The 72,089-nt window shown below is 41.6% G+C and overlaps 3 protein-coding genes across 5 annotated transcripts; 2 read left to right on the plus strand and 1 right to left on the minus strand.

Annotated features, from left to right (window-relative positions):
* Positions 1–1,207: 1,207 nt before the first annotated feature.
* LOC311063031 (kelch domain-containing protein 3-like) lies at positions 1,208–2,287 on the plus strand (the record flags this gene model as incomplete). Its single annotated transcript, XM_084082247.1, has 1 exon — positions 1,208–2,287. One exon carries the CDS (start codon positions 1,208–1,210, stop codon positions 2,285–2,287), a length of 1,080 nt encoding a protein of 359 aa, XP_083938373.1.
* A 1,301-nt stretch (positions 2,288–3,588) lies between these two features.
* On the plus strand, positions 3,589–34,182 carry cep43 (centrosomal protein 43). 3 transcript variants are annotated; one of them, XM_084083225.1, is made up of 21 exons: positions 3,589–3,799; positions 3,835–3,934; positions 6,659–6,712; positions 7,752–7,806; positions 8,734–8,822; positions 10,247–10,369; positions 10,879–10,905; positions 12,177–12,233; positions 13,618–13,688; positions 13,834–13,895; positions 14,220–14,281; positions 15,358–15,423; positions 16,766–16,819; positions 18,472–18,695; positions 24,108–24,170; positions 26,025–26,081; positions 28,295–28,395; positions 29,444–29,518; positions 31,535–31,568; positions 32,291–32,378; positions 33,105–34,182. In XM_084083225.1, exons 2-21 carry the CDS (start codon positions 3,851–3,853, stop codon positions 33,183–33,185), a joined length of 1,527 nt encoding a protein of 508 aa, XP_083939351.1. In that variant the 5' UTR covers positions 3,589–3,799; positions 3,835–3,850; the 3' UTR covers positions 33,186–34,182. The 3 variants fall into 3 exon arrangements, with proteins under 3 accessions (XP_083939351.1, XP_083939352.1, XP_083939353.1); XM_084083226.1 differs by lacking the exon at positions 16,766–16,819 and having other exon boundaries at positions 3,589–3,934; XM_084083227.1 differs by lacking the exons at positions 24,108–24,170; positions 26,025–26,081 and having other exon boundaries at positions 3,589–3,934.
* Positions 34,183–37,665: 3,483 nt separating this feature from the next.
* Positions 37,666–49,013, minus strand: LOC311063698 (C-C chemokine receptor type 6-like). Its single transcript, XM_084083243.1, has 7 exons — positions 48,969–49,013; positions 43,512–43,555; positions 42,857–43,050; positions 42,478–42,627; positions 41,011–41,307; positions 40,626–40,926; positions 37,666–39,547 (listed from the first exon to the last, which is right to left on the minus strand). The coding sequence occupies exons 2-7, from the start codon at positions 43,548–43,550 to the stop codon at positions 39,302–39,304; spliced, it is 1,227 nt and encodes a 408-aa protein (XP_083939369.1). The 5' UTR covers positions 43,551–43,555; positions 48,969–49,013; the 3' UTR covers positions 37,666–39,301.
* Between the last annotated feature and the right edge of the window lie 23,076 nt (positions 49,014–72,089).

The following is a 72,089-nucleotide window of genomic DNA, read 5'->3' on the forward strand; positions in this document are numbered from 1 at the left end:
GAATAATGTGGAACCTTTGGTTTCAATCATGTTGTTACCTTGTACAACCACCAGAGGGTAGTGTTTACAGTTTACAGTTTATAGTTTACAGTTTAGGCATTTAGCAGACGATCTTAATCCAGAGCGATTTACAGTAAGCAAGGACACAAGATAATACATCATATTACATAAAATGCATAGAAATAGTCATCTAATAATAAAGTAATACTTAAGTAAACCAATATTCTAATAATAACTAATACATACGTAAACCAAGAACATATCGGCCTACCTTGAAACTATACACACAATAGGATGTCAGGTCAACACTGACCTGGCATCTGTCTACATAACATGATATCTAAATTACATTTTAGCCTTTGCATAATCCTGCAAGGTCGTCAAGGCTAATGCAGCGTTGGGCTACTTTTAGAATATAGTATGTGTGTTAATTGTGTTCAGCTATATCAGTTTGTGTTTTAAGAGTTGTGTTGTTCTCATTAACCTTTGACCTTCATATTTGTAGTTAATTGTGTACTATAGCAATGATGAGTACCACATTATAGAGCTTTAAAAAAACGAATTGTCAAATCATTTAAGAAAGAGGCAAACATTTTGAAAATAGCGCATAACGCCAGGCAACGCAAAGCGTTGTGAGCTTGTAGATCGGCTATCTTCACAATATCTGTGGAGCCGAGTCAAATTAATGTAATGCCTCAACTCCTACAATTCCAAGTGCTTGTCCGAGTGGGGGGTCCCCAGTTCAAATATTATTATTTTGGGTTGTTCCCAGTTCACATAATGATTTTTTTTTCTGGTCCCCAGTTAAAATACGATTATTTTGGGGGGTCCCCAGTTCAAATACGATTATTTTGGGTGGTTCACAGTTCAAATATGATTATTTTTGGGGGTCCCCAGTTCAAATACGATTATTTTGGGGGGTCCCCAGTTCAAATACAATTATTTTTGGGGTCCCCACTTCAAATACAAATACAAATACAATTTTTTGGGGGGGGCGGGGGGGGGGTCGTGGCCTGAAAAGGTTGAGAACCACTGGATTAGGGCATCGGCTTCCCTAATTGGCTAGCCCTTTGGCAGCCAATAAGCGTCGCGTGACATTCATGCCACGCGTTCCAATATAAGCGATATAGCACGCACCATGGCACTTCAATTCCTTTCAACAGAAGTGGACATGATGATTTGATCCGAGGTGCTCCTTGTGTACAGAATGTTGTGCTGGACGGTACATCTGAACGGAGGGCCGGAGAAGGACTGCGATCACGCTGCTGTAGCAGTGGGTCACAAGGTGTACTCCTTTGGAAACTACGACGGGGAGCCCTACATGGCGGTCCACGTCTTCAACACAATGTCTCTGCGCTGGATGAAGTTGTGTCCGGTGATAACTGGACGAGGAGGAGAACGTCGTCCCATCGAGGTTCCCTCGAGGCGCGAGAGCCACACGGCTGTGCTGATAGAAAACGTCATCTACATCTGGGGCGGACACGATTACGACGCGGGGGAGTACTGCAAAACGCTTTACGCGTTTGACGTCGACGCCCATGGATGGTTCAAGCCTGAGGTTTCCGGGAGCGTTCCAGAGGCGAGGGCCGGCCACTCGGCCTGTGTCTTGGGGAAGGTCATGTATGTCTTTGGGGGATACATTGACGAGAAGAACGGATGCTCTAATGGCGTCTACAGGTTGGACACCGCCGCGATGGTCTGGGCTTCAATTAAGATCGCCGGGCGCGCTCCGCCGCCGCCTGCTTCACAATGTCACTCTGCCACCGTCATCGGGGCGAAGATGTTTGTATTCGGGGGCCAGGGGGACCGCGATGAGGACCACTACGACAACGTGAGGGTTTTTGACACGGAGACCGACTGCTGGCTGAGCACGCCTTCTGCACAGCTTCGTCCAGAAAGACGCGCCTGCCATTCGGCCTTCGCTTACAATGGAGAGCTGTTCATAATCGGCGGAGACAACTTGAAGCGGACATTCAACGATCTGTGGAAATTTGTTCCGGAGACCTTCTCCTGGAAGGCAGTGGAGCCCAAGGGAAGCGTCCCATGTTTATTGGAGACTGGTCTATGCTGTTGCATGGTGGGAGATCGCGTCGTGCTCTTTGGAGGATACAGAACCATTCGGCCGGAGGTTGAAGACCTTGAACATGATGACACAGAGATGTCCGTCTTAGACCTGAGTCCTAGTCTGAAGACACTATGCAAGCTGACAGTTATTCAGTGCGAGATGGAGCAGTCTGGACTCCCTCGCGACCTCAGGTGGGAACTGGGGGCCATGATGACTACATAAATACAACACGTGTATCCGATGGAACAGAAGAAAGGCACAGACGAGGAGCTTGCCGCCCTTAAAAAAAGACCCTTTGAGCAGGAATGCTGCCTGCTTCCATGCCAAAACAGTTATGGAAGAGGACTTTTGTTTATAACGGAGAACTGGGATTGGGAGAAGAAGAACATGCCTGCAAAGGTGGAGACCTTTGTGTTTTTTTTTTATTCAGTCATATTTCTATTTCTGCTCCTTTTCCCCTCTACACCAAATGTCTTTGCCGAAAATAGCTGATGTCCAAGCTCACAATGTGTTGCGACGTGTTGTCCAAACTGGCTATAGTCTTCATGACAGTAATGTAGGCTCTCTCTCTCTCTCCAAACTGTCTCCTAGTCGCCCAAACGGTGAGACCTGGAACATCTCAGATCCAGTGACGGCTCCAGGGGGGGCCGTCACCCTGGTCCCCCTCCCCACAAACCACATTTTTATGAAAAATGATGACATGAATAAATAAAATAAAATATGTGAAAGACAATTGACTGACTTATATGTAAAGTGTGGGAGTCTCTGCATCTCTCAGGCTCTTTAATAAACAGAAAATACATTTTTACATTTTCAAAAACACAGATACTGTATACCAGCTCACAGCGTGTTGCGATGTGATGCGTTGTGTGCTTGTAGATCGGCCATTGTCAAATAGCCAATGCATATAGGGTTAAAGTGGTTTGATGCTATATTAACACATTTTGCTGGGGAACCCCACCAAGGACCCCTTGTGAACCAAGGGGTCCTACATAGCTCCTGCATGTAGTTTGTGTCATTCACTTATATTCTATTACGTAATCTCACTCTGCCACCACTGTGTATGAAACTTTGTCTTCAACATGACTAGTGTGAAGAGATACAATAGTAACACAACTCACTTGTGTTACTATTGTATCTCTTCATTCTCTGCATTAGCACTCTTCACACTAGTCATTATTTTTTACTTTAGCCCACTGGTTCTCAACGTTAAAAAAAAGAAAGAAAAAATAACACTGAGAATCTTATATTGTTTTGGGCTCCCAAAGATAAAATATGGTTTCATGTATTATCATTCTTCTTAATTTTCTTTATTATTATTATTATTATTACTATCATCATCATCATCATCATCATCATCACCAAGAAGTGTCATCGATTATTATTTTTAGGCATTATTTGGCTAATCTATGAATCCAGAAAGAAACACTCCGGCTCAGTAGGTGGCGGTAACCACAAAAAAAAACTCAATGACAAAAGTGAAGAAAAAACAGCTCCCTTCCGGGTGTGTGACGTGTGTTTGTTGTGGTTGTGTCAATGGTTGTCTAGGTAGCATCACAACCACAACAAAGCCTTATTTTTTAACCACATTACTTTAGTATTAGTGGGTGAAGCTATTATCCATGCAGCCTGGTGGGCGTCACAGTCAACACAGAGAGGAGCAGACACTTAGAAAGGACACAAACTGTTCTATACGTTTAATTTGACACAGTACAGCTAGCGTTAGCATCATTAGCATAGCGTTAGCATCATTAGCATTAGCGTCATTCGCATAGCATTAGCATCATGTCAGCTACAGAGGACGACACAGAACTGAGGGACCTGCTGATCCACAACCTGGAAAACAACGGCATCCTCAACAAACTCAAGGTAACATGTTAGTATTTATTTATTTATTTATTTATTGAAACACTCCCACTAGTATAGCCTGCTAGCCTAGCCTAATGGCCCAGTGGTTCTCAAACTTTTTCATGTCAAGGACCCCCAAATTGACACTTATTAGCCCACGGACCCCCATTTGAAAAGATATGCCAGGGACCCCCCTTAAGAGAAGATTTTTTACAGCTCTAGCAGTGATTCTCAACCATTTTAATTTCAAGGACCCCCAGTTTGACATGCATTAGGGCTACAGACCCCCATTTAATGTAATTTCTATCACTTGGACCGCAATCTATATTGTAAAAGCTATGTCGATTTAACTCAGAGAGTGTACAAATGTAACCAAGGGTCCATTTGGTTACATTTGTACACTCTCAGAGTTAAAGACCCATAATGGTCCATTTGGTTCCATTTGTACACTCTCAGAGTTAAAGACCCTAGGGTCCATTTGGTTCCATTTGTACACTCTCTGAGTTACAGACCCATAAGGGTCCATTTGGTTCCATTTGTGCACTCAGAGTTACAGACCCATAAGGGTCCATTTGGTTCCATTTGTACGCTCAGAGTTACAGACCCATAAGGGTCCATTTGGTTCCATTTGTACACTCAGAGTTACAGACCCATAAGGGTCCATTTGGTTCCATTTGTACACTCTCAGAGTTACAGACCCATAAGGGTCCATTTGGTTCCATTTGTACACCATAGGGTCCATTTGGTTCCATTTGTACACTCACAGAGTTATAATAATATAATAATAATGTTTATTGTCCCCAAGGGGAAAATTGTCTTCACAAGGCTAAGGTCTGTTCACAACAAAACAACATAACAACATGACAACAGAAACAACATATCACAAGACAAAGACATGAGGACCCCACTGTACACAGAAAACCCTCCTATGGACGGGGCAGTTGGTTTAGTTGGTTTAGTTACAGACCCATAAGGGTCCATTTAATTCTTTCCTACAGCCGGTTCATCTACATAAACGTTCAGATCTTAAATACTAGAAAATGTGCTCCTCGCAGCACAGGTCTCCGCCAGTACTGTTCCTGATTAATCCTGTCTTAAGTGTTACTTGATTAATCCTGTCTTAAGTGTTACTCCGCCATTTCTCAGCCATTTCGTGATTATTCCTGTCTTACTTCACTTTGAAAGAGACCAAAGATATGCCAGGGACCCCCCATAAAAGAAGATTTTTACGGCTCTAGCAGTGATTCTCAAACATTTTAATTGCAAGGACCCCCAGTTTAATGGCATTTCTATCTCTGGGACCCCAATTTATATTGTAAAATCAATGTTAATTTAACTCTGAGAGTGTACAAATGGAACCAAATGGACCGGGTCCATTTGGTTCCATTTGTACACTCTCAGAGTTACAGACCCAGAGTTACATTTGTACACTCTCAGAGTTACAGCCCCATAAGGGTCAATTTGGTTCCTAACTATCCCTTATTTAGCTGGGGACCCCCTGGAACTCCCTCAAGGACCCCTGGGGGTCCCCGGACCACACTTTGAGAACCAATGGTGTACTGCACTCTGATACATTAGAACTCTAGGATTTAAAAAGGTTTTAGGTTATTGAACAATACGGAAGATACGGGTACACTACTTAGACCCGACCGCTTCAACTCACATCGATGGCCGTGGGGTCAATACTTTATATTTGAAATGTGAACGTTTATGTAGATCCGGGGTCTTCAACAGGGGCTCCGGGACCCCTAGGGGGTCCTCAGAGTTACTACAGGGGGTCCGCCAAATCTTTGTGTGATATGATTTTTTTTTTACCGTAACCACTTGAACCCTAGCATCCCTTTTCTGAGGAGAACTTTAGCCAAAAATAGCAGATCTACAAGCTCACAACGCCTCACGCTGCGAGGCGTTGTGAGCTTGTAGATTGGCTATTTTTTGGCAAAGAGGTATAGGTGTAGAGGGGAAAAAAGAGCAGTCCAAGTAAACAAAAAAAGTTTAATCTGAAACATAATTTTATACAATTTAGAGGGGGTCCCTGCTTCATCTCTCTCTCAGCTAGGGGGTCCCTGGCCTGAAAACGTTGAAGACCCCTGATGAACGGGTTGTAAATGAGAAAGTGTCGACCCCAGGAACAAGTTGCGCCATGACGCTTGTGAGTCGTGACAGACGAGACGAGCGTCATGTGAACCATGGCTACCTTTAGTCCTGCAAGTGGTTTTCAAACTCTCCCATTCAGTGGTGGAAAAAGTACTATATTGTTTTACTTAAGTAAAAGTATCAACACTGAAATGTAGAAACACTCTGTTGCAAGTTAAAGTACGGAATTCAAAATTTACTTGAGTAAAAGTACCAAAGTATTTGTATCAAAATATACTTAAAGTTAAACTACTCACTATGTAGAATGTCCCATTTCACAAGTTTTCAAATGTTAAAAATGCATACAAATCTTTTGAAAATAGCAGATCTACAAGCTCACAATGCGTTGCATGAAGAGCTTGTAGATCGGCTATTTTCAAATGGCCGAAATGTATATAGGGCTGAAGTGGTTGATGTATGTTTTGTGATAATAATCAAAATCTTCAAAGTGACCAGTGGCAGTAACTAAAGTTTTCAAATAATCGTAGTGGAGTAAAAGTATATTTGCCTCTGAGATGTAGTGGAGTAAAAGTGTGTGTGTGTGTGTGTGTGTGTGTGTGTGTGTGTGATGAAATGTAATGGTAAAGTGACTATGTTTCCATCTTGCAGGCAGAGATGCGTGCTGCAGTGTTTCTGGCCATGGAGGAGCAAGATAAGCTGGAGGTAATGGTCCATGTTCTGCTGATCTTATCTATGTGTTAACTATTTAAATACGTTATTATACTATTAACCACATGAACCCCTCCCTATACACGAATCCACGGAGCGCTGCCCTGCGCGCAGCCATTGCTGCGGTGTCAACGATGCACGGACGCGACACCGCAGCAATGGCTGCCTACAGGCAGCTACAGGCAGCGTGTCTGTGGATTCGTCTATAGAGCACCGAAGTCTGCGAGGGCACTGCCCCCCCCCTGGGTCATGGATTATTCTTGGGGGTCCCCAGCTAAAGTAGTTAATGTAGCGTCACAATCATTTTAACCACTTTAACTATTATTTTATACTTTAGCTATTCAAAAATAGCAGATATACATGCTCATAGCGCTGCACCACGCTATGAGCTTGTAGATCTGCTATTTTTGAAAAATCTTGAAAATGTGTGCAAATATTTGAATATCTATTTTCCAAAGGGAACATTTTTTACTCAAGTTTTTCCTCCTGGGGGTCCCTGGAACAATATTTTTTAGTTGAGCGTCCGCGGCCAAATTCATATCATTTTGGGGGTCCGTGACATGAAAAAGTTTGAGAACCACTGCTTTACAGACACTGTGCCGCCCGAGCGCCCTTTAGAGCAGCTATTTTTGGCGAAGTGATTTGGTGTAGAGGGAATAACAGAGTGGGCCTAGTATAGATCCATGGGGGACCCCAGTCAGGAAAGTACAGTATATCGTCACTGTCTGGAACGTTTGTTGTTCCAATAGATTCAATTAAGTTCTTTTCTAATGTGCAAGCTCACAAAACGCCACCAAGTGACGCGTTGTCAGCTTGTAGATCGGCTATTTTGACTAATTCTCTGCGACACTTTTGCACGAAGAAGTAGGGCATTCATTTGCAAAAACGACTAAGTTGAACTAAGTTGGAGATGCAAGGTTTCTGCCCTACAGCACTGGTACAGGGTCTAAGTGGTTATAAGTGTTCACTGTAACTATTTATTTACTTCACCATTAACTAACTAGCTGCTGTTTGTCTTTTGTCCCCGAACCAGAACAAAACACCGCTTGTCAACGAAAACCTGAAGAAATGCCTCAATACCAAAGATGGTAAGTTTTGCTCTCTGGGGAATGCTAATTGACAAAATTCCCTAAAACATTGGTTCCCAAAGTGGGGTCTGGGAACTCCCAGGGGTCCTTGAGGCGGTTCCAGGGGGTCCCCAGCAAAATCTGTGTTAATACAGCATCACAATCATTTTAACCACTATCCATTTATACGTTGGCTATATATATTTCTTTGCAGATATACAAGCTCACAGCGCATCACTTATTGCCGTGCTGTGAGCGTGTACATCTGCTTTTTTTTTAAATGTTCAAGTGTTTGAAAAATGTTGAATAATTTAGTAATAATGTCCTGCTCCCCATTGATTAACCCGTGCATATTGATCTGGCTAGAGCAGCTTTTATTTTTTATTTTTTTTATAATTTTTATCCCACGATTTTGTAACCCACATTTTTTCACCCAGTGCCAATTGCCTATGTAATCCTGGGCACTACCTACCCTCTGCCAGCCTAGGGAGAGCCCAAGCTGAAGCTCATGCCTCCTTCAATGCATGAGGAGCAAGCAGGCCGCTTCTTATCACCCGACAGGGGGGAGTTTCCCTGGTTGGACATAGCGCGTGGAAGGAACACGTTATTCCAACCAGTTCCCTTCTCCTCCATCAGGCGCCCCGGCTGACCAGGGGGAGGCAGTATAGTGACCAGGATTACTACATGTTTTTGTGAGGGTATTAACTACCCTAGGAGACACGGGGAGAACATGCAAACTCCACACAGAGTAGGCCCTTTCGCCAACCCCACCTAGGGTATGGGCGCCGATGACATGGAGGAGAGAACACGCCCCCAGCGCCCACAGCGTCCCTGGCGGGAATCGAACCCAGGACCTTCTAGCTGTGAGGCGACAGCGCTACCGACTGCGCCACCGTGCCCCCGAGAGCAGCTTTTAATTATACATTTAATTTGTCTTTTTCCCTGCAGGTCGTGTGGTAGCCAGTCTGGTGATAGACTTTCTCCAGGTGTTCAACTTGGACTTCACCCTCGCTGTGTTCCAACCAGAGATCAACTCTGTGAGTATGAACCCAAGCCCAGGGATTCCTCCACTATTTACTATTTCTTACCATTTAGCCATTTTCGGCGTTTCCAGCAAGTCAGCGATCTGGTGACGAAATTGCACGAGAAACTGTCCTGAAGTGTAGCTTCGGCCGTGTTATTAATCAAATGATTATGACTAGAAGTAACTAATGGATATTGAGAGGAATGTGTCCGCTTCCTCAAGCTACAACACATGCGCGCGCACACACACACACACACACACACACACACACACACACACACACACACACACACACACACACACACACACACACACACACACACACACACACACACACACACACACACGCACACTCACACACAGTACCTTCCTTCAGTAAAAACAACCACTAGATGAGCGTATCACTATACTGTGACGGTTTTAACAATTGTGAAACCCAGGGTTCCCACGGTCATGAAATTCCTGGAAATATTTTGAAATTAGAAAAACTGTTTTCCAGGCCCTGGAAAAGGTTTGGAATTAAATCAAATGTTTTGGAAAATGTTCAAAACTGTTAGTTTTCAGGATTCAAATTCTAAAATGGCAAAAGTAGCAGATCTACAAGCTCGAAACGCGTCGCTTCGCGATGAGAGGGTTCTCCCCGACAGCAACAAAATACATTGTTTTTTGTCAAACATTACGTGAAAGACAGGTAAAATGTAGTAACATGCAGTGCTACTTGATATGTTGTTAGCTTGTAGATCTGTTCTTTTTGTCACGTGACACCTTCGCTCGAGTCCATCTTGGGCGATTGATGGCACACTGGTTTAAGAGTCTCATTATTGCACTGTATGATTTCTATAGTCCTGGAAATGGGGTTAAAATACTTTGGAAAAGTTATGGAAAAGTTTTGAAAATTCATTGTGCGTCAGCAGCAAAGTGAGGTGGATAATTTACTGTGTTGTCCGTCCGCACTATGCCAGTGGTTTTCAAACTTGTGCAATGTCACTTGATTTCTAAGAACCCCCATAACTCTGAGAGTGTAACAAATGGAACCAAATGGACCCATTTGTTACACTCTCAGAGTTACAGACCTGTAAGGGTCCATTTGGAAGTCCCTCAACACCGAGGGTCCCTGAACCCCGAATCCAGAGCTACTTAGAAGTGCAAGAAGAACTGAATAAGCATACGTTACTAAGCATGTAGGGTGGCAACTATCAATTGTATTCTTGGCCATTATGTTGATTAATCAAATAATTGAGAAGCACGTTTTAATTTTGTGAATATCATAAACAAGTCAATAAACCGCTTAAAGTGTTATTTTATACTTAAAAGATTTATGCAGGTGAATGGAAACGATTATGCAAAAATAATTGAGATTATCTCAAGTAATTGCGATCAGGTGGACATTATTTTATTATTATTAATGTTTAATTATGATTAATGTTTTCCCTATAGATGAATGGACTGGACAGCCGCACACAGGTGTGTTGTGAGCTGGGCATGTCGGAGACGGACGTGAACAGGAACTCTCCTCTGCTGCTGGAACTGACCAAGTCTTCAAGACACACGCACAGTGAGGTACACTACAACTCCCACAATCCACCTGGACTGTTCTGTATCACTTTCACTTCAATGGTCATTAAAGCGGCACTATGTAACTTTTTTCAAATTCATAAAATTTAATTTTCTCCAATCTGTGTCGTAGAGTATGTTAAAGCAGCACTATTTAGTTTGGGGTATTTAGACACAAATAACATGGCAGCCAACATCACACACGCACGCACGCACGCACGCACGCACGCACGCACGCACGCACGCACGCACGCACGCACGCACGCACGCACGCACGCACGCACGCACGCACGCACGCACACACACACACACACACACACACACACACACACACACACACACACACACACACACACACACACACACACACACACACACACACACACACACACACACACCACCTTTAAAGTTCCATTTCTCTAACTATACGTGCTGCTGCTCTGAGGTCAGATTGTGTAAACTAAAATGCATGTGTGTCCTCTCTCATGTACCCCGTCCTGCTGCTCTGTTACCAGGGAGACAAAGCTACAAACATTCCAAAGGTAATTATCTAATTATAATGTGTGTGTATGTGTCACGATTTTCCACAAAAATAGCAGATCTGCAAGCTCTACAAAAAAATATTTGTTTTTTTTAAATCTTGAACATTTGTGCAAATCTTTGAATAGAACATTTTTAACTCAAATCAGGTCAGTGGAACAAAATATTTTTATAATACAATTGTTGGGGTCCTTGACATGAAAACGTTAGTGAACCACTGATATAGCAACGTACGTTTTTCAGAAAACTGGTTCATGTTGAAGAATATTTTCAAACATTTTCTAAAATAGTGGAAATAGCCCATCTACCAGCTCAAAACACGTCTCATTGTGACGCGCTCACAATGCGTCGCATTGTGAGCTTGTAGATCTGCTATTTTCCAATGGCCGAAGTATAGGGCTCATGTGGTTAGCCTGTTTTGTAATAATGATCAAAATCTACAAATGAACAACTAGTAACTAAAGTTTTCATAAAATATTGTACTTTCGTAAAAGTACAATATTGTCCTCTGAGATGTACTGGAGTAGAAGTAAAAGTATTGCAAATTGTAAACACTGAAGAAAGTAAAAATACCTAAATTGTACTTAAGCACAGTACTTGAGTACATGTACTTAGTTACTTTACAAGTAAAATGTGGTGATGGTGACATCACTCCTGTAACGGTAGGTTAGTGGAACACACACAGCTTCCTGTTGTTCAGAGTCTCACCAGCTTTGACAAAACAAGCCTGTCCTATTTTCTGTGTGATGACTTGTGTACACACATACATCACACGGTCGCTTACATCACACGGTCGATCCATGGGGGAGTGATATTTGAATTAGGGCACAGATTCTTAATGTTTCCAGGACCCAAAATAATCTATTCAATATTTGAACTGGGACCCCCCCCCCCCCCCCAACCCATGCTGACAAGTACTTGGAATTGTAGGAGTTGAGGCATTACATTTAGTTTGTGAAAATAGCTCATGGAAATTTCTTTGGAACTTTTTTTATAGTACAGTTTGTTGATTACTGTTGACGCAGTAATGGTCTAATTTTTTAATTACATTCTTTATTAAAAAGGTCTTAAAAGTCATTCAATCCCAACTTTGCATAATTATCAATATCATTTCATTATTAGCATAACCAATAATATAGTTATTATTACTACTGCATGTCCTTAAATCTGTTTTATAAGCTACCATGATGATGATGATAATAGTTATTATTATTATTATTATTATTATGTACATTGGACAGATACAAATGTCTCCCTCTTGTTCTCCAATTAGGAACTGTCCCCAAAGCAAATAGCAGACGCCAGGAAGAAGTTTGACTTTTATGACAAGGTGACACACACACACACACACACACACACACACACACACACACACACACACACACACACACACACACACACACACACACACAGTTTAACAATGTATTTATGTCCACACACAGGGAAAGCATACAGGGACACAAATGTTTTAGGTGCAGTAGAGGTTACATTCACAAACTCATGGATATAACACGCATGTCACTCAGCACTCCATGGGCACACGTAGCGGCGGCGCTGCCATACATGGCAGCAGAGACGGCACAATACTTGTGCCAGGCTTTCTGCCTCGTCTTTGGGCATTCATCCCAAGTTGTCGAAACCCTCCAACAACAAGTCCGTGGGTAATTACATTACATTACATTACAGTCATTTAGCAGACGCTTTTATCCAAAGCGACTTACAATAAGTCAACATAGGTAGGGAACAAAACTACTAATCACCAGAAGTCTTAAGTGCATTTTCTGCAAAAACAAGCAACCAAGAGTATACCTAGCGCTAAGGTAAAAGTGCAATATATCAGCTACCTATTTCCTTAAACAGATGAGACAAAATAGCTAAATCAAATGAGCTGGAGCTAACTCAAATAATTGTAACGACTAAACAAGATCCAATAAAACAATGCAACAATAAAACAAGCGTTCGTACAACTAGTTAACAACAAGTAGGCAAGGTGAAGAGTAAGGGTAGTATTTCCTGAAGAGGTGGGTTTTCAGCCTGCGCCGAAAGATGGGCAGTGACTCTGCTGTCCTGACATCAGTGACTCTGCTGTCCTGACATCAGTGGGAAGTTCATTCCACCACTGTGGGGCCAGAACAGAAAAAAGTTGTGACCGTTTGGATCGCCCAGAAGGACCCTTGAGTGACGAGGCAATCAGTCGCCCCGAGGTGGCAGGCCGAAGTGGTCGGGCAGGGGTGTAGGCATCAACCATAGCCCGGAGGTAAGAAGGAGCTGTTCCTTTCACTGCCCTATAGGCTAGCACCAGGGTTTTAAACTGGATGCGAGCCGCTAGGGGGAGCCAGTGTAGAGAACGGAGAAGGATAGTTGTGTGGGAGAACTTGGGGCGATTGAACACCAGACGAGCCACCAGATCTATGTCCTAGGCTGGATCACCAGAGGAAACAAAGTTCTTAGTCTTGCACTGCTGCTTGGTGTTAAAGCTCTCTGTAGATTCTACCGGTGAGTAGTGTCTTCTTGTATGTAAGCTACATAGTCCACAGAAGTTGCAAGTGCATCCACTGCACCGACTACATTGACGATGGTAGTTACAACGGGGCAGTTTAACGTCATGCTCAGGACACACACACACACACACACACACACACACACACACACACACACACACACACACACACACACACACACAGTGCTCAGTGGGTTACTGTGTTGTGTTGCAGGACAGGAGTGGAGGCGTGCTGAGAGAAGACGTCAGATGTGTCTTCAGTGATCTCTTCCCTCATTTTAATAAGTACGTTCATACATACAGTAATACAATATGGATGAAAGTTCATCTTCTCAGGCCCGTGCTACACATATATGGACATTTTCCTAAACGTGTGTGTGTGTGTGTGTGTGTGTGTGTGTGTGTGTGTGTGTGTGTGTCGTAATAACAGGAACATGTTGGAGAGTTTCATCAGTGATGAACTAAAGACCACAGACAAAGCCTCACGGAAGAGTAAATCTCATCATTATTATTATTATGTTGATTATCATAACGTTGCTTGCTGTCAGGCAGAAACCCTGTAACCATATTTTAACTTGTACCCAACACTGCTTTCTTTATTTTCTTCGGAAATGAATGCTTTACATGTTCTTACTACAGTGTCAAACAAAAGTAGCAAACATCTATAAGGTCATAATGTGTCGTGTTGTGACACGTTTTGAGCTTATAGAGCTGCTATTTTTTATAATAACTACATTGGATCCATTGGAACACAGGCTCTTTTTTACATTTCCTGAAGAGTAACCAGACACGATGTGTGCTTTGTGTTTGATACAGAGACAGACTTCCAGGAGTTCTTGGGCTTGTACAAGCGGCTGTTCGCTCAGTGTCGCACTGTGGTAAGAATCCTTACTTTAACTTTATATATATGTGTGTGTGTGTGTGTGTGTGTGTGTGTGTATATTGTGTACTGTTTTCCGTACTAGGCCCACTGCCTTGCCGGAAATAGCCGATCAACAAGCTCACAATGCATTGGAACACAACACGTGGTTAGCTTGTGGATATGTCATTTTCACCACATGTTCACCTATTATGACATGGCCAGCCTGTGGTCTTTAGGGTCCATGTGCTGATGCCAAGTCGTCGTCGAGGCATCGGTGGTAGCCAGACATTCACAGGGTCTGAAAACCCCATTCAGCATTTTTAGTCTGACTTCAGAGACAGAGAGAGAGAGAGAGAGTCAGAGAGAGAATACAAAAACTAAGCAAACAATAGTTTTTGAAGGAGGTCAGAAAGGTAGCTGGGAGCCGTGTCATCAGCGCCCATACCCTAGGTGGGGTTGGCGAAAGGGCCTACTCTGTGTGGAGTTTGCATGTTCTCCCCGTGTCTCTCAGGGTAATTGATACCCTCACAAAAACATTTAGTAATCCTGGTCACTAAACTGATGGAGGGGAAGGGAACTGGTTGGAATAACGTGTTCCTTCCACGCGCTACGTCCAACCAGGGAAACTCCCCCCTGTCAGGTGACAAGATGGTCAGTTTGCTCTCATGCATTGAAGGAGGCATGAGCTCGGCCCTGGCCTCCCTAGGCTGGTGAGGGGAGTGTAGTGCCAAGGATCACTTAGAAAATTGGCACCGGGTGAAAAATAAGGGTTACAAAATCGTGGGATAAAAAAAAAAAAAAAAAAAAGGTAGCGGGGAGCCTGGTTGTTGAGGGCCTCGTAGGTGGTGATCAGACCGTGACCACATGCACCCTTGTGGAACACATGAACGTTGAAAGGAATGTATGTAGCACAACATGGATTGTGTCATAATTGTGATTTAAGGATATTTTTGTCACTAAAACCAATGAATAATCATGATAAGAATATAAGATCAATATTGATCAGAATAATCGTGCTAATTATTTTGGCTGAAGAGGACAGTCACTGTGTGAAGGGGTGTCGTTTTAACACTATTCTGTGTCATTATGAAGGTTATGGGTGACGTCTGCGAGGTGAGCCGTCCATCCAACAGGTTTGAGGAGAAGATGACCAGTAAGGTGCGTTTGTCCTTTCACCAATACCACATATCCAAAGATAGTGTGATTACTTCCACGACCGTACTAAAGGGCAACCTCTCTGTTTTCTCTCAATCTCTGCCATGTCGCACACATGCGACAAATGAATGTAAACAAGACCAGTAATACCGTGAGCCGTGTGTCACACCAAAAGTGGTGTCCCATTGAATACGTTAGAATGATTACGCAATCACCACAGACCGTAACGCATCAGTCACCGATTTTCGTGTAACACCTGGACCGTGCATGCATAATATTTTCTGTTAATGGGGCTGAACAATATAGGCAATAATGTTTCTACCAAATATCTCTTAATGCTATTGTGGGGGATGACTCTTGTGAGATTTGTCATTAATGATCACCATCAGATAATACATTAGCCTTGGATCAAGACGTGACATTTGTTTTTATCATTTGTGTATGTTTGTCAGTCTTAGATACCATCCCCAAATATCCACTGGTATTACATGTTTAATATCTGTACTTCTTCTTACATGTATAAAGTGTAACATACAATATATAAAATCTAAAGTGCTTACCCTAAAGCCACCGATGTTACCTGACCTGGTCCTTTGTTGTGTAGTATTCCGTAGTGTTCAATAAAGAGGTGTTATATCCCAGTGGTTCTCAGCCTTTTCAGGCCGTGACACCCCCCCAAAGTAATCATATTTGAACTGGGGACCCCCATTTTGTTTGACTCGGTTCCACGGATAAATATTGTGAAAATAGCAGATCTACAAGTTCACAATGCCTCGCGTTGCGATGCGTTGTGAGCTCTGTTGTGGTCCCGACCCACAGGTTGAGAACCACTGCTATATCCCATCTGTGCTGAAGATTCCCTGTATTCCTCGATGAGTGTAGTGGCGCTGTTGCAATGACATGCCAGCACAGACGGGATGTCGGAAAGTATTAAATAAAACCTGTCAGTCTTGGTCCAAGGCTAACCCATTAAGACCTGGAACTGTGTCATTTTTAGATTTGAGCTAAAAAGCCTTATTTTACACTTTGGGCTATTCAAAAAATCGTGAAAATGTGTGCAAATCTTTGAATATATATATTTTTAAAGCGAACCATTTTTAACTCAAATCTTTGCTTCAGGGGGTCCCTGGAACAAAAGATTTTGATGGGGGTCCGCGGCCAAATACATATAATTTTGGGGGTCCTTGACATAAAAAAAAGTTTGAGCACCACTGATATAGAAACATACGTTTTTCAGAATACTGTTGAGATTTAGGAGACATGTAGAATCGGCTTCAGGTCTCAATGGGTTATAAAATCTGTCAGTCTTGGTCCAAGGCTAATAGAACATGTGTGTGATGTGTAGATTCCCAGGTTTAGAAGTCCACAACAGAGAGTACAGGAGCAGTGTTCTGCTGAGGTAAAAAAAAACAACAACCACCTTGCAGTAGGGAAGTCACTGAAACCAGTGTTTTCTCTGTGTTTCTGCAGCAGCCATGTTGAATAGCACCGCTTACAGTGCAGGGATTCCGTCTTTGGGGGGGGGGGGGTTTAGAAGTTGGACAACAGTGCTGCTGAATAAACCCGGAGGAAACACTGGACGCACGTCAACAATCAACCAATATTCACTCACACTGATACACACCATTTGGCATCCCTTAACTCTCTCAGTGAAAAATATGTTCATACTGTGCCAGCAATTTACTTTATTTTTTTTAAGTAAAAAAAAAAAGTGCTTAGGAAGCAAGATACAGCCTTTTTCAATTATAAGTTAAACAAGGAGTGGATGGAGCTGAAAATCTTCAGATAATGATATCTTGGGTTCTGAACATTTAAAGACATATTTTTTAAACTCTGGATTTTTCGTTCTGGCACTGAGGGCATTCAGAAAAAACTCGGGACATCTCGTTGTGTGGCACTGAGAGAGTTAAGGGCCTTTCACACCAAGCACGATAACTATAACGATAACTTTTCTGTTTTATGTAAAAACCACTCTCAACTCAAGTGTACTGCAGACTCTCACAATTATTGTTATAGTTATAATTATCGTGTTTGGCGTGAATGGCCAAATTCACTCCAAACCTCTGAGTTTAGTTGATTTAGGTAAGCCAAGTGGACTGCATTTTAACCAATCCATTCACTTGACTGTATAACGATGGCACACAGTAAAATTTAACCATTTGTGTTTCTGAGTGTACAAAGAACCAAAGGGATCCACTTGCTTACATTCGTACACACCCAGAGTTGAAAGAACACTCTGGTTTCTTTACAGTAAATGCTGTGTCATCATGCCATGGTTGAACTGCTATGCTGTTAGCTACAGTAGCTAGCTCTCACAGACATGCTAACAACACAATCACGCTGTTCCCTTACCTGCTCCAAACCACCTCATGCATCTCTACCTGATTTGCATGTTTGTTTGTTTTTACTAACAACTCCATTAATGTTGCTAGAATAATGTGCAGTGCTCTGAGAGAGACAGTAGCAATGTAGACTTATCCCTGGGTTTTTGACTGGGTTGTACTGGTCACTGTACAAACCAGTGCTGATGGACTGGTTTGGTGCTGCTCCTCTCTGCTTTGAGTTCTGTTGATCAATGAAAATCCAGTCAGATCTTCTCTTCTCAATCTCCACTGGTACTCCACTGGTACTATCAATGAAGGTAGAAAAAGCCCCCCCCCAAAAAAAAAAATATATATACAGCGGTGGAAAATGTACTAACTAAGTACATTTACTTAAGTACAATTTTGAGGCATTTGTACTTTACTTGAGTATTTCCAATTTCCAATACTTTTACTTCTACTTCACTACATCTCAGAGGCAAATATTGTACTTTCACTCCACTAGAATTATTTGAAAACTTTAGTTACTTTGCAGATTTTGATTATTGTCACAAAACATACAAAGTAAAACAATTGTTTTACTTTTTCCACCACTGTCCACTGGTACTATCAATAAAGGTAGAAAAAGACCCCAAAAAAAAAATATATATATAAAAAAAAAAAAAAAGATCTTCTCCTGTCCCCTCCTCAGTCAAGTGTTTCTTAATCTTAATCTTTTTTTTTTTTACAGGGAGTGGAGCTGGCCCGCGGCGACCCCATCGTGACCTCCGGGGGGCCCGGGGTCAAAGGTGACGTGGGCCCAGGCTCCGGCAGGCCCGGCGACGCGTCCAGAGACGGCCACAGTTCCTCCTCCGTCCTGCGGAGGGCGCTAGACCTGGACGTGGAGGAAGACGGCGACGAGGGAGACTCCTTCTTTGACGACCCTCTCCCCAAACCACAGAAGACCTACGGCTGGTGAGAGAGACATTATGGCCGATCTACAAGCTCGCAACACTCTACGACAGGGGTCTTCAAACAGGGGGTCCGGGACCCCTAGGGGGTCCTCAGAGCTACTATAGGGGGTCCGCCATATCTTTGTGTGATAGGAGTTAGTTGTTTTACATTAACCACTTGAACCCTAGAATTCCTTTTCTGAGGGGAACATTAGCCGAAAATAGCAGATCTACAAGCTCACAACGCCTCGTGCTGCGAGGCGTTGAGAGCTTGTAGATCGGCTATTTTTGACAAAGAGGCTATAGGTGTAGAGGGGAAAAAATAGCAGACTTAAGTAAAAAAAAAACTTTAATCTGAAACACAATTTTATACAATATAGAGTAGGAGGTCCCTGCTCCATCTCTCTCTCAGCTTAGGGGGTCCTTGGCCTGAAAACGTTGAAGACCCCTGCTCTACGAGCTCATCGTGTCACAACTTGTGAGCTTGTAGATCTGTGTTTATTCTCAATGTTCAACTCCAGAATAGAGAAGCCCTCTACACAGTCAAATCCTTAGTTAATTTAACTCTTTGACTGCCAGAAATAAAGCAAAGTTTTCCACACCACTGCCAGCGATTTTCGAGTGTGTTCACTGACCTTTGAAAAATCCTAGAATATTCATCTCCAGTATGATCGATCCCCCGATCGCTTTAAAAGGCGTATCCGAGTCTCGTAGAATCGGGGGGGAGGGGGGCTGGGGGGGTGAGCCCGCCGTGAGCATCCGTTCCATAGTTGTGGCCAGTTGAATCTAGGCTGTTTTTGCCAAAAAGCTACAGAAACAGTGGAAAAGCCATTCTTCCAGATCGAATTACAAGGGAGAGAAGAGGCTGTTTGTATTGCGATCACGTGACCCGCTGCTCCTCTCCTTCTCTGGGAGCCATACGGTGACCGATAGGCGAACGAATAGAGCCATCTACTGGAAAACCACTGAAAACACAAAATCTCGTCATTCTCGTTGTGTGTGGGCCATGGCAAAATATGTCGAGAAATCTCGTCGTTGGCAGCCACAGGGTTAATTTTTGTAACTCAAAAGTGTAGGTCCATTTGGTTACACTTGTATCTGGGATGTTCACGCACAACCATCTCATATTGTATATCTGCTATTTTCATCAAGTACTATTTGCCCCAGAACGGTGTTCATGAGATTAAATAAGGTTGTCTGTTAGTTAGGGAATTTTAGCAATATGTGTGGACCATCTGTGAAAAAATGTACTACCAATAGCTTTCTTCACAAATGTGTTCTTATAGGTGTCTAGAATCACCTCTCAATTAATGCAAACCCAAATCCTCGTGGAAAATCCTGGAGAGCCAATCAAAGTTAAGGAGCCCAGAGGGCTTTGGTGAAAAATATTTAAAAAAATAAAAGTCTAAAATGAACTTGTGAGGTGTCTAACTAGGGGTTTTCAGGGGTGCTGAATCCATTCCAACCATTATTTTTGAGTAAAAATGTCTCCCTGGCCATCTAATATTGGTATATTGGTTATTGTTAGTGTATAATCAGTGTATAATCAATGTAAGGGATTGGGGTGTTGTTGAATTGATTCTATTCTGAAAAATAAAATAAGAAAATATTGCTAAACACTTGATAAGAGTGTACACCTACTGTGCACATGCTCAGTGGGATACACTGTCTGCATGTGGGGAAGGAGCAGGAGTGTTGCATCCTGGCAAATATGTCTGGACGATTTTAAGGTACGGTAGATTATCTACTTTTTGGCATTTATTTTCCTCTGCTGGCAAAACATTTGATTACTGTGAATTTAGATGTCAATTTTCTCTAGCCTATTGCTTACAACCATTAGTTAAACAATCATGACACTTGTCTTTTAGTAGACAACATGGAAGAGGATTCTGTAGCTTGTCTTAAGGTGCTTCATCTGTGGTGGTCCTGAGACTGAGATTCAAAAGTCACCCAAAAAGGCTATGCACATTTTTTGTCTTATTCTGAGAGTGTGGATGATGCAGCATTAATCATGAGGACTGGAACAACTGAGATGACCCCAAACTAAGATACCACTTGGAATGCAAAACCGATCTATACAGTCGTGCAAGAAGTACAGTATATCCACTGGATATCGTAAGTTTTTTTTCATTGTGATGAAAGTTGCCACTTGCAGATTTCAATCCTATTCTATGTTGTGAGTGACATCATAATTTAATAAAAACTTAAAACATAATCTATTCTTTAGAGCAAGAGGAGCAAGTCCAACGGCCAGACAGGAAGAAAAGACGCAGGGCATTGTCTGGGTCAAGTAGTTCAAGTGCTAGCTGGCACACTTGATCTACCATAATACTTGCATCCTTTGCAATGAAGGTATCAATGCTGGCACATTGAAAAGAAACCCTGGTAAGTCTTTTGTATGTAAGATTCAAATGAATTTTGATAATTGTTTTTCTTGCTCCTCATATAGGCTTCCACTCAAAGTCAAATAATTTAATCATGCACATACTGTATGTGGCTACCTTTTATCCAGACAGAGCTTGGCAGTTGTATCGTGCACCTGATAATGTCTACCAGGACCGACTGAAAAGGAGTTTGATGCAGAGAGCAAAGCGACGAGGTGATGACTGGGGACTTGAAGTCGCTGGTCGCCTGGTGGCAGAAGAGGCAGTATATCATATTCGATGCAGAAGAGACTTTGAGAACCCTGTTACAAAGTCTGAGGTAACATTATATGGATACACAATACAGCTGTACAATACAACTCACATTTCTTATCCTTTATTAGTCCTCCTCATTCCTGGACCCATATCAATCTTGCAGAATAAATTATTTTGAAGTCAAAAGTTTCACTATTAAAAATTATATTTCTTCCCTCAGGATAAGAAATGTGAGTTGTATTGTACAGCTGTATTGTGTATCCATATAATGTTACCTCAGACTTTGTAACAGGGTTCTCAAAGTCTCTTCTGCATCGAATATGATATACTGCCTCTTCTGCCACCAGGCGACCAGCGACTTCAAGTCCCCAGTCATCACCTCGTCGCTTTGCTCTCTGCATCAAACTCCTTTTCAATCGGCCCTGGTAGACATTATCAGGTGCACGATACAACTGCCAAGCTCTGTCTGGATAAAAGGTAGCCACATACAGTATGTGCATGATTAAATTATTTGACTTTGAGTGGAAGCCTACAGTGAGGAGCAAGAAAAACAGTTATCAAAATTCATTTGAATCTTACATACAAAAGACTTACCAGGGTTTCTTTTCAATGTGCCAACATTGATACCTTCATTGCAAAGGATGCAAGTATTATGGTAGATCAAGTGTGCCAGCTAGCACTTGAACTACTTGACCCAGACAATGCCCTGCGTCTTTTCTTCCTGTCTGGCCGTTGGACTTGCTCATCTTGCTCTAAAGAATAGATTATGTTTAAAGTTTTTATTAAATTATGATGTCACTCACAACATAGAATAGGATTGAAATCTGCAAGTGGCAACTTTCATCACAATGAAAAAAAACTTACGATATCCAGTGGATATACTGTACTTCTTGAACGACTGTATAGCTCGGTTTTGCATTCCAAATGGTATCTTAGTTTGGGGTCATCTCAGTTTTTCTAGTCCCATGAAGTCTTCTGATTAATGCTGCATCATCCACACTCTCAGAATAAGACAAAAAATGTGCATAGCCTTTTTGGGTGACTTTTGAATCTCAGTCTCAGGACCACCACAGATGAAGCACCTTAAGCCACAAGCTACAGAATCCTCTTCCATGTTGTCTACTAAAAGACAAGTGTCATGATTGTTTAACTAATGGTTGTTCAATGTAAGCAATAGGCTAGAGAAAATTGACATCTAAATTCACAGTAATCAAAAGTTTTGCCAGCAGAGGAAAATGAATGCCAAAAAGTAGACAAACTACCGTACCTTAAAATCGTCCTGACATATTTGCCAGGATGCAACACTCCCGCTCCTTCCCCACATGCAGACAGTGTATCCCACTGAGCATGTGCACAGTAGGTGTACACTCTTATCAAGTGTTTAGCAATATTTTCTTATTATATTTTTCAGAATAGAATCAATTCAACAACACCCCAATCCCCTACGATTGATTATACACTGATTATACACTAACAATAACCAATATACCAATATTAGATGGCCAGGGAGACATTTTTACTCAAAAATAATGGTTGGAATGGATTCAGCACCCCTGAAAACCCCTAGTTAGACACCTCACAAGTTCATATTAGACTTTTATTTTTTTTAATATCTTTCACCCAAGCCCTCTGGGCTCCTTAACTTTGATTGGCTCTCCAGGATTTTCCACGAGGATTTGGGTTTGCATTAATTGAGAGGTGATTCTAGACACTTATAAGAATACATTGGTGAAGAAAGCTATTGGTAGTAAATTTTTTCACAGATGGTCCACACATATTGCTAAAATTCCCTAACTATGTGTGTGTGTGTGTGCGCGTGCGTGCGTGTTTTCATGCAGCAGTTCTCCTCTGGGTCAGACAGAGTGAGTATCGCTATCATTAACACAACACACAATGCTCACAGTAACACCAGTCACACAACAAACGGTATCACCAGCCGGAAAAGCAGTGAAAAGGTCTTTTTTCATCAATCCATTCGATTAGCAGAAGTTTTGGTTTGATTTCTGCGTGATTTTTTCCTTTCCTTGTCTCCTTACCTTACGTATCTATCCCGTCTCCTGTGACTATATCCTGTTTCCTGTAGTCTCGCGTAGCCACGACCAGCGTTCTACCAACCGTTCGCAGTAGCGGGGGGCTGGGGGGGGGGGGGTGGAGAGCCTGACATTCCAGGAGGACAGTAGCCTGGGATCCAGCCTGCTTCGCTACGTTCGGCGGACTTTTTTTTCTCTCTTCGCTTATCAGTCTGGAATGCCTCCTATCTCCAAGTGAGGCGGGACATGGCATACGGCTGGAATCGTGCTGTGGCTTCTGATTGGTCTGTGGTGCGGGGCGGGACAAAAAAAACGGTGTGATCGTTGTGATTCGTCATTCGTTTGAACAACATCCAATCAGCAACGAACGTAGCGAAGCAGGCTGGATCCCAGGCTAGGAGGACAGTACTCCGTGATGGAAAATAATGCTCGGCGCTGGCATTGCCTGGGGGGGGGGGGGGGTGTTATTTACGATTCTGTGTGTGTGTATATGTAACGCCCGGGATTCGAACCCGGGTCTCCCGCGTGGAAAGCCAACATCTTAACCACTAAGCCAAAGGGAATTCCCTATAGCTCGGGGGAGATATTAGACTTTCAGGCCATCAGGTTCTGTATCTGTTACATATGTCCTGTTTCCTGTGACTATCCTTTCTCCTGTGTGTGTGTATATCCTGTTTCCTGTGACAACGTATCCTTTCTCCTGTATGTATGTCCTCTCCCTTGTTGACTACATCTCCTCTCCTGTGCTGTGTGTGTGTGTGTCAGTGTTGGCTCAGTGAAGGAGGACGGTGTCTCTGGGTCTCTAAGGAGAGGCGAAAGCCTCAACGAGTGAGTCTGCAGTGCATTCTCGTTCACTCCCATTTCACCCGCCTTTTATGCTCGTTCACTCCATCGTCGTTTGTTCATGGGCATCGGAAAAGCATCAGACACTGCCTAAAATGCTGGATCGGCATCGGCGAGTATGCCAATCCCGATGCCATTCCGATACCACGTCATTTATCACATTGATGCTATGCCATTTACAGACTCATTTATTGTGTATTTTGAATGCGTCAATTGATGTTGCACAACCGTTTTTTGTTTTAACCCATTAAGACCTGGAACACTTTAGATGTCTTTGGCTATTCAAAAATAGCAGATATACAAGCTCATAGCGCGGCACCGAGTGCCGCGCTATGAGCTTGTAGATCTGCTATTTTTGAAAAACCTTGAAACATTTTTTTTAGATGTTTTTTTTCAAAAACTGGATTTAGACAACATTTTTAAGAATCGCCTCAAGTCTTAAAGGGTTAACTAATTCAGTAACGTGTAGCTGCTCTTTAACACATTACCCGCCTTGATATTAAACATTGTTTTTTTATCCCCATGCCAGCGTAATTACCTTAAATAGACGATGTGGAAGCCACGTTGTGTACAATCTTTTGTTTTTTTCCGTCCCCGTGGGTAGGCGGGGGGATCAGTGTATCCACTGGGACAATAACATTCCAAGCGCGAGCAGCCATTTTGGGGCTATGGCCCGTTGAAAACCCCCAAGGAACCCTGAGACCCCCACTTCTACAACCACTGTCCTAGATTTATTTCTAATTATACACTGGTATCGGATCGGTACTCAGTATAGACCGATACGCACGTTTTGAGAATCGGTATCTTGAAGGAAAAAATGGTATGGGTACATCCCTACAAACCACCCAGCAATGTGGTTCAAATATGAATCACTAAAATCAGTTTTCATGTGTTTTTGCTGTTGAGACTTCATAAAATCTGATTCCAGTCTGAATAGGACACAAACCTGATTTAGGAGCACATCCTTTCTGTTATTTTCAATGTCTTTCCTTTTCAATGATTCTCTCCCTCTGTCAGTCTGTCTGTCCTGGTTAGTAGGGGTGTAACAGTTAATCAATCTAATCAATTATAAAAGTAAATAAATAATATCATTTTCATTAGAAAATATCAATTGTCAGGGAAAAATAGAAATGCAGCTTTTTGGGGGGGAAAGTTACGAAAATAGCAGATCTACAACCTGACAATGCGTTGCACTATGACACGTCAGTTTGTACATCTGCTATTTTTGTGTGACAAGATCTACTAGTGGTTTATCAGACTACTCTATAGAGCACCGAAGTCTGACGTAATTTACACATCCTATCTGGTTTGCGGTTTTCCACCCCCGTTCTGAATTCCCATAGATGTCTTTCATATCGTGTCAAATAAGAACTGTATTCCAAAAATAAACAAATGATCCCGGCGGTTTGACTCTTATGGATATGAAGCATCAACTGACGGTGAGAAAACACTAATGTTACTTCCGCCGAATTAGTTACATTTTCGCCAGAAACAGACTGTATCAAATATAAGTGACTGACTATCATAATCGATACAGAACCTCCTCCCTGACAATATCGCCGAGACAGTTTGTTTATTCTTATATGAGACGATTCTAAGATGACCCAATGTTATTCTCCTTAGAGAAACCTTTACGAACCAGGGGATGAACGAGTGACGTCAGGACTTCTGACTCTATTTAGTTGATTTAGTTGATTTAGTTGAAACAATCATTACAATTATTTTGCGTCAATTCATCAATAAAGACACTATTATTTGATTCATCTAAAAAGCAGAATTGCTGGAAAGATAATTTATAGTTTCATCCCTGCTGGTCAGTGAATGTGTTTTTCTCTTCAGTCTGTCTGTTCTGGATTTGGACGGGGTCTCTGAATACAGACTCAGCCCTGAACACAGGTCAGAGTCTTTACCTCTCTGTGTGTTTCTGTCTCTACCTCTACCTCTCTGTGTGTTTGTGTTTGTAATTCTGAACACAGGTCAGAGACTTTACCTCTCTGTGTGTTTGTGTCTTTACCTCTGTGTGTTTGTGTCTTTACCTCTCTGTGTGTTTGTGTCTCTACCTCTACCTCTCTGTGTGTTTGTGTCTTTACCTCTCTGTGTGTTTGTGTCTTTACCTCTCTGTGTGTTTGTGTCTCTACCTCTACCTCTCTTGTGTTTGTGTCTGTAATTCTGAACACAGGTCAGAGTCTTTACCTCTCTGTGTGTTTGTGTCTCTACCTCTCTTGTGTTTGTAATTCTGAACACAGGTCAGAGACTTTAACTCTCTGTGTGTTTGTGTCTTTACCTCTCTGTGTGTTTGTGTCTTTACCTCTCTGTGTGTTTGTGTCTTTACCTCTCTCTGTGTTTGTGTCTTTACCTCTCTGTGTGTTTGTGTCTTTACCTCTCTGTGTATTTGTGTCTTTACCCCCCCCCAAGCCCCTAGGAATACATAGTGACAATTACCACCCTCCCCGTCCCCGGCTTCCCTCCCTCGAACACGGGCCAATTGTGTTCTTACAGACGCTCGGCAAAGCCGGATACCTCTCTGTGTGTTTGTGACTCTGACACTGAATCGACAAAACACTGCTATTTCTCTGCTGTGTTGTGACAAAGCAGCTATGTTAAATGCAAAGTCTATGGCAGTGGTATAGGTCTGTCCCACTTTTATGTTATGAAGTGTGGAGCTCTCTGTAAACCACACCACTGTTGTTGTTGTTGCTGTGTGATGCTAATTATTAATGCCTATTAGGGCTATCACGATTACACATTAAGTTGACCATTAACTGTCACACACATAATTGATTAACGATCTAATTGTTTTAGGCATTGAACATATGAAAGTATGAATATTGTTTATTTATTTCTGTTTAGTTTTTAGGCTTCATAATCTGAAATGGCACAGGGCAGATATTATGACAAATAACTAAATATACAAAGAAATCACACATTTATAAATGTTATGCTTTAATTATTATTTTTTTATAGCGGAAATAGCTGATCTACAAGCTTGTCGGTCGGCCATAAGCGTATAGATCGGCTGTTTCTGCTATTTTTGGAAAATGTTTGTAAATGTATCAGGGTTCCCACAGTCATGAAATATTCTGAAATATTTTGAGATGATAAAACAAAAGAATTCCAGGCCCTGGAAAAGGTTTAGAATTAATCACATGTTTTGGAAAATGTTTGGCTATCGTCTCTTGTCGGTCGGAAACCTCATGTGTCCAAAACTGTTACTTTTCAGGAGTCAAATTCTGAAATGGCAAAAGTAGCAGATCTACAAGCTCAAAACGTGGCACGAAGCGACGCGTTTTGAGCTTGTAGATTATTCTCATTATTGCACTGTATGATTTCTATAGTCCTGGAAATGGGGTTAAAATACTTTGTTTTTGTTAAGAGTCTCATTGTTGCGCTGTATGATTTCTATAGTCCTGGAAATGGGGTTAAAATACTTTGTTTTTGTTAAAAATGTGTGGGAACCCTGTAGATCGGCCATAATCGTATAGATCGGCTGCTATTCGGCTGCTATTTTTGGAAAATGTTTGTAAATGTATGAACATTTTTCAACATGGAAACGATTATGATGATTATGCAAAAATAAATGCGATTAGTTTTTATGTAATAATTGTGACAGGCCTATAGACCACCGAAGTCTGACGTAATTTACACATCCTTGGTTTGTCTACCTGGTTCGCGGTTTTCCACCCCATTCTGAATCCCAAAGAGGTGTTTAATATCGCGTCAAATAAGAACTGTGTTCCAAAAATAAATAAATGACCCCGGCGGCTTTACTCTTGTGGATATGAAGCATCAACTGACGGTGAGAAAACGATAACGTTACTTCCGCCGAATTAGTTACATTTTCGCCAGAAACAGACTGTATCAAATATAAGTGACTGACTATCATAAACGATACAGAACCTCCTCCCTGACAATTATGCCGAGACGTTTTTTTATTTTTGGACCACAATTCTTATATGAGACGATTCTATGACGACCCCATGTTATTCTCCATAGAGAAATTACTTTACGAACCTGGGGATGAACGAGTGACGTCAGGACTTCGGTGGTCTATTAGCACCCCTTTTGAACCAGACTGAGGTTGGTTGGTTTTATGTGTGTGTGTGTGTCAGGAGGGTGGAGTCATCCAGGACTAGAGACAGTCCCGTGGGCTCCCTGTCGGACCCCGCCCCCCAGAGGAGCAACGACAGAGACGTGCAACACTGCAGGAACGGTCAGAATCCACACACACACACACGCACACGCGCACGCGCACACACACACACACACACACACACACACACACACACACACACACACACACACACACACACACACACACACACACACACACACACACACAGACACACACCAGTGATACTCAACTATCTTAATTAGTAGGACCCCCAGTTTGATTATGCATTAGAATCAGGGTTTATTGTCACAAAAGTCAGTTACAAGTAAAAGGCAGTGTCAGTTACAAGCAAAAAACAAGTGAAATTCATTTGTGCTTCTCAGCGACGGCAGCCTTCAACACTCCACAGGACCACAGACCCTTATTTATTTCTTTTTAATCTCTCTCAAAGTGTGGTCCGGGAACCCCCAGGGGTCCTTGAGGGAGTTCCAGGTGGTCCCCAGCTAAATGATGGATAGTTAGGAACCAAATGGACCCTTATGGGTCTGTAACTCTGAGAGTGTGCAAATGGAACCAAATGGACCCTTACAGGTCCATGTGGTTCCATTTGCACACTCTCAGAGTTAAATTAACATTGACCTTACAATATAAATTGGGGTCCCAGAGATAGAAATGCCATTACATGGGGGTCCGCAGCCTAATGCATGTCAAACTGGGGGTCCTTGAAATTAAAATGGTTGAGAATCACTGCTATAAAGACATTTTCAAATGGGGGTACGCGGGCTAACGTGTCAATTTGGGGGTCCTTGACATGACATGTTGGTACCATAGGAGAGATAACAGGCAAGCGTTGATCAAAATAACAATTATTCTACTTTCTCTAATTGTAGACTAGAAATTAAGTAATGCAGATGTTTAACAATAATTTAACTCTCGAGAGCATAAAATGGAGCACCAAATGGACCCATACGGGTCCATTTGGTTTCATTTTATACTCTCAAGAGTTAGAGATGTAATAAGGGTTACCAACTCTCCATCATTTTGCTGGGGACCACCTGGAACCCCCTCAAGGACCACTTGGTGGTCCCCGGACCACTGGCTGAGAACCACTTTCACTAAATGTTTGGTTTTGTCGTCTTCCCTGTAGGAACGTCGACCTCCAGAGACAGAGGAACCAGGGACGTCAAGGTCATGAAGGATAGAAGTGGATCTCTGGGCTTAGGTCAGTTTCAGACATGTTTTAAATCATTTGAAATCATTTCATTTCTGAACCAGTCAGTTTCAATCACTTGAATGTTTCAGTTCAGTGATTCTCAACCTTTGTTTGTTTTTTATTATTTCAAGTACCTCCGGTTTGTTATACATTAGAGCAGGGGTCTTCAACAGGGGGTCCTCAGAGTTACTACAGGGGGTCCGCCAAATCTTTGTGTGATATGATTTTTTGTTTTACTTAACCACTTGAACCCTAACATCCCTTTTCTGAGGAGAACTTTAGCCAAAAATAGCAGATCTACAAGCTCTCTACGCCTCGCGCTGCGAGGCGTTGTGAGCTTGTAGATTGGCTATTTTTGGCAAAGAGGTATAGGTGTAGAGGGGAAAAAAGAGCAGACCAAGTAAACAAAAAAAAAAAAAACACAATTTGTACAATAAAGAGGGGGTCCCTGCTTCATCTCTCTCAGCTAGGGGGTCCTTGGCCTGAAAACATTGAAGATCCCTGCATTAGAGTGGTTCTCAATCTTTTTAGCTCGAGACCCAAAAGACTTTTTGTCTCCAATGTGACCCGAACTAGTGAAAGTATCAGATCTGCAAGCTCACAAGGTGCCTTGTGAGCTTGTAGATCTGCTATTTTCACAAAACATATTACTGGAATTTCTTGGATATATTTTTCTTTGTATGAAGTTCTTTTGAAAAATGTTAGATTTGTTTCGTTTTTTTTCCCAGACACTTGGGGATAAAAAAGATATTATGTATATTTTGCAAAACATTGTAGGAAATGAAAAAGCTCACGACCCATAAAAATGGTTCCATGACCCACACATAGCTCACGACCCAGTATTTGGGGAAACAGTGCATTAGACCACAGACCTCTGTTTGACACCATTTCTTTCTCTCTGGGATCTCAATCTACACTGTAACATCCTTGTAAGTGTCCATTCCAGTTACATTACAGTCATTTAGCAGACGCTTTTATCCAAAGCGACTTACAATAAGTGTATTCAACATAGGTAGGGAACGAAACTACTAATCACCAGAAGTGCATTTCCTGCAAAAACCAGCAACCAAGAGTATACCTAGCGCTAAGGTAAAAGTGCTATATATCAGCTACCTACTTTCTTAAACAGATGAGACAAATAGCAAAATCAAATGAGCACAAGCTAATATAAAAAGTGTATTGACTAAACAAGATCAGATAAAACAGTACAAAAATAAAACAAGAGTTCGTACAACTATTTAACAACAAGTAAGCCAGACAAAGAGGAAGGGTAGTGTTTCCTGAAGAGGTGGGTTTTCAGTCTGCGGCGAAAGATGGGCAGTGACTCTGCTGTCCTGACATCAGTGGGAAGTTCATTCCACCACTGTGGGGCCAGAACAGAAAAAAGTTGTGACCGTGTCGATCGACCAGAAGGACCCTTGAGTGACGAGGCAATAGACCTCGTCACTCAGTTGTAGTCTCAAATGTTAGGGTCCATTTGATTCCATTTGTACTCTCAGATGTAAGGGTCGATTTCATTCTATTTGTACTCAGATTTAAGGGTCCATTTCATTATATTTGTACTCAGGTTTAAGGGTCCATTTCATTCTATTTGTACTCAGATGTAAGGGTCCATTTCATTCTATTTGTACTCAGATGTAAGGGTCCATTTCATTCTATTTGTACTCAGGTTTAAGGGTCCATTTGATTCCATTTGTACTCTCTCAGATTCAAAGGAGTAGTTCACCCAAAAAATATTTACAAAAGCAATCATTCGCACTCAGAGTGACAAGAGTGAGTTGACTTTTTTTAATGTCTTACATGTCAGGTCTCTAAAATGAACAAACGTTTTGGCTATCCAGCCTCCCTCAGTGTCGAAGGCTGGATAGCAAAAAACAGAATCAGTATTTTATCTGTGGCGCTAAGTGACTTGCATTTACTCAATCAAGTATTTTAGGTACTTTTACTTAGATTGTATTTCATCATTTGTATTACTTGTATTCAGATTATTAGCTGAACTTGATGTTTTTTTGTTTCCTCCCCCAGATGAAGACGTTGAATATGATGATGATTTTAACAGGTGAGGCTAAGATAAGTTCAGGACCGGTACATGTTGTGCAGCATATTAACCGTTTAAGGCCGGGCCATTTTTTTCTGTGTCACAAAAAAGTGACACAGATGCTTCTTCAGAACTTAAAGGGTTAATAGAGCTTTATAAATATAGATGTACCAATGATGGTCTGGTCTCATGGAGAGGGAGGGCCATCCAACTGTAGTATATAAAGTGCAATGATGTGTGTTATATGGATCACCTGTGATGAACCTGAGAGCAGAGTGCTAGATGGCATGACTATGAGCTTGTATAACTGCTATTTTTGAATAACCAAAGTATAAAAGAAAGTGGTTATACAGATGCATTCCTGGTTTTAATGGGTAGAGAGAGAGAGAGAGCGTGTGTGATACAAGTATTACAAGTGTATTATACGTGTGAGGGCAAAATGTCTCCACATGTAGAATTAGAGAAATAGACATTGTGAGGACAATCTTCACGGTCACACCAGAAGTGTTCATTTTGTGTGATTATTTTTGCATTAATTTAAACTGTATATGTGTTATCAGTACAGTAAGGTCATAAAGCAACATCATTTCTTTTTAAAACGAGGATGATTTTTGTGTGTGTGTGTGTGTGTGTGTGTGTGTGTGTGTGTGTGTGTGTGTGTGTGTGTGTGTGTGTGTGTGTGTGTGTGTGTGTGTGTGTGTGTGTGTGTGTGTGTGTGTGTGTGTGTGTGTGTGTGTCCACAGCCATCGTTCAGACCTGTCTAAGAGTGAGCTGAGTATAGGAGAGGAGATCGAGGAGGTGTCAATAGAAGGACCTGACATCAGCGACAAGGTAAAGTAAATCACATATACTCAAACTGTGGGTCAAGGGGGTCCCCAAATGTTTGTGTGTAAACAAACCAACATACAGTATAGGTGTATACAGGGTCTGCGCGTTTCTAAAGTTACTATTTAATGACTGGTAAGACCCTTTTAATACCTCCCAAATAAACAAACATTGGCCAATCAAAAATGGTCAAACTAAGAAAGAGGCAAAAAATAAAATAAAATAGCCAATCAGCTATTTTCACAATTTGTATCTGTGGAACTGAGTCAAACTAAATGTACAGTAATGCCTCAAATCCTTCAATTCCAAGTGCTTGTCAGGGTGGGGGGTCCCCAGTTGAAATATGATTATGTTGGGGGGTCGCTGCCTGAAAAGTTTGAGAACCACTGATTTAGTGATTCAAGCCATACAGTGTATCACATTTATATTTTTATACTTTTTCTCTCTCTCTCCCTCTGTCTGTCTCTCTGTCTGTGTCTCTGTCTGTCTCTCTGTCTCTCTCTCTGTGTCTCTGTCTCTGTCTCTGTCTCTGTCTCTCTGTCTCTCTCTCTGTCTCTGTCTCTCTGTCTCTCTGTCTCTCTCTCTGTGTCTCTGTCTGTGTCTCTCTGTCGCTCTGTCTCTGTCTGTGTCTCTCTCTGTCTCTCTCTCTCTCTGTCTGTCTGTGTCTGTATCTCTGTCTGTCTCTCTCTCCTTCTCTCTCTCTCTCTCTCTCTCTCTCTCTCTCTCGTCCAGTTTGATGAGACCACCCAGGACCTGAGTGTGTCCCAGCTGAGTCAGACGCATGGAGCTGACTACATGGAGGACGTGGCCTGACACCCCCCCCCCCCATCCCCAGGCAGACAGACAGACAGACAGACAGACAGATCTCTGTACAGTTAGTTGCGCTGTGGACTTGAAAAAAACTTTCAACACAGACGGACTCACAGACATGTGTGTCCTCTGCTAGGGTCCTATAGACAGACAGATAGTCAAAAAGGAGAGATGTTGACTCGTACTTTGTTATATTTATAGTGCTATGAGTAACATTTAAGCATAACGTTGCTGTCCGGCAGGAACCAGCTAACTCCATTTTTCCGCTTTTGCATTTTCTTTCCATAAATCAGTGCTATTGAACACCCTTCACGTCTGTGTGTTGTTAAAAAAAATATTGAACGAATGAAAAGTATTAAAAAGCTCTTCTGACAAAACCAGCTAACTCCATTGGATCCTCAAACTTTATGCTAAACCAACTCCAGCAAAGGGGGGTGGAGTTAGCAGGTTTTGCTGACTCCAGGCTCCACCCCCTTTTGACCTCCAACCTTGTGATCTTGGAGGTCCATTCAGCTGTTCTTATCAATGATGAACAAAACCTCCTAACTCCATTTTTGTTTTGTAGTTAGCTGGTTCCTGCCGGACAGCAGAGATAAAGTAATGTTACTGTATCTTATTAAACAGGGTTGGTCTGAACGTTCGATGGAATGCATTGAAGTCAATGAGAGCTGGCTGGACAAGCTCATGAATAAACACACATTAATATGAATGTCAATGTTATATTTTTTACAAATCCAACCCTGCCAATGACTTATTATTAGTAATTAGTAATTATTATTATAACTTAAAAATTAAAGGTTTCTATGGCCTCTAGTTTGAGAGTGGGGACTTTTTTTAAACGGCACAACTGATTGTTTTCAAGGTTAAAAACTTCAATCTTGAACGTATCTTAACGAATAAAAAAATATTTTAACCAATGTGTGTGGTAGAGTATGTAACTGTCCCGCTCTACCCTGGATTTGAACCCAGGTCTCCTGAGATTTTGCTCTCCGGAGAAATTGGATTTTGACCTTCAAGTCTGCTGCACAAAGTAGTACTGCCTGATGCTCATAAGCATAACGTATGTCAGGTGGAATGTCCAAAACTGTTACTTTTCAGGATGCTAACTTCCAAAGTACCAGATCCACAAGCTAGGAACGTGGCGCGAAGTGACGCGTTTTGAGCTTGTGGATCTGTTAAAAAAAAAATTGAATGTCGAGCTAAAATACAAATACATATCATTTTGGTGGTCCTTGACATGAAAAGTTTGAGAACCACTGATATTATAGCAAAATAAGTAAAAAAAATGTTCGCACACATTTTTTGCACACATTTTCACACAAATCTACAAGCTCGAGCACAGCACTCTGTGCTGCGCTATGAGCTTGTAGATCTACTATTTTTGAATAGCCCAAAGTATAAATTAATGATTACTAGACCATACCCGTCGGGAGATACGAACGTTGGTCGAAGCACGTTCTGTGTGTGCAACGCTGTAACGCAGTGGGGCTGTAGATGCAACGCATGCGCAGTTTGAGTAGCCACCGTAAGCATGGCGACATTCTTTGACATAAAAATGCAAATAAACAGCTGAGATTTAGTGATATCGAAAAACAGGCTTCGCAGTCCGATGCACATGGTAATGGTCAATGGCTGTGTGCAATTTGAGATCAATAGCTCCAGGCACTGAGGAGAACCGGGCAGAAAAATGTTTGGTCTTGGAGGTTTGGTCTCAGAGGTTTGGTCTCAGAGGTTGGTCTCAGAGGTTTGTGGAATATAGGAGGATAGCTAAAAATCTAAAATGGCACGATATTCGTTCCAGGATTGAATGGGTTAACAATGGCCATAATGAACAGGAACAACCGCATCTAAAGAACAATTGGTTGCTGTGTCGGGCAGAAACCTCTTATCTCCATATTCTAACTGTTTGTGTTTAGTTTTTTTGTTGTAAATTAAGGCCTCTACTTGATCACACTGCAGCGTCACACAAAAGTAGCAGAACCGCAAGCTCGAAACGTGGCGTGAAGTGACACGCTTGAGCTTGTAGATATGCTACTTTTGATGTTTTTGAACTTGAATTGTGAACGTTTTTTTTGGACATATGAGGTTTACAACTGGACACAGACGATGTGTTGTATTGTATTGTTACAGTGTTATATGGTTCTGTTTGTTCTGCAAATAAAGCGGAAGAGGCACATGATATGTGTTTTTACCGCAAGGTTGCATAACAGTGGTTCTTAAAGTGGGGTCTGTGGACCCCCAGGGGGTCCTTGAGTGGGCCCCAGGGGGTCCCCAGCTAGATGTGTTTAGCCACTTTAACCCAAATACATATTAACCCATTAAAACTAAAGCATTTGTGTCATTTTAGATTTTAGCTATACAGTATAGCAACATAATTTTTTCAGAAAACCTTTGATTTAGAACAGTGGTTTAGAACGGGGGTTTTCTAACTGATTTTGACCCAGGGGCCACCATCCTGACTAAGAGCAACATGGGGACCACCCCATGTTTTGTCGGGTTTGTGTCGGGTGGGTCCATCATAGACCCACCCCACACAATAGTGGTGGCGGGGTTCATGCACCATTCCATGGGGTCAACATTAGGTTTTTACTCACTAATCACACTATCTCAGGCTACATTCATGAGCTGGACAAAAAAAATACGTTTTCAAAGCATTTTATTATCAGTAAACCACGACCTCTGTATTAACCGGCTTTGTTCTTGTTAGGATTACGAAACGATCCATGGTGGTTCACTGCAGGTCGACTCCAGGATCAACTTCAGCAGCAAGTTGCAAGTTCACTTCCAAGTACAATACCACAGTCTAAAGGTCCTTACACACCGGGGGCAATTTTTTTCATGCGAATAATACGTTAAAAAAAAAAAAAAGTCAATGCAAGCTTCCACGGAGCGAAAAGCGTCTTTTATTTATTCGGAACGAGTCAGAATTTTTGCGTATATTCGCATAATCGCCGGTGTGTAATGAACTTAAAGGTGTGTAAGGAGCTTTAACATGCAAAATCGATTAATACAACGTTGTACACGTGCGTGTATGCTCAGTGGAAACTAATTATATGTGCATTAGCAGCGACCGGATGTTTACATTCTAAGAGGTCACTTGACTTTTTGAAATGTTAGATTCGACTTAAGTTCATTATTCACCAACAAGAAACGAGTAGCAAGTAAAAGTAAAAGATTTTTTTCTGAATGCATGGCCAGGGACCACCTGCAATACCTCCACGGACCAGCGGTTGAAAACCCCTGGTTTAGATCAATGGTTCTCAAAAATAGCATATGTACAAGCTCACAGTGCAGGTCCTTACACACCGCACAAAGTGAACATTTTTGAAAATCTTGGGAAGTATTTTTGAATAATTTTAACACAAATCTTCTCTTCTTGGGGTCCCTGGCACAAAACATTTTCAAACTCATGCCAGAGTTATGGAGAGTTGTAAGACCACAAAGATTACCCGTGTTATGAATATGATATTTTGTCCCAAAAAAAGGTTTTCTAATCCAGGGGGTTCTCAACCTGTGGGTCGAGACCCCCAGGGGGGTCCCCACATGATTTATTTTGGGGGGGGGGTCCCCAGATGACAGTGAAGTGACAATTATAAGGACTTTTAAGACCTTTTTAAATACCTCAAAAAGAAAAAGACCATTATTGCATCAAAAGTAATCAACAAACTATATTATAAACACTGGTCAAACATTGGCCACATCAAATAATATAATAATATAAGAAAGGTGCAAATATTGTGAAAATAGACGATCTACAAGCTCACAACGCCTCGCAAAAGCGAGGCGTTGTGAGCTTGCAGATCTGCTATTTTCACAAGATTTATCTGTGGAACATAAAATGTAATGCCTCAACTCCTACAATTCCAAGTGCTTATCGGGGTGGGGGGTCCCCAGTTCTAATATGATTATTTTGGGGGGTTGCTGCCTGAAAAGGTTGAGATCCACTGTTCTAATCACTTTGAAAAAAATAGATTTGAAGTTTCTATTTTACAACATTTAACTTAATAAGCAAACAAATAAATACAAAATAAACACTTCAATGTATGAAAAAAATAATAACTTTAATTATCAAGTAAACAGATAGAAAAATTAAATATGCAAAGAGCCCTATATAACGTAAAAATAAATGTATACAAATTATTTTATAAAGCAGATCACAATACATTATGCTTTGGCTGTCCAGGAGTTCCTCAGGGTGGTGATTGACGGTTAAAGGGATAGTTCACCCAAAAAAAATCTATCGATTAGTCACCCCATGGAGACTTGAATTCATTTGATGACCAGCGGACCGGTAGGCAGCGGTTCCAGTAGGAGACACAAAGGAGACAATTTGTTTCTCCTACCGGAACCGCTGCCGGTCATCAATTGGCTTAGGAATGCGAAAAAAACGGAACAAAACATGAATTCAAGTCTCAAGGGTGACTAATCAATAGAAAAAAGTAATTTGGGGTGAACTATCCCTTTAAACTTCAATTTAGCCACTTCAAGTTCTGAAAATCTAGACATTCCCTTTATCACCCATATATTGACATGAATTGACATAAATTTGTTGACGCCCACCCACGTTCTACCCAAAAGGCAATTTTAACCCATTCAGATTTGTGAGTTGTCTACTCAAAAAATAGCAGATATACAAGCTCACAGTGCCTCACTTCATGCCGCGCTGCTAGCTTTGTACATCTGCTATTTAGGAGGCAGAAGCCAAACTTCTGTTGGACATTTCCTTTGTTATGTTACATTATGTTATATTATGTTAGTGTGCAAGCATTCATTTTGTCTTCTTGGTCTTTTGTTTGGCTTACACACCTGACTGGAACCCCCATTCTTTTAACAGCGAAAACTTTTCCCACATCTTCGTATGAAGCGAACCGACCGGACGGTGTAATGTTAGCCTCAGACAGACTCATGGTATCAAACGGATGTCTTCCAAGCAAGCCACTCGGGGGTGGCACAGTGTTAAAGTGCCTGCCTAACGCCACCGCGGAGGTTGTGGGTTCAAATCCACCGCGGCTGTGCACCCGGCTTTGTCGAGTGTCCATACGAAACACAATTGATGTTCAGGGGGGGGAGGGAAGTCGTGGACGGGGAGGGTGATATTTGTCACATATTCCTACAGCACCTGTCAGCAGGGAGTGTTGGACGAGGGCTCTATACGATGTCCTCCCGGTGGGGGCTCCTCACTGGCACGTGAGTCAGTAGGATACAACAGCAGTGACAACGCACAAAGGGCCCTATCTTGCCTTACCCCTTATGCCTTACCTTGTTAGGCGTTTTACCCCTTATGCCTTACCTTGTTAGGCATTTTTTACTATTTTGAAAAACAATTTGAAATAGTTCAAATAGCCATTCTACACAGGGGTGTCACGGCCATTCACTGTGCGTACGACGCGACACCCTCACTCTCACAGATCCGTGATTTCATACCCCCCACTTTTTGAAAAAATAAAAAATATATATTTTTTTTATAATAAATCGGTAAAATCAGGCAAAAATAAGAATTAAATAACCTAACCCTAACCCTAAAACCGAAATAAAGTAACCAAAACACGAAAAAGAACTAACAAAATCTGCCCAAAAAACATTGGATTTTTTTTTTTAAATACAGAATTTGTTTACATTTGACAGTTACAAATGTTTTTCACGCTTTTTCAAAAATAGCAGATCTACAAGCTCATATCGCGGCACTCGGTGCCGTGCTATGAGCTTGTATATCTGCTATTTTTGAATAGCCAAAGTGTAAAGTAAGGGGTATAGTCCACCGAAAGTCCATCCCCCCCACCTTCTGAGAGCCTGTAACGTCCCTGATTCTACAAGCTCACAACGTGTCGATGTAGATCGGCTATTATCACTCTTTGAACACATTGACTGCCATGGACGTAATTTTACGTTTTGTAGTGATTACGCCTGAGAGCGGCGCTCTTCGCCAACCTATGAACGATGCCTTGACTTCGAGAGAAGGATAGACCCGGAAATGATTTATTAAAAAAGTTTAGGCATTAGGGGTAAGGCAAGATAGGGCCCCGAAGTTGTGGGGGAGGCATTAATTGGCAACGACTAAATCGGGGAGAAAAAGGGTTATAAAAAGCACCAAAAAAAACTACGGTCTTCCTTCCCGTCCCTCACATGGTGAAGGAGGAGCCGTTGCCGTCGCTGGATCCGTCCACAGAGCGCCGCATGGTGGACACGTAGAAGTCGGAGGTGACCCTGGAGAAGCGGCGGGGGGACATGTACCTCTTCCCCAGGCACCACAGGTCCTCCACGATCTTCCTGAAGTGGTTCCGGAACTTCACGCCCACGAAGGCGTACAGCACAGGGTTCAGGCAGCAGTGGAGGTACGCCAGGGTCTTGGTCACCGTCTTGGCCACCTGCGTACATAGAGAGAGAGTTGTCACTAGGGGTGTTGGAAAAAAAATATTCATGTAAGAATCGCGATTCTTATTATCATTCACAATCTCCCCCCAAAAAATAATATATATATATCTTTTTTTTTTGCTGTTTAAAGTTAGCCTACAGGAGTTTTTACTCTATGGTATTTGTGATATAAAACTGGATTAAACTGATTGGGATTTTTAATCGAATCGTGACCCCAATAATCGGAATCGAATTGAGAATCATTTTGATTTGAAAAAATAGATTTTTAATCGAATTGTGACACCAAGAATCGGAAATTGAATTGAATTGTGAGATAGCAGACATTTCACAGCCCCAGTTGTCACCATTGTGAAATATTAGTTGAGGATTAATGTACGCAGAGGCACTACAGAGAGTACGAGAGAGAAAGTACAAACTGAAAGCATTCAGTTTGTACTGGATCCGTCCACAGTACAAACTGAATGTGTATATTGATGTAACATAATTGTCAATTATGTATAATGACAAAACATGAACAAACTTCATGTGTACCAGTAGGAAAACACCTACCGGAACCGCTGCCGGTCATCAAATTATTGGCTTAGGAATTCGACAAAAACAAAAAAATATCCATGAATTCAATTCTCCATGGGGTGACTAATCCATTGGTTCTCAAAGTGGGGTACGGGGACCCCCAGGGGTACTTGAGGGGGTTCCAGGGGGTCCACAGCTAAATGATGGGTAGGAACCAAATGGACCCTTATGGGTCTGTAACTCTCAGAGTTAAATCTAACATTGATTTTACAATATAAATTGGGGTCCCAGGCATAGAAATGCCATTAAATGGGGGTCTGTAGCCCTAATGCATGTCAAACTGGGGGTCCTTGAAATTAAAATGGTTGAGAATCACTGCTAGAGACGTAAAGAAAATCTTCTCTTATGGGGGTCCCTGGCAAATCTTTTCAAATGGGGGTCCGCGGGCTAATAAGTGTCAATTTGGGGGTCCTTGACATGAAAAAGTTTGAGAACTACTGGACTAATCGATAGAAAATCTTCGGGGTAAACTATCCCTTTAACAAGTGTGCCCTTTACCTGCACAGTGTCCGCGACGCCGCAGTCCTGCGTGGAGAACTTGGTGGCGGTTTCCACCAGCAGGGACAGGTTGTAGGGCAGGTGGCACAGGATGAACACGGCCACCACCGCCAGCACCACCCGCACCGCCTTGTGCCTCTGGAAGTTCTTGGTCCGCAGCAGGGTGACGATGACGCTGCTGTAGCACACCACCATCACCAGCAGGGGGAGGAAAAAGCCCACCGCCATCTGGGTGCTGGGCACCAGGACCTTCATCTGCCGAGCCGTCACGTTGTCCTGGAAACGAAACTCGCACACGTACCTATAGGAGGGACGAGGACGATATGTTATGGTGGCCAAAATAACTTTAAACTTCACGATACACGTACCCTTCACCTACACGTACCCTACTACATCGGCCTCCGTCGGAACATCGGTTCCCGCCGTTGAACTGGCGGCCGTCGTCGCGTCGTAGTCCTCGAGCCCCACGTAGTGGTACTGCTCCAGGTGCGAGGGCTGGTAGGTGTCGTAGTAGTAGAAGGTGGGGAAGGACAGGGCGAGGGCCAGGAGCCACACCACGCCGCAGACCACCCGGCCGTAGAACACGGAGCGCAGCCGGAAGCTCCGCCTGGCCTGGACGATGGCCACGTAGCGGTCGGTGCTGATGCAGGCCAGCAGCAGCATGCCGCAGTACAGGTTGACGCTGTGGAAGGCATCAGGCAGGGTTATTTTGTAAAGCACAGTTAAGGGCCATTCACACTGAGCACTATAACAATATCGTTCACCATTGTATTTCTTTTTTATAGTTGGTGTGAATGCTGTAATCCACTTGACTTAGAGCGATGTTTAAAACTATATTTGTATAGCTATAGTTATGGTGCTTAGACAACAAGGCAATTCATCCAGTTCAGCCGTTCAGCTTAGAAGAAAAGTCCAGTTTCACTGCTAGACGCCTGGGAGATGGATTGCTGTGGTGGAGCGCAACACCTACCATCAGCTCCCAGTACTTATAACAACACCTACCATCAGCTCCCAGTACTTATAACAACACCTACCATCAGCTCCCAGTACTTATAACAACACCTACCATCAGCTCCCAGTACTTATAACAACACCTACCATCAGCTCCCAGTACTTATAACAACACCTACCATCAGCTCCCAGTACTTATAACAACACCTACCATCAGCTCCCAGTACTTATAACAACACCTACCATCAGCTCCCAGTACTTATAACAACACCTATCATCAGCTCCCAGTACTTATAACAACACCTATCATCAGCTCCCAGTACTTATAACAACACCTACCATCAGCTCCCAGTACTTACAACAACACCAACCATCAGCTCCCAGTACTTACAACAACACCTACCATCAGCTCCCAGTACTTACAACAACACCTACCATCAGCTCCCAGTACTTACAACAACACCTACCATCAGCTCCCAGTACTTACAACAACACCTACCATCAGCTCCCAGTACTTACCGCACCCATAGCGTGCTACTCATACACACTTTTGATCCAAAGGCGAGTGGTCAACCGACTGAGCTACCCGGACACTAACAACGTGCTTCACATCAAACCTTAACCAATAAGACCCCAGAGATCTGTACTAGGCCCCGTACTTTTTCCCCCCGTACTTTTTTCCCCCAAAATTCTTCATTATTGAAAATAGCTGATCAACAAGCTCACAGAGGAGCTATTACTATTGGGTTCAAGTTGCTAAGCAAACGGGACACATTATAAAAGGACGTTTGAATTCAGTAAAAGAAAAAACAAAGTTAAAACAAAACAGAACATAAGAGAAAAGAATGACATCATGTTTTTTTTAGCCGTTGTTTAAATGGTAAAAGAACAAGGTAAAAACCTGTAGACACCGTGGAGCAGCTTGCAGGCCACGGGGCCCATGGTCCAATCCCACGCCTCGTTGTAGATGATGAGGGGCAGCGCCGCCACAAACAGCAGATCTGCAAGCGCTACGTTGAGCAGGTACACGTCCGTCATGGACTTGGAACGCCTGGTAGATGTAGTAGAGGCCCGTCATAACGCGCCTAATGGCAATTATTTGAAATAATCGCAATCTTTTTGCATAATCGTGTAGAAAAATGTTCCTGCATGTTCAAACTTTTTCCAAAACATGGCGTAACTACCGTAGCTTAACAATATGGCCTAAAAAAATGAATTAATCGCAATTTATTTGTGTGACAATTAATCATCAACTTAAATGTAATCGTGACACGCCCTACTTGTAGAAGGCGTAGGTGACGATGACCAGACAGTTTCCGATCAGACCCAGGATGCAGATGACGGAGTGGATGTAGGGTCCCACCACCAGCTCCACCCCCTGGTTGGCGCTCATCTCGCACGGCTCTATATAGTCCGGCTCCATCGTATAGTCATCGTAGGGATCGTTGGTAGATTCGTAGTCCTCCGTGTAGGCCTGTCACAATTATTACATAATAGTCTAATTAATCACAATTATTTGAGATAATCGCAATTAATTTTGCATAATCGTCATAATCGTTTCCACGTCGAAAAATGGCCATATAGTTTCAAACTTTTGCAAAAAATTGCGGAAATAGCAGATACAACGTTTCGGCCGATGTGGCCTACCTGACGAAGGCCACATCGGCCGAAACGTTGTATCTGACCGCTCTGTTCATTAAATCATCGGGAGCATTAAGACGGTGTCCGGACTCTTTTTCTTTGTTTATATTTGTCACATCTGCCTTGTACAACTTCAAAGCCTAAAAGCAGAAATAGAAATGTACAGAAATGTTTTTATTTGTATTCATGTGCTCCAGTGTTCAACGACAAAAACATGATTACATTTTTAATCGCAATTATTCGTGTGACAATTGATCGTCCAGTAAAATGTCATAATGGTCATAATCGCCCTACCTTTATGCTGCTGTTGGAGCCGCCAAACATTATCGCCATTGTAGCTGTGGAGGGAGAGAGATTGATTGATTGATTGATTGATTGATTGAATACTTTATTGCAGTGGTTCTTAAACTTTTTCATGTCAAGGACCCCCAAATTCACACGTATTAACCCGCGGACCCCCATTTGAAAAGATATGCCAGGGACCCCCATCAGAGAAGATTTTCACGGCTCTAGCAGTGATTCTCAACCATTTTAATCAAGGACCCCCAGTTTGACATGTATTAGGCCTACGGACCCCCATTTAATGGCATTTATATCTCCGGGACCCCAATTCATATTGTAAAATCATTGTTAATTTAACTCTGAGAGTGTACAAAATGGAACCAAATGGACCCGTTGGGGTCCATTTGGTTCCATTTGTACAGTTACAGACCCATAAGGGTCCATTTGGTTCCTATCCATCATTTAGCTGGGGACCCCCTGGAACCCCCTCAAGTACACCTGGGGGTTCCTGTACCCCACTTTGAGAACCAATAGATTAGTCACCCCATGGAGACTTGAATTCATGGATATTTTTTATTTTTTACGGCTCTAGCAGTGATTCTCAACCATTTTAATTTCAAGGACCCCCAGTTTGATTGTTGGCTTAGGAATGTGACAAAAACAAAACAAATATCTATGAGTCTCCATGGGGTGACTAATCGTTAGATTTTTTTTGTTTTGTTGGGGTGAACTATCCCTTTAAGTCGCTTCCGAGGGGGAAACTAGGGTTTTTTCATTATTCTGAATGAACCCCCCCCCCACAAGCACTTGGAATTGTAGGAGTTGAGGCATTATATTTAGTTTGACTCATTTACACAGATAAATATATTGTGAAAATAGCCGATCTACAAGCTCATCAACACCTGGCAATATTTTCAAAATCTTTGCCTCTTTCTTATATTATTTGACAATTTGGCCAATGTTTGACCAGCTTTTATAGTGTATTCTCTGCTCTTCAGCACGCTGCAGGATATGCAGATCCATTTGTACATTTTTGAGTTAAACATGTAGTAGTTGTGGATCTGTTTCACTGCATTTCCAAGAATGAGGAACCGCATGGATAGCAGCTTGTAGCCTTTATCAGCGTATCTGACAGGAAGCACCATCTACTTCAGTGGTTCTCAACCTGTGGGTCAGGGGGTGCCCAACCACAGGGTTTTAATAGACCCACAGGTTTTTAAAACCACATATTATTATTCACCCACATGTTTTTAATTCACCCACAGGTTTTTAATAGTTAAAAAAAAAAGAAGCGAAAGATAGAAAAAAAGACTGTTACGGCATCAAAAGTAATTAACAAACTACACATTCACATGGTTTTGTTTTTCTTAATGGGAAAGATGCATATCGACTCTGTCTAAAATGTTTTAGTACTTTTTTTCCACCCCTGCCCACTGGGCACCACGAAGGGTTAATCCGCCCCTGACCACGGACCACATTGTACAACCTTACCCAACCCAGCTTTACTGCTGCCAGGGGGTCCCTGAGGGAGTGAAAACGATCTGGTAGCACCCAGATTTACAGCAAACATGGGAATGCTCTCATTCTACTGCTGTGCCACCTAAATGTGGAATAACCTGACACCGTCCATTAAAGGATGTGAAACACTGGTTTCTTTCAAAAATTGGCCTGAAAAAACATCTATCACAGGGGTCTTCAACAGGGGGTCCGGGACCCCTAGGGGGTCCTCAGAGTTACTACAGGGGGTCCGCCAAATCTTTGTGTGATATGATTCTTTTTTTATACCTTAACCACTTGAACCTACTTTTCTGAGGAGAACTTTAGCCAAAAATTGCAGATCTACAAGCTCACAACGCCTCGCGCTGCGAGGCGTTGTGAGCTTGTAGATCGGCTATTTTTTGGCAAAGAGGTATAGGTGTAGAGGGAAAAAAAGAGCAGACCAAGTAAACAAAAAAGGTTGAATCTGAAACACAATTTTATACAGTATAGAGGGGGTCCCTGCTTCATCTCTCTCTCAGCTAGGGGGTCCTTGGCCTGAAAACGTTGAAGACCCCTGATCTATCAGGAGACCACAAGGGGAGGTACATGTCATTCTCCCATCTGTTTTGTGCATATAGTGTTTGTACACAACGTGTTGTTGTTGTTGTTGTATGCTATGTTGATTCATTGAATACATTATTCAATCAGTGAATCAAAAAACATTGCACAAACACTGTTCAGGGGGTCTGCCACCAATAAAACTAAATTGCACACATAGGGGCGCTGCAGCAGTGCTTTAACACTTCGCAGGGCCATAACTCGGAGACCATTGTGCTACGTTCAGCGCAATGGCCGCTCAAGTGGCCTACAAATAACGAAGCAAATCATTGATAGCTTCTGGGAAACAATATTCTTCTTATTTTATTGTTTTATCAGTTTCCAGCAGACAGGTTTATAGGATAATGGTCTCATACTGTAACAGGTTAATGTGTGGAGCATAGTTTAAGGTTCACAAGCAGGCAGTGAATCATTCTACTGGAATTAAAGTGTCTTCAACCATAACAATACAATAAGATTCAAAGATTACACACAAACATACAATTTAGAATCAAGAATAGAAAAGGACAGTGGTGCAAAAGGTACTCAAATGTTTTACTTAAGTAAAAGTATCAATACTGCAATGTAGTACTCTGTTACGTATACGCATCGCAACGCATTGTGATCTTGTAGATCGGCTATTTTCAGGAATTTTGCGGGGTTCTTAAAATGAAAACGTTTGAGAACCACTGATATAATAGCAACACAAGCTTTTCAGAAAACCATTAAGATTTAGAAGTCAATTTTAGAATAGAAAGGTGTGCTGTGGTTCATAACGGAGGTGGAGGAGGATTTGGAGGAGGCAGGCAGTGGTGTAAAGTAACATTTACTCAAGTGCTGTACTTAAGTAACATTTTTTGGTACTTTTACTTAACTGGAGTATTTCAAATTTTCAGTACTTTTACTTCTACTCCACCACATCTCAGAGTCAAATATTGTACTTTTAACTCCACTACAATTATTTGAAAACTTTAGTCACTAGTTACTTTGTAAAACACACATTAACCAGTTCAGACCTATACTAAACTTTGGCTATTTGAAAATAGCAGATCTACAAGCTCACAACTGCGACGCGTTGTGAGCTTGTAGATCTGCTATTGTCAATGGACTTTATACGTTTGGAAACTTGTGAAATGGGACATTGTGTATAATGACAACTTTTACTTTTAGTACTTAAGTATATTTTGATGCCGATACTTTTGCGCTTTTACTCAAGTAAATTTTGAATTCCGGACATTTACTTGCAACAGAGTACTTCTGCATTGCAGTATTGATACTTTTACTTAAGTAAAACAATGTGAGTACTTTTACCACCACAGGTGGAGGCAGGCAGCGTGTTTTGGAGGAAGTTAGCTCAGAATGAGGTCATTTAACCTCAGCTAGAACGGACTGACCCATTTAGTGATGTTAGGGACGGGGGTGTTGTGGTTTTATATCACAACCATGCTTACGAGCATTATTCTGCTGCGTTGCAATGTTGTGGTGAAATGTTTTTGTGCATGTTTTGCACGTTCACCCAGATCATTTTGAGTCACGTACAGACCCAGCAGCAACATAGCTTATATTTATCTTATTTGGCAGGCTGAAATAGATGTGTTATTTTTGGCCAATTTTGGAAATGCTTATATGCAATATGCAATATAGTATGCAATTTATGCAGTTTACTGTGCTAGTGTAATCAGCCACTACACTCAGTAGCAGTTGTGAAATAGTTGTAGATTATATCAGATTATCAGCATGACCCCAGATTAACACCACGATTAACCACATAAACTCCACAATCCCATTTTTGGGGCGAAAATAGCTGAACTACAAGCCCCACAACGTGTTTCTTTTAGTTTTTCATACTTTTAAAATGTTCTTATGATGTTCTGCATAGTAGTGTATATGTGTCTGTTTTTTTTATGAATTGAGTACGTGGGAATGTCGTTTGAAACAAGCCATTGCGGCTTTTATGAGCGATCTATTTTAGCTGACCTTGGTTGTATTGTAAACTGTAATTCCATGTGCTTTTTCTATGCAAATCTTCTGAATAAAGTATAATCAATCAATCAATCAATCAAAAACACGTTGTGGGCTTGTAGATAGGCCGTTTTCGGCCAAAGATATTTGGCACAGAGGGAGAAAAGGAGGTATAGACTCCCCGAGGACATTGGTTAAATAAGTATAAGTGGTTTCAATAAGAGAATGAATGTAATTGTTAAAACGATGAAAGTCCTTCCTCCTCAAGTTTCTGTTCCCTTACTGAACTTCTGCTTGACTGACGCACAATGACAAGTTGACAAGCCGTCAGTCAACAAAAGCTGCAGTTTCTTTACAATCACTTCCCTTCCCATCAAATGTCACTGAGCTCTGAAAACCAACACACAATCACACGTGTTCCTGGACAAACGACATGAACCCATTTAGACCGATTCTACAAAACGTATTCTCAATCCTAACAGTTTTCCGTTTCTATATCAGTGGTGCACATATTTTTTCGTGTCAAGGACCTCCCAGAATTATATGTATTTGGCCGCGGTCCCCCATCTCAAAATATTCAGCTCCAGGGACCCCCCAGAAGCAAATATTTGAGTTGAAAAAAGTTTGCTTTAATAAATATTAGTCAAAGATTTGCACAAACTTTCAAGATTTTTCAAAGAAATAGCAGATCTACAAGCTGCAAGTGACACGCTATGAGCTTGTATATCTGCTATTTTTGAATAGCCAAAGCATAACATGTAGTTAAAGTGGTTAAAATCTAAAATGACACAGATGCTTTAATAGGTTAATAAGCAATGGGATGATACTGATGATTGATCTGATTTCATATTGTGATCGTACGATAAACTAATAAACAAAACCACAGTCTAGAGTTACAATATGCAGATTAAAACTGGATTAGGTTCTGGGGTTACAATTTCAACTAGAAACAACATTTCTAAGACATTATAAGTGTGCCTGCCGCTCGCTAAGTCTTCTAACTCCCTTTGATTACTTGTAAGTACTTTAACTCAAATACAGTACTATAATAGACTTTCGAGTATTTTTACAAATTTTATGTACTTTTAAGTATTTTTTTACTCGTTAGACACATTTTAATCAAATTAAATGATTATTTGCACTTCATATACTGTATTGTGGACTTTGAGAATCACCTCCAACTCTGTCTTCCAATCCTATATATTCTCAATGTTGGTAATCAGATTACTAAACATGTTTTTAGAGTCACTTTTGACTAATTTCTCCAAGCTGAGAGATGAATTCCTGCTGACAGAGACATTGTTACGTTTCCTTAAAAGATAAAACCACACATGAGTGTGTTAGACCACACTTTTGTAATAAAAAACATGCTGATACAAAGAGTGACGATAAAATGAAACAATAAAAATATGTAGAAGGGAGAGTGCTTACCGGCAGAACGCACATGCAACAACCTCTTCTCTCTCTCTCTCTCTCTCTCTCTCTCTCTCTCTTTCTCTCTCTTTCTCTCTCTTTCTCTCTCTCTCTCTCTGACTCGCTCATGCAGGTAAAGAAAGGAACCACATGAATGCATGGGAGGCACCCTGTGTGTGTGTGTGTGTGTGTGTGCGTGTGCGTGTGTAAGTATGTATATTGAAAATTGGAAATACTCCAGGAAAGTAAAAATACCTCAACATTGTACTCATGTACTGTACTTGAGTAAATGTATTTATATACATTACTCCATTTGTGTGTGTGTGTGTGTGTGTGTGTGTGTGTGTGTGTGTGTGTGTGTGTGTGTGTGTGTGTGTGTGTGTGTGTGTGTGTGTGTGTGTGTGTGTGTGTGTGTGCGTGCGTGCGTGCGTGCGTGCGCGCGCGCGCGCGTGCGAGCGAATAGGACCACAGTGGAAGCAAGCCTTCATGCTGCGTTCGTTCACACGGTCAGATATAAAGATACACAGATTTGTAGATAAAGAGATAAACAGCATATTTGTCGCTCTGTGGCTTTTTATCAGTGTTGCTCGACACGGTCGTCAATCAAGCGCGTTGCGTCATCGGAAGCTACAGTTGTAGTTTGGTATCTTTGTATCTGGAGGTTGAACCTACAGTAGCTCAACTTGAATGTGTTTCTTTGTATCAAATCAAAAACCACCTAAGTGGAAAAAGCGGCACTCCAAAATAAATACTGCAAGACAGTGGCTCAGTTTCTCATTTTATTGCGAGAACGCTAACGCGCAGGGACGTGCACAGATAGACTCTAGGTGGTGCTAGAGCACCTGCCCTTTGCCCTCTTGACCAGAAGTGCCCTTTTGAAAAAAGGGCACAGCAGGGGTCTTCAACAGGGGGTCCGGGACCCCTAGGGGGTCCTCAGAGTTACTACAGGGGGGCCCGCCAAATCTTTATGTGATAGGATTTTTCTTTTTACCATAACCACTCGAAACCTAGCATCCCTTTTCTGAGGAGAACTTTAGCCAAAAATAGCAGATCTACAAGCCCACAACGCCTCGCAGCTAACGCGTTTCGGCCACAGCCTTCCTCAGAGCAGATTAGATTGAAAAGGTTTTTTGTTTCTTTGTATCTTTCCATCCATAGTAGCGGCTACAAACGTTGGATGTTGCTTTGTGTCTTCATCATGTCGCTGCATGCCTTCCATTGAAAATGAATGGTAGACTGCATATCTTTGTATCTTCCCACGCTGTGAACGCAGCTTAAGGGCTGTTTGTGTTATGCTTTTAGCATCATTGTATAATCGCGCCACTGTGCTATTTGCAAACTGATAGTATGCAATCAACGTGTGTGTGTGTGTCCTGGGCATGACGTTAAACTGCCCCGTTGTAACTACCATCGTCAATGTAGTACTGTAGGTGCAGTGGATGCATTTGCAATTTCTGTGGACTATGTAGCTTGTATGTCCGTCCGCTGTCGGAATATCAATGGGTGGAACTTCCAGGCCCATGAGAACAACTACAGAGAGCGCTTTAACACCAAGCAGCAGTGCAAGACTAAGAACTTTGTTTCCTCTGGTGATCCAGCCTAGGACCCCCCCCCCCCCCCCCCCCGGTCTGTGCACGGAGCACGCTGACGTCACCAAATTTAGAGCGACGCTCCTCTGCACTCTGATTGGTTAGGAGTTATCAAGGTCCTAAGACCATCGTTCCTGCATCGTTCGGCCAGGCTTTTTTTCTTTTGTAACAAAAAAAAAAGCATGGGTTTCCGAGGCTACCCACGGAGTGGTTGTTTCGACAACTTGGGATGCCCAAAGACGAGGCAGAAAGGCTGGCAAAGTATTGTGCTGTCTCTGCTGCCATATAGGGCGGAGCCGCCGCTACTTGTGCCTATGGAGTCCTGAGTGACATGCGTGTTGTATCATGAGGACATATCCATGAGTTTGTGAATGTAACCTTTACTGCAGCTAATGTATTTGTGTCCCTGTAGGCCTATGCTTTCCCTGTGTGAGGCCAAGTATAAATGAAATTGTGTGTGTGTGTGTGTGTGTGTGTGTGTGTGTGTGTGTGTGTGTGTGTGTGTGTGTGTGTGTGTGTGTGTGTGTGTGTGTGTGTGTGTGTGTGTGTGTGTGTGTGTGTGTGCGATGGTGTAAGTAACAAAGTACATTTACTCAAGTACTGTACTTAAGTACAATTTTGAGGTACTTTTACTTTACTGGAGAATTTCCAATTGTCAATACTTTTACTTCTACTCCACTGCATCTCAGAGGCAAATATTGTACTTTCACTCCACTACAATTATTTGAAAACTAGTTACCTTTCAGATATAAATTATTACATTATGAAACATACATTAACCTCTTCAGCCCTATTTTATATCTAGGCTATTTGAAAATAGCAGATCTACAAGCTCACAACGTGTCGCATCGCAACGTGTTGTGAGTTTGTAGATCTGCTATTTTCAAACATTTTGGAACTTTAAGTACATTTCAATAACAGTACTTGTGTACTTTTACTCAAGTAAATTTGGAATTCCGGACTTTGTCTGATCCTTTGTCTGATCCTAAAAGTTAAATATCTCAAAAACCACAAAACATTTCAAAGTAAAAAGTTCAAGCATGTGTGTCCACAGAATCTGCCAATGCTCTGTCAATGCAAATGCGTGGATTCATGCATGATGTCTTGCGCATTTTTTCCATGAATCCACGCATCTGCATTGACATAGCATTGGCAGATTCCGCCCCAGAGGTAAAATAAAAGTGTTGTGGGACCGTGCCCTGACCATGCCCTAACAGAGTACATTGTAGTATTGATACTTTTACTTAAGTAAAACATTTGAGTACTTTTTTCCACCACTGCGTGGTGAGCTTGTAGATCGGCTATTTTCAAATAGCCTATGTATAAAATAGGGCTTAAGTGGTTAATGTATGTTTCATAATATAACAATTTATATCTGCAAAGTAACTAGTAACTAAAGTTTTGCAATTATTGTAGTGGATTAAAAGTACAATATTTGCCTCTGAGATGTAGTGGAGTAGAAGTATTGGAAATTGGAAATACTCCAGTAAAGTAAAAGTACCTCAAAATTGTACTTAAGTACAGTACTTGAGTAAATGTACTTAGTTACTTTACACCACCACAGAAAGGTGGGAGGTGATAGTAGACACCTTTATGAACACATTTGTGAAGAAAACTATTAGTAAGCATTTTATTTTCCCCGTAATTGTCAAAAAATCGGGCTTACTCTCCCTAACGATGTGGGAGGAACTAGCTGTATAACCTTTGACATCAGTGACATTCTAACATGTGACCTAGTTTCGGTGACAGAGACGTGTCACCTCTGCTCTCATGGGGACACAACAAGGCTCCTATCCAGGAAACTCCTACTCTGCTGCTGCTTTGATCCAGACCTGATGGTAGATCCAGTGCATCAGATAACACCAGTGGTGGAAAGTAACTAAGTATAATGATGTAGAAGGTTATAATATTTTTTCCAAGAATATTGACAATGACGTAGGTAGAGGATTGCTGCTTTATATTCATAGGTCATTAGAAGTCAAGGAAGTTACATTAGTGACAGAGTTCCAAGAGAATATTTTTTGTGGAGATAAAATGTAACAACAAAGAGTCTATGCTTGTGGGTTTAATCTATAGGTCACCATCTGACAGTGGTACAGAGACTAATAACGAAAATCTTCTGGTTTTAATGGAGGAAGTGTCATCTAGGAAGCATTTACATGAATTATTTATGGGAGATTTTAATTTGCCAAATATAGATTGGAATTTGCTTGATGCAAAGGGAGATGGAGCTACATTAGACAATAATGTTTTGGCTGTGTTCAGAATGCATTGTTGTTTCAACATGTTCTGGAACCAACAAGGTGGAGAGGGTGTGACACACCACATGTGTTGGATCTTATATTCACAAATGAGGAAAATTTGGTTGAGGATGTTCAATATCTAGGACCATTAGGTAAAAGCGATCACTGTGTTTTGCTGTTTAAGGTCATATGTTGTACAAAAATTAGGAAAAACGAAAAAATAAAAAAAAAATACAATAAGGGGAATTTTGAGGCAGCAATTAGAGAATTGGAAATATTTGATTGGAAAAATTATTTCTCCGACTATGATGTAGACAATAAATGGAGATTATTAAAGTTGAAGTTGAAAGAAACAGAGGATAAATATGTGCCAAATATTAAGAGCAGGCCATTGAATAGGAAGCACAACTTTCCCTTAGACAGTATTACAAAAACAAAAATGAAGGAAAAAAACTCTCTTGCAAGAAAGGCTATAAAAAGTAAAGACCCAGAGGTACAAAAAGAATATCGGAGAGTTAGAAATCGTGTGAGATCGAGAACCCGGAATTTAAGAAATCTATATGAAGAAGACTTAGCAAGACAATCTAAACACAAACCAAAAGTTATTTGGGATTACATTAACAAAAGGACAAAAATTAAAACAGCAGTAGGAGATCTACATGTTAACCAGGAAAACAAGAACTCCCCAAAAACAGAGAAGGACTCTGAAAAAGCTGAAATACTCTCAGATTATTTTAGCAGTGTATTTGTGAATGAACCTGAAGGGCATGTGATACCTGAACTGCCAAGAGTGGAAGTTCAGCACACAGAACGTCTTATAATAACCACTGAGGACACCAAAAAACTGCTACAGAGCATGAACATTTACAAATCTCCAGGGCCTGATGCAATACATCCTAGGATTGTAAAGGAATTAGCTAGTGTGATTGCTGAACCAGTAACAATGATATTTAATAACACTTTGGAGGAAGCAACTGTACCTTGTGGTTGGAAAGAGGCACAAATCAGTGCAATTTTCAAGAAAGGAAGTAAGGCAATATCAGGGAATTACAGACCTGTTAGTCTGACATCTGTGCTATGTAAAACAATGGAAAAAATAATTAGGGCATACATTGTAGATCATATGAAGTCCAATAAGCTCTTAAGTAACAAACAGTATGGTTTTATATCTGGAAGATCGACCACACTCCAACTTCTCACGGTTCTTGATAAATGGTCAGCAGCTTTAGATAGAGGAGAGTCAGTTGATTGCATATATATGGACTTCCAAAAAGCTTTTGATAAAGTTCCCCATAAGAGATTAATATCAAAATGAAGGTCCTACTGCATAGATGACAGAGTTATCAGTTGGATACAAGATTTTCTTAGTAACAGGAAACAGCAGGTGGTGGTTAATGGAGCTACTTCAGATTGGAAGGCAGTGACCTCTGGAGTCCCACAGGGATCAGTATTAGGCCCTGTGCTTTTTGTTATTTACATAAATGATTTACCAAGTGTGATACAATCTGATGCCTACCTTTTTGCGGATGACACGAAAATATTTAGAATTATTACCAAGGACACTGACATAGCTCAACTTCAAGCAGATCTCCAGAGTACTAGCAATTGGTGTGACGGGTGGCTATTGAAATTAAATCCATACAAAAGTAAACAATTACACATTGGGAAAAAAAGTGCCAACTTGGCCAACTATACAGTTGGAGATTTGGAGATTCATCAAATAGAGGAAGAAAAGGACATAGGAGTTGTCGTTGACAATTCACTAGAATTTCAAACACACATCTCTGAAAAAGTAAAAAAAAGGAAATTCCATGTTGGCGATAATCAGAAGAACTTTTTTAAATTTACGCAAATAATTATTTATACCATTATACAAATCCTTGGTGAGGTCTCATCTTGAATTTGCAAGCTCAGTCTGGTGTCCTTACAAAATCAAATATATAGAGAAAATTGAGAAGGTTCAGAGAAGGGCTACTAAATTAATTCCAGGCCTGAAAGAAATGTCATATGAAGGAAGGTTAAGACATTTACAGTTACCAACGTTAACGGTATATAGGAGACACAGAGGAGATATGATTGAGGTCTATAAACTTGTTCACCAGATATATGATTTCACAGCCGAGCCTATTGTCCACTTCTGGGACAATAGGTACGAGTTGAGAGGGAATTCCCTAAAATTGCGACCACTAACCTGTAACTCTGAAAAGAGAAAGAATTTCTTTACAATTCGAGCTGTAAGAGCATGGAACAAACTTCCAGAGGAAGTGGTCCAGGCTCCTTCAGTCAATACCTTCATAGACTGGTTAACCAACAGATTTAAAACACATTTGATGTGAAAATGAATTGTATTGTATGTGGGGGGTGGGGTGGGGTGGGTTGAAGGGTAGTAGCCTACACTGTGAATTGTGAATGTCGCAATTTGAAAATAAATATTTATATTGTGTTGAGTCTGGCGTAGAGGATTGCATCCTGTGCCAGAACATTTTCAATAATTTCAATAAATTTCAATAAATTACATTTACTTACGTACTGCACTTATTACAGGTATTTGTACTTTACTTGAGTATTTCCAATTTCCAATACTCTCGCTTCTACTCCACTACATCACGGATCCAAATATTGTACTTTTCCTCCAATACATTTATTTTAAAACGTTAGTTACTAGTTACTTCGTATCTTGATTTTTATTACAAAACATACATAGGTACTCAAGTAAATTTTTAATTCCGGACTTTTACATACGTAGCAGAGTATTTCTTTGTGTGTGTGTGTGTGTGTGTGTGTGTGTGTGTGTGTGTGTGTGTGTATTACTACTAGTGAGGACCAAACGTATGGTAGAATTTGAGGAATAGACGTTGTGAGGACCATTGGTTGTTTTATGGTTCAATTTTTTTTTAGAGATACGTTTACAATTAGAAAAAGATTCAGGTTGGGGTTAGGGTCAGGATTAGACATTTAGAGGTTAGGTTTAGGGGTCCGGTTGTAGATTTTCCCCATTTTATACTTAGTTGTGCGCCGATGGCGCACACCGTAAAATAGCCGATCTACAAGCTCACAACGTGTCGCAGCGCGACATGTTGTGAGCTTGTAGATCTGCTATTTTTCGGCTTCAGACTTGAGGTTAAAAATGCCCCAAAGAAATCATAAATCAATCATAAAATCAGCTTCCTAAAATGTTGATGTCCTCACAAGTAGTAATACAAACGTGTGTGTGTGTGTGTGTGTGTGTGTGTGTGTGTGTGTGTGTGTGTGTGTGTGTGTGTGTGTGTGTGTGTGTGTGTGTGTGTGTGTGTGTGTGTGTGTGTGTGTGTGTGTGCGCGTGCGTGCGTGCGTGCGTGCGTGCGCGTGTGTTTGTGTGCAGGGGCGGATATTTGCTATTATATTTACTAGGCAGACTATAGGCACTTGGGTGGAGGCCCGAGGCAGGGTGGGCCCCCTGCCATCTTTATAATCTTGTGAGATGACTTTACAACGTGAAATCATGCAAAGACACTCGACTTAATGTTTTGAGGGCAAAAATAACACAAAATGAAAACCAAAATACCCCATTCATTTTTTCCATGGAGATTTCCAACAATGTTTATATAAATTATTATTTTAAGCCTAGAATCAAACCATCCAGGCTCTTGGTGATTCATGACCATAAAACCTTTGATTCTGTGAGAAAAAAATGATTGAAAACCGCAAAACAAAGGGTACTTAATTAAATATAGTATATCAAATATTAATTTTGTTCACAGAATCAAATGTGTTTTGGTCATGATTCACCAGGATCCTGGATGGCTTGATTCTAGGCTTAAAATAATTGATATAAATACATTTGGAAATCTCTATAGAGCGATGGAGCCAGAAAATGGCCGCCACTGCTATGCCCTATAGACGGGTTTCATGTTTGTAAACATTGAGAGGATATGACCGCGCAGAGGAGGGGGAAGCTTATAGAGGGCGCCATTACCCGCAGCAGCTCTGGTCAAATGTCCATTCATAAAAGAAATGATCTTCACCGGGTTTAATGAAAGTAGATTAAATTATGCAGTTTGTAATACCTTGTTTACTCAATAAAAATGATTTGTCGAAAGTTGGATCTGTTTGTATATAATAGCAGCATTATGCCTATTATGCCTATAATAGCAGAATTATGGCTATCTAACTCCCGAACACAACATCAGAGTGAACGGCGCTCGTTTTCGTTTCCCCCGAGCATGCGCAGATTGCGCATTCTGCTCTGTGATGACGTCGCGCGGAAATCCGTCTATAGTCCAGTGGCGTACCCACCATAGAAGCAGGGCAGGCGGCCGCCTGCCCAACTAAAATCTAGCCTCCCCTAGAAAATAAAGTAAAAGACTGAAAAACTGGCAGTGAAAAAAATCCAAAGAGAGTAGTGGCCGTCGGACCTTCACACGGGCAGGCAATCACTACCTTATCCATTCAGCAGAGCGACGTCGCCTATAGTGATGCAAATGTTGCCTTTATCTTCATGGGGTGCCAGGAGTGCCAGGTGTGGGGGTCTGGGCCATCACCCGTAGGCCTACTCACCTGGCATAAAAGGGGCTCTGAGTCTGAGAGCAGCTTGAGCCACCACCGCTGAATAATTGATTGATTCATTGATTATACTTGCATATTGTTTTTATTGTTGTTGTTAACTTGTGTGCCCCGAGATTTCCCCCATTTTCCCCGAGTTTCCCCGAGGGGGGGGGGGGGGGGGGGGGGGGGGTAGGTAGAGAAAAAAATCTCGCCTGCCCTAAATGTAATTTCTGGGAACGCCACTGCTATAGTTGCCCACACACTGTGAGACCTGGAACCTCTCAGATCCACATCAACATCCCAGATCTGCAACCTGGACTCAAACAAGACTACAATGTACACAAAACGAACTACAAATATGAAGCACAGGATAAAAATATTTCTGTTCAAATATATGGATTGCTTCCTTGATACCGGAATGTCCCTAGTTCGATTCCCCAATTCATCACATCGATCATGAATCACCGCTGAATAGCTCTTGAGCAAGGCTTCCATGCAGGGTCCGGCTGGAAACAAGTTTCGTACTTAGTCCGACACCCTGGGTAAACAACAAACTTTGCTTTGCTTTGCTTTGCTTTCCTTTTTTCCAACAAACACTCAATTCTAAAAGTAGTCCAACACTACCCTCTGGTGGTTGCACAAGGTAACGGCAGGAGGCAGGATGGAAACCAAAGGTTCCACATTATTACAGTTTACAATTTACAATTTAGGCATTTAGCCGATGCTTTTAATCTAGAGCGACTTACAGTAAGCAAGGACACAAGATAATACATCATAATACACATAATACATCAAATGCATAAGCATAGTAATCTAATAATAAAGTAATACATAAGTTAACCAATGATCTAATACTAAACCAAGAACCTATCATCAGCCTACATTGAAGCTATACACTATAGAATGCCAGGTCAACAATGACCTGGCATCTTTCTACATAACATGCATTCATCTAAGTTACATTTTAGCCTTTGCATAATCCTGCAAGGTCGTCAAGGCTAGGGCAGGTGCATTGCTCATTTATAGTTTTGACTTTTTCATTTGTTTTTTTATATTTGTATGTCATGTATGTTTTTTTTTTGGTTCAATTCAGTTTAACATCAGTTAATCTAAAACATTCTGGATTGTTTGTTTTCACAGTGGGTTTGCTTGTTTCAGTTTAGTTTGTGTTAAAAGTTTAACATGTAGGCAATACGTTTAGTTTAGTGTTCATTAGTTTCAGTGTTCATGTTATATTTATTGTTAATCTATATTTAAAGGGGGATATTTGTCACAGGCAAGACTTAAAATAAGTGAAAACACTGTTCTTGGGCCATTTTGTGTGCAACCCAGACAGTTTGTATGTTGCGTGACTCAATACTTAGATGTTTTATATTAATTTGACCCACAAACCATGCATTTATATCCAGAGGGCCATACTGACTTCGATAAAGAGAGTGAAGAGCACTGGTGGAAAAAGTACTCAAGTGTTTTACTTAAGTAAAAGTGAGGAGACACCAGCCTATCCACAGTGCAGAGAAACCCTTCCACTGTAAACAATGTGAAATGAGATAAAACCTTTCCAATGTGTGCCAAGAGTTTTGTTTAGTTTTGTCACCTGAAGAAACACCTGCATGTCCACACAGGAGAAAAACCTTTTCACTGTAAACTTTGTGACAAAAGTTTCAGTCAGTTAACACATTCCCTGCCATTGACGTACATCTACGTCATTTCAAATCCAACTGTTGACATCCATTGACGTAGATCTACGTCAATAATATATATATTTTAGAAATTATATTTTCCCCAACCTATGAATGATCCCTTGACTGCGAGAGAATGATAGAAGCAGATATTACATCCTCCCAAAAATATAGTCACTACATCCACTCCCATGTTATGTGAAAAACACATCTGATTTTTGTAATGAAAACGAACCATTCAACTGCCGATAACAACAGAATGGACGATCGCGGTAAAAACATTTTTGTTCCAGTGGATAGACGAGACCCTCCCCCTTCACTGCTTTTGTTTACATCCGTGTCCACATCGTGGCTTCCGTGGGACTCTGTGGATCGTCAACATAAGGCAGAAACTGGCAGTTTTGGATGAATTAATGAATTAATACCTGTCAGTGAATGCGTTAAGTTACCTGAAGAGAACCATTTCCACTGCATAGCATTCCTGCAGCTGACGTTCCTGTTGCCAGTTGACTCCATTCGTAATTGACCTTCTTCCCTCCCTCCTTCCTTGGTAACCTCAGGCTATTTTTTTATTGATTTCATCAGACAAAGAAAAAGAACACATCAACAATACACAACACAAAAAACACCAGACTAATGCATGATGAGTTGTATTTAGTTATATTTATTAGCACATAAAGAGTTTAAAACAGACAAAAAAAATGCATATAACCATATTGTGTAGGAGAAATCTAAAAGCCAAGAGGTTTATAGAGAACTTCCTTTTTTCCCCCCACTATTTTTGTAACACATTGGGAGAGCTCCAAACTGAGCTCATGCTTCCTTCAATGCATGAGGAGTGAGCATGACGGTTATGTGTGAGTGCACACCCTGGACACTGTCTACTATAGCCAGTCAATGACAGAAACCTCCCCATTGTTGGTCGCTAGATCCACATGACTGTATGGCCTCAGACATACAATCCAGATGAACTCTCTGTAGGCCTACATAACATGTACATATCATACTGTACTGTATGTATTAATTGGGGGTGCTATGGCTTAGGACCAGGTCACATGGGACATTGTTACTAAACCACAATGCGCAAAGTAATATAAAATATATGTTACAGGGAGATTGGAGAACCAGGGAGATTGAAGAAGGCGCACTCGTTTTTACCACCCACCCAGCAATTCTATAGAACACTAGAGGGAGCCACAAGCCAGGCTTGTGCACAAACATATGGCCGCGACCACACACACACATAGTCAGTCACACACACACACACACACACACACACACACACACACACACACACACACACACACACACACACACATGCGCACGTACGCGCTCATGCTTTCAATTTAGAAACAACACTAGAGGGAGCCACGCTCCAGACTTCCCAACTAAAGTGCACAACTATATATGGCCGCGACCACACACACGCGCGCACACACACGCGCACGCGCTCATGCTTTCAATTTGGTTTATTGAAAGCAGGACTGTTAAGATACTTTTATTGTGTTCGGGCTTTTGTTTTAGTTTCTCCCTGACACACACACACACACACACACACACACACACACACACACACACACACACACACACACACACACACACACACACACACACACACACATACAGAGTTATGGAATCCAATTGTAAATCTGTCTCCATGATGGAGAAGCTTAATCCATGTGGTCACATGAAGTCAGAGATCATCATTGGAGCCACACTGTTCCCATGTGAATCCTGAGATCTACATGATTCTCACTGTTCTATTATAGCAGCTGTGTTTCCTTTTTTGGGCGCCCCTATAAGTGAGGCTGGGACATCGACATTTGCTGCACTGTGATTGGCCACCACAGTACACCCCCCCATCGCACACCCTAACCCCTACAAATTCAATGCAAAGCTATACTTTTCTTCAAGTGCGGTCATCACTGTGATGTGGTCATCACTGTGATGACCACGTTCAGTAGGTGGTGTGATAGTTAAAATTTAAAACATCATCAATATTCTTCTTTGGCATCTACCAACTATGTACTATGCTAATTTAACAATCCAAACAACACACATGTCAACACATAATGAACCGCTTGTCAGCACCGCTTGTGAGTAAAATCCTCAACATATTCTTCACGACCGTAGCCTCAGATTTGGTTGAAAAACTTCCTCCACACTCTGGGAGATATGGTGAGGGGGGTAACCGTCTTCCATCCCGACATCTCGCCACTCCGACTAGTGGCTTCCGCGTGCGGTTAGGGTTAGGGTGAGGGTTAGGTATAGGGTTCGTTAACGTCGGAAAGGCGACATGTCGGAAAGGCGCCATGTAACCGTGAGGAGTATGTTGTCTCATTTTACGAAAAACAGGGTGTTTGCAAAGATGACTTTAAACTCTCCCCTGTGAAAACAGAAGAGGTGTTTAAAAAATTGAGTGCTCTTCATCAACACAGAGCCACAGGCCTCGACAATATCCCGCCCAAATTTCTAAAAGACTCAGCCGCCTCCATTGCTCCAATCATTACCCACATATTAAACCTCTCCACCATACAGGGACAGGTCCCTAACGACTTCAAAAAAGCAAGGGTGACCCCTCTGTTCAAAAAAGGAAACCAATTAGACCCTGGCAACTACCGCCCTATTTCTATTCTAAGCTCCATCTCGAAAGTCATGGAAAAAATAGTCTATGAACAGGTCGACAAGCAGTGTTGTGCCTGAACGCGTTCAATGAACGATCGTTCATGAACTCGTTCATATTTTGGGCGAACGTGAACTGAACGTACTGTATATCCGATAGATGAACGTTATCGTGAACACGTTCATTCTGGCGTTTGTGAACGGCGTTCTCTCTTCGTTCAACTTCGTTCAAGAGTGTCCCAAATTTCCATGGTTACATCGGTTTGTCATGTTGTATTTCATCCTATTCTGTGTTTCCGAGGCGTCGTGAACGCACCATCAGCCCAAAAAAAGAAAAGCAAGGCTGTGTCTAACATTCATCCGCAGCGCGGAGTCCGAGTAGCACAGACAGTTACGGCCACTCGGCCAGGGCGAAGGGCTGACACTTTATCCGCTCTGCGAAGCTCATTTCCCGGCCACAAGCATTTGGAAGTTGACTTGCGTCTCTTCCTTGGCTTCACTGCGGTAGCCCCGGCCCCCGAACCTCTGAATGACCGTCATATTGTAGTCTAGACGTCCGACCCGACTTTATTTTGGCATTAAAAGTGGACTTCTGCACCTGGCTTTTGATGTTAACAGTGTCATACACTCACTTTGACAAGCCCCCAGCCCAGCCCCATCATCAGCCCCAACATGAATGAAAATCTTTAGAAAATAGCAGATCTACAAGCTCACTGTGTTGCACCGTGACCTGTTGTGAGCTTGTAGATCGGCTATTTTCCAATAGCCAAAACAGGGCTGAAGTGATTCATGTAATTGTAAAATCTACAAAGTAACTAGTAACTCAAGTTTTGAAATAATTAAAAAATAAGTACAATATTTGCCTCTGAGATGTAGAAGTAAGTAAGTACTGAAAACTGCTAATACTCTAGTAAAGTAAAAGTACCTCAAAATTGTACTTAAGTACAGTACTTGAATAAATGTGCTTAGTTACTTTACACCACTGGAAATAATAAATATAGGGTGCTTTGTGTATGTACACCAGAGAGGATATAATGTATAAGAAAATTAAATAAATAACATTGGTTTTATAATGTATTGGATAAATAATAAAAGTATAGCAATAATAATAAATAATATATTTGGATGCATCCTGCTCCATATACAATACAATGCACTGCTTTCAGTTCATCATTCAAGTTTGAGCCAATAAAAAATATGCGATTAATATGCGATTAATCGCGCGATTAACTACACAAATCATGCGATTAATCGCGATTCAAAATTTTAATCGCCTGACAGCACTAATATATATTGGGGAAAAAAAGAACGAAAAAGAACTGAACTAGTTCATTTTTTTAACCATGAACTTTAGTTCAAAATTTTTAATTATGAACTGAACTTTGAACTAGTTCATTTTAAAATTTGTGAACTGAACTTTGAACTAGTTCATATTTTAAGTGAACTTTCCCAACACTGTCGACAAGTATCTTGCCGAGAAAAATCTAATCTACAAATTCCAATCTGGCTTCAGAACAAACCACTCCACTGACACATGCCTTCTCTATTTGAACGACTCTATCAAACAAGAGATCGAAAAGGGCAAATATTGCGGCATGGTCATGCTGGACCTCCAGAAGGCTTTTGACACCGTTAATCACCCAATTATGATCAATAAGCTCAAAGCAATAGGTTTTGATGACACGTCAGTGAACTGGATGAGATCCTACCTGGAAGGGAGGGAGCAAGTGGTGGAAGTAAACGGCACCCAGTCCCCCCCCCCCCCCCCCCCCCTCCCAGTGACTTGTGGTGTTCCCCAAGGAAGTATACTAGGACCCTTACTGTTCCTGATATATGTGAATGACATGTCGTCAGCCTGCGACTGCAACCTGTTCCTGTTCGCAGATGACTCGGCCCTGCTAGTCTCGGACAGGGACAGGCTGCAGGTTGAGAAAACTCTCAGCTCTGAACTCAACAAGATCTGCATCTGGCTCTCCGACAACAAGCTCTCATTACACCTGGGCAAAACGGAATGCATCCTCTTTGGGTCCACTCCTAACCTCAGAAAGGCAGAGAGCTTCACGATCAAAGCGGGTGATGATATCATCAAAAGAAAAAACGAAATTACCTACCTGGGCTCTATCTTGGAGGCTGGCCTCTCTGGTGACAAAAATGCTGAAAAAACGATCAAAACGGTCCACAAAAAAACACGCTATTTGCGGAGTATTGATCGTAAAGTCAGTAAGAAGACTCTGAAGACTCTTGCAGTGGCCCTCATACAAGGTCATTACGATTATGCATGTACTTTGTGGTATCAGAACACCTCCAAGGCCTTAAAAACAAGGCCCCAAACATCCCAAAACAAACTTGTAAGGCTACTTCTTGGCCTCAATTACAAAACCCATCTAACCCCTGATCATTTTGATAGGATTGGATGGCTTAGGGTTGCGGACAGAGTACAGCAACTTGCTATGGGCCTGGTCTTCAAGATATACCACAACATTGGGATCCCCCTGTATTTGTCAAAATACTTCCAAAATGTTAATGATGTCCATGATCACAATACCAGAGGCAGCTCCACAAACCTTGTCCAACCCTTTTTTGGCTCAACAAAGGGAAGTAACTCGTTCTCATGCTATTCATCAAAAATGTGGAACGCCCTACCAAAAGGAGTAAAGGAGTGTAAAACCCTACTCTCTTTCAAAACAGCCCTAAAGATACACCTTCAGGAGGCTGCAATTGGAAAATGGCCCCTGTCTAAGTCCTAACCTAACCTACCCCCCTACCCCCGCCCCCCTCTCTCCTTCTCCTTTTGTACATATTTCTCACTCTTCATACCAGTAACCTGTAAACTGATTGTATGACATTCTATAGTAGTTGTGTATATCTGTCTGTCTCTTATATGTCATCATGATTTGTGTGCATGGGGAACTCATTTGAAACAAGCTCAGAGTCTTCCAGTTTAGTAGACCTTGTATTGTGAATTTGTACTTCCATTTACTGTTGTTCTCATGTCTTACTAAATAAAGTACATCAATCAATCAATCAATCACTTTATTGCACCATTATTGCATGCATATCAATGAACATAATAATTATTGCATCGCATATTAATGAATATAATAATGAACTTGACTTTTTAAAATCCTGACAAATGTTGACAGACAAGAGTGATCATATTGCTTTATCATTAATAATCTATGAGATGGAGGGAATAATACAAGATTATACAAAGAAAAACATTTGCAATTCCACCATGTTGAATCAAAAATAAGTTCCACAAGATAAAACAAAAAAAACGAGTCACAAGAAACTATTACTAATATGTTTATTTTATTCACGTTGATATTGTGAGATTATGTGATTCCTCTGCTTTAGTACAGTATCTGTGTCATTCTCTTCCTGGATTAGACTGAATGATAATAAATGTGCCTGTGTGTGACTAACTCCACTAAAAGGCTTTCCCCCCTGTATGGGTCCTCATGTGTCTTTTTAGATTACCTGTGCTAACACAGCCTTTACCACAAACTGTACAAGAAAGGGGCTTTTCACCTGTATGCGTCCTCATGTGTTTTTTTAGATCACCCTTGTGAGCACAGCCTTTACCACAAACTGTACACACAAAAGGCTTTTCACCTGTATGAGTCATCATGTGTCTATTTAGTTTACCCTTGTTAGTACAGCCTTTACCACACACTGTACAAGAAATGGGCTTTTCACCTGTATGAGTCATCATGTGTCTTTTTAGACTACTCGTATCAGCAAAGCTTTTACCACAAACTGAACAAGAAAAGGGCTTTTCGCCTGTATGCGTTCTCATGTGTTTTTTTAGACTACTCGTATCAGCAAAGCTTTTACCACAAACTGAACAAGAAAAGGGCTTTTCGCCTGTATGCGTTCTCATGTGTTTTTTTAGATCACCCTTTTGAGAACAGCCTTTACCACAAACCTTACAAGTAAAGGGCTTTTCGCCTGTATGAGTCCTCATGTGCTGTTTTAGATCACTTATGCTAACACAGCCTTTACCACATGCTGTACAGGCAAAGGGCTTTTCCCCTGTGTGAATCAGATGTACCTTTTGATTAAACATTTTGGCACACTCGGTTTGTGTCTTGTGTGATTTCAGTGTGTTTAAAGCTGACTGATCTCTCCTAGTCTCCTCCCACTCATCACTGTCTTCAGTGTCTGATTCAGAACAGTGTGAAGAGAGGAGCTGGTCATCACTAGTTGGTTGTGATGTTCCACAGTCCTCTACATCAGCTTGTGTATCCATGTGTTCAGTTGAGGTGCTGGCTACAGGCTCTGTCTCTCTGTTTTCATCATCATCTTCACTTTTCACTGCTAGTAATGTCAACGTTGACCCACCAGCCTCTTCTGGTCTTTGAAGTAGCTCCTCCTGTTCCTCTTTAATCTGTGGAAGTTGTGGTTCTTCCTGGACCAGACTGGGGCTCCTCTCATATTTTGGAGATTTTGATTCTTCCTGGACCAGACTGGAGCTCCACTCATCTGCAGGGGAAACCTCCTCTTTACACACATGGGCGAGCAGGAAGTCTAGGAAAAAATATACAATGAGACTCTATAGAACATAACATGATATCATGCAGTGTTCTGCAGTGTGCTTTATGAAAAGCAGATGCACACAGGTGCAGGAAAACACAAGTTCAACAAATAAAAATAAATTATGCACACTGGCTAAAAAAGCTCAGCTGTTTTAATTGCGTTTTAATCACTCTTTCCTTTGTTTCCATGTCTTTAGTAGTTGGAAGAACTTCAGCTGTAAATAAACTGCTGCGCTATGTGCTGAAAATAATGTGGCCTTGTTTGTTTACATTGCAGCTCTCATAGAAAATGCGAGGCGAGCTGAATGAGAGGCGGTCCCCATTATTAAAGAACTTTTAAAGTAGTTACTTGTAAATGTTAAAGTCTTCTGATTAGTTAATACTGAAGTAGAATGAACAGCACAGCGTCGGTGAACCCATTAATACTTTTACAACCGAACCATCGTACTGAGGTACACCCTCAGTACCGGCTCACTTTCACCAATAAAATAAATAAAGAGTGCTTAAAACTTACTGAGATCCAGGTAGTTTTCAGATTCCTGTTCAAGGTGGTCTTCAGGTTCCTGTTTAATAGAAATTGTCCTGGCTGGAGAACTGATCTTCACCTGCAGACTGGACTCCACACACTGATCTGGAATGAAGGAATACAGCACTAAATTAATAATAAGGACTTTGATGTGACATAAATACGGAGGACTAGACTAATATTATACACTATAGACATGTATAATATTAAACTTTAAAAAGTAGGTGTGTGAGAATAGTCATCAAAGTTAAACTCAGTCATCAAAATGGAGCCTAATGGTTGGTCTGTTGATCTACAAATAATGATCTCCAAAAACAGATCTACAACCTAACAACACTTGTCATACATGCAGTGTGTAGTTTGATGTTGTAACAGACATACCTGCCGTGTGTAGTTTGATGTTGTGTGTGTAACAGACATACCTGCAGTGTGTAGTTTGATGGTGTGTGTGCAGACATACCTGCAGTGTGTAGTTTGATGTTGTGTGTGTAACAGACATACCTGCAGTGTGTAGATCGATGTCCATATCAAAGTCAATGTGCAGCAGTTTGTTTTGTTTCTCCAGCAGAGTTTCTAGTGTCTCTATCTCTCTCTGAAAGAGGTTGCACATGAACTCTGCAGCCGCACTGAGGCGCTCCAACACAAACACTCTGACAAGCTTCACACAACAAACATCAGCACCACGCTGCTGTTTGTCCAAAACACACAATATCTCCTCTCCCACCGACGTCATGTGTTCATTTATCTTCAGCCGTACAGACTCCATTTGACACGTTTTTACCTCCTTTATGACACGTTTTTACCTACTTTATGACACGTTTTTACCTCCTTTATGAATGACAAGCTCGTTTTTACCTCCTTTATGACACGTTTTTCACCAAGACCACAACACGCACTTACTTCCGGGTCAACGTGTTTCACACATGCGCATTGAAGGATCCACGCACCGTTGCCTTCTTAGTGCCTTTCGCACTCTGGTGGAAGAGGTGTGTAAGTGAAGATAGAGCCTCCTGTAGCTGTGGACAGACAGTCTGTCCTCCCTCACTGTGAGTCCTGAGAGTTTAACTGTGGTGTGTCCTGGAGTCTGAGCAGGAAGACAGAGTGGAGATCTGGAGTGAAAACACCACCTTTTATCTTGAAGAGGAGAAACACCTCCTCCCACCTCCTCACATTCTTCCAGTTCACTGCAGTCAGGGCCATTTCAATGTGAAAGGCTCATAACAAAAGACAGTGTAATGATGGGCCATCATCAGAGAAACTTTTACATAGATGCCAGTTCCAATGTGTTTTGTTTCATCAACATATTGACTGTTTTTTCTTTGCCAAAGAAAGCAAACCCAGAAACAAACAAAAAATCACTGACTTCATTAATTACACTTAACCTGTGATGACACAAAATTATGTCAAAAGTGAATTTAGAAGTTTAGCTATTGATATGGTTATTCTATGGAATTGTCCATTCAGATAACAAAATGTTACGTCTCTGTGAAAACAAGTGTGTTTGTTGGACATTACAATGATACGCCATCATGCCACCCCTTCTCGTTTTTGAAAATGTACGAAATTCTGGGTTTTATCAGCACTGCACACAGAGCGCTGAGAGTGGGGAGTTTTTACTAATATATAATATACTGTAGGCTACTTTACTAATATAATGAATGACCGTGTTTCAGTAGTACTTTTGACATGTGAATGCGTATCATTCTTGAACTAGGTGTAGTTCCAGACTCTACAGCATTCAGAGATTGTGGAACAGTTGTCTGGCTATGTGAGACTACTTGAGTTGAGCACAGTCCATAATGCTGTTCTGTATCGACCCCCCCCCCCCCCCAAACATACCTGTATAATAATATAACCCAAATGATTTGATGATATATTGGCAAATTTAAGGGCATCACTTTGATTATTAAACTTTGCACAAAAAGTAAAATGTTAATAAAATGCATTTCCCTCATGTTTATGTGCAATAAAATAGTCATTGTGGAGGTGAAAATGAACTGTTTAACTCCATTACACCATATACAGTTAAATATTTCAAATCCCAAACCCAAATATAAGAACATGTTTTATCTTTAGGCATGATTGATGAAGATGAAGTAGCAATCATTTAGCTGGGGACCCCCTGGAACCCTATCAAGGACCCCTGGGGGTCCCCAAACCCATTGAGATCCATCGATCACACAATAGTATGGCAAAGGAAGAACTAACCAGAAACACCAGAAATACAGATATACTGATGTCTCATGAGTTTGGTAGTTAAAAAAAAAACTCATCAACATTTAAAATGACTGATATAGTGTCATTCATTAGTAAACACTCCTCCACTGCGGATATACAGACCATTAGTCTCTTGATGAATTGAACATATAGGACCACAATGGAAACAAGCCATTAGGACTTTTTTGTGTTATCCTTTTAGCATCATTGTATAATCGTACCACTGTACTATTTAACAATATATAGTACAAACTGTTAATAAAATATTAAATCAATGTGTGTGTGTGTGTGTGTGTGTGTGTGTGTGTGTGTGTGTGTGTGTGTGTGTGTGTGTGTGTGTGTGTGTGTGTGTGTGTGTGTGTGTGTGTGTGTGTGTGTGTTTATGCCCACTGTTATGCTCTAAAAGTGTGACATATTTTTCCTTTTCATTGGCACTTTAAATTCAAACAACAACGTTTCGATGGACCTGATCTTCATCACAATCATCAGGTAACCCACACAGTGAAAGCCTCGTATTTGTAACCGATACAGTGGATACTGAGACCTCTTGGCACCTTTTTAAATGCCATTTAACACGTAATATTTCTACAATTGATACAAATTGATACAAAGCCTGTGTATATCCTGCCATTTTTGAAAACATGTAGGTCTGATAATGATGTCTATCTTCTGTTTTGCTTTATTTGGCAACGAAAAGGAATCAATTAAGCAAAATACATTGAAATTGCGTCTATGCAAATGTTTCTCTGGCTATGGCCCATCAGCAATGCGTTTTTTGTTATGAGCCATTCACATTAAAATGGTCCCTGACTGCAGTTAACTGGAGGAGAGCTGGGAGGAGGTGTTTCTCCACTCCAAGACAAAAGGGAGGAGTTACTGCTTTACTACATCAACACAACACAGACGGTCTGACCCCAGAACACACACAGATACATACAGAGAAGACACCATTATTACTTAATTGTTATGATAATCTAAATCTACAAATTAACATGTCACCCACGTTTTCAAACAATTGTAGTGGAGTAAAAACGTACAGCATTTGCCTCTGAGATGTTCTGGAGTAGAAGTAATTTTTTTAAAGGTAAATGTGTCCCAAGCCTTTGCTCTGTGACTTGCATTTCTGTGACATTGCTGCTAAAATGTTGTCTCACTTGTCCTTAAGAGGTTTGTTATACTGTTGTTCTGCCTGCCTCTATCTTTATTTCTCTCACTCAGTGTCATTTTCTTGATTCTAATTGCTTATTATCATTACATGGATTACAAATGCACTATATGTGCAGAAGGAGCTCGTTCAGTGAGAGACTCATAATGCCAACATGTACCACTGGGAGACAAACACATGAGTGTGCCATTAAACTTGACAACGTGTAAGGGGCATTTCATCGTCTGGATTGTAGTATTATGTGACCAGGGCACTGAGGTCCGGAACAGAATACCAAACTACGCCACCCTGGGAGTTTCACCCAGAGAATACCACAACATTCACCGTTCAGAATACCAAACGTCAGGTTTAAGAGGAGCAGAGACGTGTTTCCAGTTAAAAATAGATGCCATTTTATTTAGGCACAGGGCAGATGCTTTAATAATACCTTAATGGTTTAAGCAAACATACTTGACCACATGGACCTTCACTGCTTTTGTTTACATCCGTGTCCACATCGTGGCTTCCGTGGGACTCTGTGGATCGTCAACATAAGGCAGAAACGCTGGCAGTTTTGGATGAATTAATGAATTAATACCTGTCAGTGAATGCGTTAAGTTACCTGAAGAGAACCATTTCCACTGCATAGCATTCCTGCAGCTAACGTTCCTGTTGCCAGTTGACTCCATTCATAATTGACCTTCTTCCCTCCCTCCTTCCTTGGTAACCTCAGGCTATTTTTTTATTGATTTCATCAGACAAAAAAAAAACACATCAACAATACACAACACAAAAAACACCAGACTAATGCAAGTTGTATTTAGTTATATTTATTAGCACATAAAGACTTTAAAACAGACCAAAAAAATGCATATAACCATATTGTGTAGGAGAAATCTAAAAGCCAAGAGGTTTATAGAGAACTTCCTTTTTTCCCCACACTATTTTTGTAACACATTGGGAGAGCTCCAAATTAATTAATTATTCCTTCAATGCATGAGGAGTGAGCAGGCCGCTTCTTATCTTCTGACAAGGGGGAGTTTGCACGGTATGACGTAGTGTGTGAAGGAACACGTTATTCCAACCAGTTCCTTTCCCCTCCATCAGGCGCCCCGGCTGACCAGGGGGAGGCAGTACAGAGACCAGGATTACTGCATGTTTTTTGTGAGGGTACCTACCCTAGGGTAGAGAACTTCTCTGTGTCTCTCAGTCTTCGCCCCTTTTATGCCCAGTTGGCCTAGCCTGGTAAACCCCCCTCCCTCCGGAAATCTCATTTGCATTTGATTTCAGGAAGGAGGTCTGGGATCGCTCAGGGAGTAAAGCTGCCCGAACCGCTGCGTGTTAGAACCAATCAGCGGCTGCTAGGGGCGGGATCATCCAATCACCTGCCAAGTAGCTTGAAAAAATGAAAATGCCGTCTGTCATCGATTCTGTTTCAGGAGTCTCAGATGGAAGTAGGCTGTGAAACAAAATGTGTGTCGCAAGCTTCTTCCATTTGACAGAGTCAGGTTACAGTTGGCCTGCACAACACGAAGAAACCACCATAGCCTACTTTGTATCAAATTAGACAGATTTGGCCCTCGTTTATCAATGCACAGGCTACAGAAGTCATCTCATGAAAATCTCTGCGCAATATGCACACGATGCCGTGTGCGTATTTTGCAATAGCAATAGTCCCTATGTGACCATTCGGACCTCGGATTCTGAAAGCTGTCCTCCCCCCCGGCTTCTGATTTGAAACGGCAGTGGCTATTTCATCTGATCACCTTTACGCACGGACGGTTATGTGTGAGTGCACACCCTGGACACTGTCTACTATAGCCAGTCAATGACAAAAACCTCCCCATTGTTGGTCGCTAGATCCACATGACTGTATGGCCTCAGACATACGATCCAGATGATTTTTATATTGTATTAATTGGGGGTGCTATGGCTTAGGACCAGGTCACATGGGACATTGTTACTAAACCACAATGCGCAAAATACACACACGGGCGACGGTGGAGAAATGCAGAGCAATGCTTGTGATTGACGAGACACAACGTGTCTCGAGA

Source organism: Gymnoscopelus microlampas, assembly GCF_963454915.1.
Source record: "Gymnoscopelus microlampas genome assembly, chromosome: 16".
NCBI classification, from domain to species: Eukaryota; Metazoa; Chordata; class Actinopteri; order Myctophiformes; family Myctophidae; genus Gymnoscopelus; species Gymnoscopelus microlampas.

Bases quoted from the DNA above. Each gene is read 5' to 3' on its own strand.
- cep43 (XM_084083225.1), top strand. From the start codon at position 3,851: ATGTCAGCTACAGAGGACGACACAGAACTGAGGGACCTGCTGATCCAC. The intron at 13,896-14,219 runs GTAAATCTCATC...TGTTTGATACAG, and splicing joins AGACAAAGCCTCACGGAAGA to AGACAGACTTCCAGGAGTTC. The intron at 14,282-15,357 runs GTAAGAATCCTT...GTCATTATGAAG, and splicing joins TCGCTCAGTGTCGCACTGTG to GTTATGGGTGACGTCTGCGA.
- LOC311063698 (XM_084083243.1), bottom strand. From the start codon at position 43,550: ATGGCGATAATGTTTGGCGGCTCCAACAGCAGCATAAAG. The intron at 42,628-42,856 runs GTAGGGCGTGTC...TACATCTACCAG, and splicing joins GTCACCTACGCCTTCTACAA to GCGTTCCAAGTCCATGACGG. The intron at 39,548-40,625 runs GTAAAGGGCACA...CTATGTACGCAG, and splicing joins GCGTCGCGGACACTGTGCAG to GTGGCCAAGACGGTGACCAA.